The sequence below is a fragment of the Mesoplodon mirus genome, assembly GCF_964341445.2.
Source record: "Mesoplodon mirus genome assembly, chromosome: 2".
NCBI classification, from domain to species: domain Eukaryota; kingdom Metazoa; phylum Chordata; class Mammalia; order Artiodactyla; family Ziphiidae; genus Mesoplodon; species Mesoplodon mirus.
Window position 1 is genome coordinate 186252009 of NC_138977.1, and position 72089 is coordinate 186324097.

Genomic DNA, 72089 nt, shown 5'->3' on the forward strand with positions numbered 1-72089 from the left:
CTTTTTCTGCATCTAATGGGATGATCCTATAGTTTTAATTCTTCAATATGTTGATATAGTGTATCACACTGATTGATTTCCAGATATTGAGTTCAGAAGAATTCCTTTCTCTGCAATATTTTAGAATAGCTTGAGAAGGATAAGTATTAACTCTTCTCTAAATGTTTCCTAGACTTCACCTATGAAGCCATCTGTTTCTGGACTTTTGTTGGTTGGGAGTTTTTTTTATTAACTGATTCAGTTTTGTTACTGATAGACAATATCTTAACTTTGAATACTATATATATATATATATATATATATATATATATATATATATATATATATATATATATATGGTACTCAATCTGTTTCTCTGTCTCTGTCTCTCTCTCTCTCTCTACCTACCTACCTATCTATCTACTATGTGTATAGTGTATACCATATATACACAGATATATACTATATACACTGTATATTTTGTATGTATGTATATACACACACATACACAGTTGACCCTTGAACAACACAGGTTTGAACTGTTCAGGTCCACTTATACATTGATTTTTTTCAATGGTAAATACTACTTTTTTTTTTTTTCGGTACGCAGGCCTCTCACTGTTGTGGCCTCTCCCGTTGCAGAGCACAGGCTCCGGACGCGTAGGCTCAGCAACCATGGCTCACGGGCCTAGCCGCTCCACGGCATGTGTGATCTTCCCAGACCGGGGCACGAACCCGTGTCCCCTGCATCGGTAGGCTGATTCTCAGCCACTGTGCCACCAGGGAAGCCCAATGCTACTTCTTTTTGAAATGTTTTCTTTATATGGCTTCAGTCTCAGCACATTCTCCAAGTTTTCTTCCTCTTACTTGATCCATTCCTTCTTTGTCTTATTTGCTGTGCCCATATCCCCTTTCTAAACTTTAAACATTTAAGATTCTCAGAGCTTACCTGTCCTTACTTAGAGTGATCTCATTTAGCTTCATGTCTTTTTGGCCAACCCAATACTATGTATTGATAACCTCCAAATTTATTTCTACTTTAAGCCAAATATATGCTCCCTAAATATGTATTTTCAGATGTCTATTTGACACCTTTCTTAGAAAGCTAATTGGAGTCTCAATATGTTCAAAGGTAACTCTTGGTATTATGCCTCAAAAGGAAAATCTTTCCCTCTTCTAGATGTCCCCACCTAAATTCACTGTACCTAACTGCTTCATTTGCTCCTGCTAATATCCTGAGATTTGTCCTTAACTCCTCTTTTTCCTTCACTCCATAAATCCAATCCATCAGTAAGGTTTAGTCACATTATGTGACAGATCCCTCTCATCTTTACTACTATCACTGTACTGGCCCAGGCCATCATCACTGCACTAGCCCCTAACTGTTCATCCTGCTTTCATTCTTGCTGTTAACAGCCTTTTCTACACACAATGACTAAAGTTTTTTTATATGCACATCAGATCCCATCATTTTCCTGCTCAAAATATTTCAGTAACTTCTTCTCACGTTTAGTACACAGTCTAAACTCCTTTTCCAGCCTTACAAAACCTTATGTGAACTGTCCCTTATTTGTCCTGGTAACCTGATCTCTACTGCTCTTTTCTTTCAGTATCCCTTAGTGCTTTAGCTATTTGCTATTCCTCTAGATATCATCACAGCCAGTCCTTCTATATCTTTCAAAGTTCTACTCAAATGTTGATTCATCCAAAGACCTTTCCTCACCAACCTGCTTGAAATGGAACAGCTCTGTTCCAGTTTATTTCACTCTGTCTCTAATTCTGCTTTACCATCTACATAACACTTACTCTCTGAAATCAGTTTATTTGTTCCTCTTCTCATCCAATGAAAATCCTAAGAAGCAGTATTCTTATTTATCTTACTCAACATTGTATCCTAAATGCATACAAGGGTGTTTATAGCTGATTAATAATTCAGTAACTACGTGTTTAATAATAATTGAATGAATTGGTCAGGGTGATGATGCCAGTTTTTGGTTATTTAGATTCCTATTTCAGGGTTATTTCTGAGATCACCCCAGGATCATTTAGCTTCAGGTAGCAGTTCCTTTTTCCTTCTCCATGGTTCTTTCACAGTTTCCAACCAAGGCTAAAGACGAGGTCTGAGGAAATTGCCCAGTTTACTGTGCTATAGGGATGACCCTGCTTACCTATCAGAAGAGAATTGACTGCATCTTTAAATACATCTATTTAGTTCATGTTGATGTTAGTAGTAACTTATTAGTTCTCTTCAGTTAAAGGGTACTTTCAGGTTTGGCAACAATTCTAGCTGCTAATGACCGACCCAAGGTTACTTGGGTCCACAGAAGTGAGGATACGGAGCTCCTATATTCTGAGGTTCAACAACATTAAGGGAAATCAGCAACAATGCTTTCTTCTTTATTTCTAATAATTACTTCCCTTCTGCCCAGCCCATATTCAGTGTCATCACATAACTGGAGAAGATATTAAAACTTGTCATAGACATATATAACTTATCCATGATATAAAAACTGATAGAAACAGATTCACCTCCAAATGCTAGAAATTTAGTAAGCTTCACCATGTGACATAGTAATTTCTTTTTTTAACTAAAAACATTTCTCTGTGTGAGGTAGGAATTAGCTTTTTTTTTTTTTTTTTTGTACCCATGAGGCGACTGAGACTTAATGAAGTTGTAAAGTGTTCTATTGCTAGGGACAGCAGAGCCGTGATTATAGCTAAGAACCTTTTGATTCCAAACCCAGGATATTTCCCAAAGGGGCTTTTCCCTTGTCTGCAAGAGAAGTCCTCATATACCTTATCAAATATAATTGACCTGCTCAATTTTTTATATCTGATCCATTCCTTATAGACAAAGGGCCAGAACTGAATTGAGCCTCATTTCCAAGCATCATGTCAATAAGTATAGCTACAGGAAAGGGAAGGTTTGATCTGATATAGGGATAGAAGAACTGGTTTCTTAAAAATAGTTATATAGTGGGAAGAAGAGAGAACAGTTTGGGCTTCCATGTTTGGAATAATTCAAAATCAGGACAGTGGCAGTGTCAGAGGGCAAAACTAAGTCAAATGCTTTCTAAATTAGTTTCTTTCCTCCCTGGGAATTAGGGAATTAAAAAAAAGTCAGAGCTTCTGGTTTATAATTAACTATATCAATTTTTTTTACATGATTATACATTGGTTGAATTTTTATATAGTTTATTATCAAATCTTGAACCATTTTGAAAGTGAAAGGAACAAGGGCAAATGTGAAGTCACATAAGATGCTCGGGTTGTGAATTGATAATAGTTGAAACTACATGAAACAATTCTTCCTTTGTTTTTTGAAGCTTTCCATAGTAAAAATTAAAAGTTTTTGATAATATTTTCAAGTGTTGGGATGAAATTATATAACATAGAAATATGCATATTACTCTTTTAAGTATTAATGTATGCTTTTATTATTTAAGCACTATATTCAAACCACACATATGTTGTCTTAGAGATAGTTTGAGAAAATAAATCCAAATACTGCACACTTATATGAGAGCACTCATACCTTGAAAATATTGAAACTGCCAGATTTATTACTTAATACCAATGTCATTGGACATAATCCTGATGTGACCTATAAAAGGGAGTGATATGTCTGTTTCTCACAGTGATTCAAGTAGGTAGTTAGCTGAAAAACTGGATATTTTGGTGTAATCCAGATTCAAACCAAGTGAAAAGTTCAAAAGAGTAAGCAATAAAGGGACAAATTATGAATCAGCACCAAACCTTATTACAGTTATATTTGTATGAAAAGGAGTAGAGCAGATGTATTTCTTCTTGGAGTAGTGAATGAATGTCAGCTGCTATAGAAAACGTTAACGTTTTATTATTTGAATTTTGGATATTTCTATAAGTAGACTCTTCTAAGCCTTATGAAAAACATTTACCAAGTGGAAATCGGAGTTTATTCCCTGATATGCTCAGAGACCTCTGATTAGTTACCTTTTCCAGCCATTTCACTTAGAGCCCCTTGGCTTGGATTCAGTATTGCTCATCATTATATTTTGTTCAGATACCTCATACAGTGGCTGGAATGGAATGTTTGCTCAGCAATTGTTTATTGAATATCTGATGAACATTTTTTCACTCCCTTAGGATTCACTTCTGTACTATATTTCTTGATGGGAAGTGATTGGATAAATTAAGGTGCTACTAGCTGATAATTTCAGGTATCAACTTTTTTAGTGCAACTCATGTCATGCAAAGAATGACCACTTAAATTGGAATTTGGCTAGTTGAGAGAAAATTTGGAGAGAGACTTTAGGAAATTTCCAGAAAACTTTTAATAAGATTATATAGATAACAGTCGAAATAGCATTCTTAAGTTTAAGAATAACCTCTGGTAAATAATGGCTTTGGTCTCTTGTATTACCTATAAAATAAAGAGGTGGACCTACTCTGTGTAAAGCTAATTCAGTTGCATACATATAAAATTATATATATATATATATATATATATATATATATATATAATAGTCATAAGACTTCCCACTGCTCTACATGGGGTGGATATCCCTAAGAATTATAAAAGTTAGCTAGCTGAGATAGTTTTTTGAATATGTTTTCCTCTCAATGGGTTAAATAATTGGTTTCTTGAAAACAGCATACACTGTATTTATACAGCAATTGAGGTATACATTGCCTGTGGTTTTATTAAGCATTAAATAGGAAAGATAGTTTTAGTTTGATTCACCAAAAAATTTCTTCAGAAACATTAACCAAAGACACTGCATTTCTCTATTTTTATTCCCCTAGGCAATGAACTTGTGGGCAGCACAAAGTAAGATGAATGACAGAGCCATAGAATATAGCTGAGGTAAGAATTACATAATTGCAATTCACACAGATAACATTTTCCTGAACTGCCATTATCTCCCTCAGTTGATACCCACCATTTCTGAAATTATCCTACAGTTTTATCTACTGATGGGCTATGATCAAATTCAGAAAAATGTGTGGTTGAGAGTTGAAAAGATATTAAAAAAATGAATCAGTCTTGCTTTGATTTGCAATTCTACTATATAAAGTCCATAATTCAAAAGATCTCTCCCTGTATTTTCTACCACTCCATAGATAAATAAAGGTTAGTTTGGATGAAATTGTTTTAATTGCACAAAATTCTTTCAGGGTATGTGAGTAATATCAAGGTTTGGGGTCATGATACCTGGGATAAGACTCTGGATGTCACTTATATTGCGCAGGTTGCAACTCCCTGAACCATAGTTCATCTAAAAGGGCAGCTGAGATTTTGACCACCTGCTGTGTTACAGAGTGATAGGAAAATCACAGGAGAGAAACCTGGGATGGGGGTAAAATTTGCTAATTTTGCCAAGCAAACTCCCAGGTAAACCACAAATCAAAGAGAAAGAGATTCTGAGTCATTGAAACCTCTTTGTCCACAGTTAGGATCTTTATAATGTTCTCAAGGTCATTTTCTTTGATTGAGTAAATGTAGCCTAATTAGAAAAATGGGCATTTTATCAGTCTCTTAGGATTAACTTCTCTGCTCTGTTTTTTGATGGGAAGTGTATTTCTTGTATTTCTGTGGGGTTTAGATGTTTCCAGAGTTAACTCTCATGTAACTTTGCGAAAAGCAGGGAAGTTATTGTTTTCCCGTAATATAGTTATGAGGAACATGAAGCTAAGAGATGTTAAGTGGTTTGTCCAGTAATTGACATCTAAAAATGGCAAAACGCTTTCATTTCACTCATTTACTTATCCATTCATTTAATACTTAAATATTTATGTGACACATTCTTTGTTCCAGGATGTATATGAAACATTGTGTGTATAATAATGAACAAGGTGGGGGAATGCAGACAATAGATCTAATCAGGGAAATAAACATAAAATTATAACGTGACAGATGTAATGAATGACAGAATAATAGATGAAGAACTTTCTAAATAAGTGACTTTTAGGCAGATATTAGAAATGTACAACAAGAGAGTATGGGGCATATATTCCAGGCATATAGAACAATCTTTGTGAAGGCTTCTGATCTGATCTTTATTGCAGCTCATTGCTATAATTAGAATGCTATGTGTGGGAGGGTTGTGGGTGGATTTATGCCTCTAGTGCAGGTCATGCCTTCTCAAAACTCCACTGTCTAGCAATATCTTGGGTACAGTTTATCTGTGAATATAAAATGGGACGTATAGGAAAGGGAGACAAGAGAAACATAGTTGGTACCATTTCTGTTCATGGTTAGAGAACTTAGTCATCAAGGATTTCCAGTCCACTCTGCTAGCCCTGTTGACTTTGGAAAAACCCAGTCACCTAGTGTGAAGAGAAAGGGTCAACATCAGCAAATGTCTACATATACAGGGGCTCGTATGATTCCTTGCAAAATGGAACACTCAGTAAGTACTCTTGAAGGACGATAGCAAGGTGATATCCTGGGGCTTTTCCCAAAGAGCTACAGTTTCAGATGGTTTTCTTAAGACCAATGGTATTCTGCCATTGAGGAGACCTGTAAGAATTTCCTAAAAGCATTGAAAACATGCATAAATTCTTTGAATGTCAATGTCTAACTGCTTGTCTCATTTACATTTAAGTCTGAGGGAAGATAGTGTATTTTAAGCAAAAATGGAAGAAATGGACACATTTAAAAAATCTCAAAAAGAGAGTGCCTCAGTCTCATGACATTCAAATACTAAAATATTTTCACAAGTGGTATTCTTATAATTTTAATAAAATATATGTGTAAGAAGGCAAAGTCAAATTTTTAATATTCTTATGGGAATACTATATACTATAAAATTTATAATTCTATGATTTTTATTAAATTTATGGAGATATGCAACCATCACCACAATCCCATTTTAGAACATTTCCATCACCCCCCAAAATACTCTCATGCCCTTTTACAGTTAACCCCTGTTCTCACCCTCAGCACAAGGTTTTGAATCCTGAACGAGTACTTTATCTTATCAAGATTCTTTTGAGGAATGTGGCAGACCTGGAACTGTGTTGCTCAGATCTCCCTTCAGTAAAGTACTGGCTACCTTCCTGTAAGGACCTCTGGTTAGATGATAGCCTGTCTCTGTGAGGTCACTGATTGTTTGCCTCAGCTTTTAAACTAGGTTATGGTCTTCTAGGGTGACATAAAGTCAATGACTGAGCTAGGTGGGATTTTGCTAATAAGCTCCCCTCCAGGCTGACCGTTCATCAGGTCTGAATTGTAGTCTGATGGCAGGCCTGGCCCAATCCTGCTTCCTTTCCCTTTCTCTTAACAGGTGTTACTTCCCAATAAACCATTTGCATTTTATTCCATTTCTGTGCCTACTTCCTAGGCATTCCAACTGTTTAAAGGAGCTCAGAAGAGAAATGATTCTCTCTGAAACCATAGAATGAGGCAAATTCCCTAAGTGCCTTAAGACAAAAACAAGTCATTCTTATAATATAAAAATTATATATGAAAAGGTCTAGAGTGGCCTTGAAAACATCCCCTCTGTTATGTATGTACCCACCAGAGTCTAGAGTCTAATGCTTAGCGCTACTAGATTCCTGTGGAATATTTCAGATTATGATGGGCAAGAAGGAAACCAAGTGTTTGAATACAATCTCCATGAATAATCCCCAATAAATTCAATAAATGCTATTCAAGTCTTAATGTGTTAGTCTATAATTCGTCCTTGTTGGCTCAACATCCAGTAATTCTTAAGAAAAATTTTTGAGGCTTTTATTATGTTTTGGATTAAAGTATTCTACCAGATAGTGCAGGCATTATATCTATCTTTATTTCTCTAACTACTAAATTTATATCAATTTCCATATCTATAAATATGCATTTATATTTTTGCTAGGTTGATAATTATTATTATATCATTATGATTATTGTTCTGAGTCTGATTTCTAAATGAGCAACCTAAACAGAGAGAAATTCATATTCATACACAGTACAAATACATAAACCCTCCAATTTACAATGTAATTTAAATGTTATTGTGGATTTTAAATTCTTGTAGGATTTAAAGTACTTGAGTACTTGACTGGTAGGTGAGTAATGCAATTTGTTTCAAGTGTTCACAAAGATATTCACAGCCAAAAAATTTAATAGACCCGACGTAAAGGAATTACTACCACAAATGAGACATTTAATCATACATTTAAATTAATTATAAGGAAGTAATGGTCAGGTACATTGTGTTTTATAATTCCTTATAGCATAAATAAAATCAAGAAAAATTAAGGGATTACAAGGTACAGTGTTCATAATAAATGCTTTTATTAAATAGCAAATTTAATATTCTCTTTAGTTAAATAATTAGGGCATTAAGGCTAAATATTAAATGTCATTTTAATACTGTACCAAATGGGTCAGATTTCATTTCTCTGGTACATCACAAGAAAGACAAAGGAAATGAGTCTTGCCTGATAGGAAATGTATTGCAAAGGCTAAAATTATTTAGCAAGTTTTACTCATGGACTGGAGATTTGAAATTGCTCATTTAAGTAGATATTGGCCATAACCAAGAGACTGGAGAAATCGCACCCAAATGAAATAATGTACTGTTCACTCTATCACTTTTCTCTTCTTCACGCACATATGTTCCTTGGTACATATTACCTTATATCATAATTTGTATTTGAATATATAATTATATCTTTAAAATTTTAGCAATGCTCCATTTAAGATGAAGAATATGTCAGCCATCAGGGCTTAGTAAAGTGCCCTCTACTCTTAATGGAGAATAGAAAAGTTTGGGGGTTTGTGATGTTCATAGTTATTTTGATTGTTTTTGTATGGCAGAAAGTATTAATAAATTTTAGGTAAAGCCACTCGAACATGTAGCTTATGAGAACCATGGAGGAAAAGATCCCATTCTAAATAGCACTGTACGAATGGTGGACAGTTTCAGTGACTGGAGGTTTTTTCACGTCAGTTCCTACTGTAGTTTTTAAGGTACAACATATGACCATCCAATTTTTCAAATATTCTTTATAGGATAATTTAATAGTGTCTGTTATACACTAATCATTGTGCCAGGCTCAGGTGGTTAAAAACACAAGTCATCCATTTTTATCGTTCATAAATGAAAGCAGTGTGAAACAATAAATGCCGTAATTAATGTTTGGGACAGGAACTGAAGAGTCAATATAGGAGACATGCAAATGCTATTGCCAGGATGGTAGTAAATGTAACCCAGGATGGCAGGTTTTTAGTGGTGCTAGAGAGCAGCTAGCCCAGGCCTGTAAAAGAGGATGTTCTAGGAGGGACTTCAGTTATAAAGTGGGGGAACTAAAAAAGTATCTGGTGTGTTTACTGAGATAACTTTTATAGCTCTGTCACAGAGCTTTTGGGCTGACTTAGAACTGTGTACCTTGAAAACTTAACATAGGAAAAATAAGCACACTTTAACTTTAATAAATATGAAAAGTTGTGTAAAATGGAAAATAAATAGTATAATCTATATGTTGAGATTTCTGAGGGGGCCCAATACATAACACTTCTTTTCCTCACCTGAGTTTGTAACCAAATAAATGAAAAATCAAATAATTCAGCAGACAGAGTTCAAATTATCACCAGATATTGAAATATGTGCTTTCATATTGCAGGTTGCTTTTGTGTAGTGAATTCAAGAATTGAACACCCTGGTTCACCCCGTCCCAGGCAGCTCTGTATGGAGCATACTTCTGCATCTTTTTTAAAAGAATAGATAACATTTTAGAACAGTTTTAAGTTCACAGCAAAATTGAATGGCAGGTACAGAGATTTCCCATATAACCCCTGCCTCCTTACATGCATAGGCTCCACCATTATCAACATCCCCCACTAGAGTGGTACATTTGTTACAGTTGATGAACCTACATTGACACATCATAATCACCCAAAGACCATAGTTTACATTAGTTTTCACTCTTGGTGTTTTATATTCTGTGGGTTTAGACAAATGCATGATGACATATATCTCTCATAACTGCATCATACAGAGCAGTTCTACTGTCCTAAAAATTCCTCTGTGCTTTACTTATTCACACCCTGCAATTTTTTCATAAAACGTTAAACATAAACTTACCATAAAACTCAGCAATTTCACTTTTGGAATCTATCCAAGAAAAATGAAAATGTGTCTAAACAATGACATATATGTTAATGCTCATAAACTGTAGTATTCAGAATGGTCATAAACTAGAAACAAACCAAACGTCCATAAATGGTGAATGGATAAGAAAAATATGGACTATCTACCTCACAATGGAATACTGTTGACCAATCAGTAGTCTGCTCTTATATGCTACAACATAGATGATCCTCAAAAACATTTTGTTAGGTGAGAGATGCTTTTGTTAGACAGTTTTCCATGGGACACTCATGTTTATGAATGTCTGGCAAGTGAGATGCTGGTTATTCTTTGTTCCAAACTATTGGAAACAAGATGGGGAAAGAAAGAATGCCTAAATTCCATAGGGTATGTTCCCATAAAAGTTTTGTAAGTGATGTGACAATTGAACTAAATAAGGAAGATGAATATGTATTTTGAGCAGGGAGTTTGAGATGTCAGGAGTCATAAAATCACATTAAAAGCATCAAAATTATGGCGGGGGGTGGGTGTGCAGTGCGAACAGTGCCCTTAATCTCTACATAGAGGGAGCAAGGGAGAAATTTGGAAAGTAAAGCTAAAGGAAATATTTCGTTGTTGGGCATCCAGGAGAAGTGGTCAGCTCAGAATCAAGATTGGGGGGCTCTTTGGAGAAGGAAAATTAACCATCTCTCCGGGTCTGAGGTCTGTTTGTCTTGGACCTAGAAGCTGGGATCTTCTGGAATGAATATAGAGACTGGCAGTAATCTAACCAGGCAAAGGCAGCCAGGAGCTATGCCAGCATCTCACCTATTTGGGTCTAGAATTATATGAGGAATTTGAGCTATGCTTCATTGATTTCATCATCTTCATTGTTGTAAATCTTCAGTTCAAAATAAAAAAGTACTTCTATATAACAAAATAGTAACAAATTAAGTAAAAATATAAACTAAGTTAAAAGGCAAATGACAAACTGAAGAACTGTTTTCAGGATACATGCAACAAGTCTAATTTTCTTAGTATATAAGAAGAAAAATATAGACAAACAAGAAAAAATAAATAAAATACATGAAAGTGCATTATATACACACAGAACTGAAATAAATGGCTAATAATCATATAAAATAATTATCAACCTAAGTTAGAAAACTGTAAATTAAAAATTAAAAGTTACAATTCTCTCCTGTAAAATGAGCAAAGCTGGAAATTTTGGAAATTTTAAGAAAACAAACTCACTTTTGAAAGAGTGTAAATTCGTGTAAACTTTTGGAAGTAATTTATAAGTATTTACTAAAGTTAAAAAATCTGCATATTCCTTAACCCGGTTCATCCACTTCTGTTAATGTAGCTTACAAAAAACACACAAATTCCGAAACATACCTTTTCAAAAATATTCTTTGTAACATGTTTATAATGCAGAATAACTGAAACCAACAGATGATGAAACCATTTAAATTCAGATACAATATATTTATTTTTTCTGAGATGGGGAAAATTCTAAGATACTTGGCAATTAAAAAAAAACAAATTGTGAAAGAATATGTGAAACATAGTCCTACCAATTTAAAGAAAGTAAATGATGGAAATGGCTTAGAGGATACTTAGGAAACTTTGTACATTATGTAATTTGGAGAACTGGCCTTTTGACACTGGAAATGGTCATATGGAGAGTCAATTATAGTTTGGCTTTGTTAACTTCATTGCTGATATTTTTTATAATGAGCATATATTATTTTAATTATAATAATAGTATTAACATTAATAATAAGGTGGCATGGGATCTCTGCTGTGCTGTGATGAATTCAGGGGAGAAAGGAGAGAAGGCTTGGATTAAAAACTAGACAAGAGGTGAGTGTCTCCTTTCTGAAGTCCCTGTTTTGTTTTGAGTAGTGCTTGTGCGAACAGAACAGTTGTGGCTAGCAGAAAAGAGGTCTCACCTAGGTCAGTATCAGTAGACACGGACGTGAAAGTTAGCTATGATGTGAATGCTTGTACACTTTTTTCTTGATCCTCTCTGCAGTAAAGAGACCAGACACTCTTGAGAGATGATGCAATTGATAGAGCTGTTGGAGTTCACACCTAAATAGGTTGCCCTGTCCATTTGCTAACTCTTGAAACATAGTCAGATATTTCCCCAAGGATAGTGAAAGATGGCAAAAAATAATGATGGAGGTCTCCAAAAGGAGTTTATTCAAATGGTGAAGTTTACTCCCAATAAATTTAATTGATTTAATGTTATCCTCCCACAATTCAAAATGGAATGAGGGAAAAAATTAAGAAGTATGGAAAGAATACTTTGAGATTTAGGTGAATATAATTTACCTAATTTTTATGTATTGGATATTAAGTGTACATGTATTATTACAAGACTCTAACAGTGAATATTTACATAGTAGCAATGGAAAACACATTTAGACAGTGTTTATTATTTGCAGGAATTTTTTAATGCATTGGGAATGTACAAGGTTTCTGATAAAGCAAGTTAAAAGCATCAATGTGGACAAAATAAAGATGGACAGTGACAGGTGAGGGTGTGGAGAAACTACAATTTTTGAACACTTTTGGTAGAAGTGTAGGTTGGTACAACCACTTTGAAAAAATATTTGGCAGCATCTACTAAAGTTGAGCACACATACTTCCTATGACCACAAGATCCTGACGATGGTTCATACTCAACTGAATGAGCATGAAAAGAAGTCTGTAGTAATAGTCATGGCAGCATTATTTGTAATAGCCACAGAATGGAAAAAAATCTGAAAGTTAATCTTAGTAAAATGAATAAATAAACAGTATTTCAGTCAAACAATGGAATAAATTACTATATAGCATTGAAACAAACAAAATGATTGCTACACACTATAATATGGATGAATCTCACAGACTTAACATGAGCAGAAAAAACTAGATACAAAATAGTATATACTGTTATGTGATGTTATTTACATACAGTTTAAAATATACAAAACAGTGTTTACTACTACTAAATAAGTATAGTGGTTACCTTTAGGGAAAAGAGGCATAATTAGTAGGAGGGGCATAGGAGGATTTTGGGATAATAGTAATGATTTTTTATTGATTACTTCGTGGGTTCACTTTGTGAAAATTTTATTAAACTGAACCCATGGCTTATGCATGATTCCATATGTATATTCTACTGATATTCAATAAAAAGTGTGTTCAAAAATTATAACATTTAATGGAAAAATATAGTAGCTTAATAATCTAAGAATATTAAGTAATAACATCATTTACATAATGTATATTATTTGAAAGGTGTATACCCACTTCTAAACAAGTGATATGCTACATTATTCTTATTTTGAATGAAACTGGAAAAATTATAATAGAAAAAAGTTATCAGAAACAAACAGGAAAAACTATGGTCCAGGCATTCAAGAATTTTGGCAATGATGCACAGAGGGGAAAGGCAGCATGTCCAAAGGAGGGGCTCTGGAGTGTAGAGTTCTGGAGTTTGGAGAAAGAGAGGTCCACCAGAATCCTGGAAAAATGCCAGAAGAACTCTCTACAAATGTATAAAAATAAGTTGAAGAGACCTCCCAGCTCCATGTAATATCAAGGGGCAAAAATTTCCCAGAGATCTCCATCTCAATGACAAGACCCAGCTCCACTCAATGACCAGCAAGCTACAGTGCTGGACAACCTATGCCAAACAACTAGCAAGACGGGAACACAACCCCATCCATTAGAAGAGAGGCTGCCTAAAATCATAAAAAGTCACAGACACCCCCAAACACACCACCAGACGTGGACTTGCCCACCAGAAAGACAAGATCCAATCTCATCCACCAGAACAGAGGCACTAGTCCCCATCCAACAGGAAACCTACACAACCCACTGAAACAACCTTAGCCACTGGGGGCAGACACCAAAAACAACGGGAAATACGAACCTGCAGCCTGCGAAAAGGAGACCCCAAACACAGTAAGTTAAGAAAGATGAGAAGACAAACAAACACACAGCAGATGAAGGAGTGAGGTAAAAACCCACCAGACCTAACAAATGAAGAGGAAATAGGCAGTCTACCTGAAAAAGAATTCAGAATAATGATAATAAAGGTGATACAAAATCTTGGAAATAGAATGGAAAAAATATAAGAAACATGTTACAAGTATCTAGAAGACCTAAAGAGCAAACAAACAATGATGAACAACACAATAAATGAAATGTAAAATTATCTAGAAGGGATCAATAGCAGAATAACTGAGGCAGAAGAACAGATAAGTGACCTGGAGGATAAAATAGTGGAAATAACTACTGCAGAGCAGAATAAAGAATGAAAAGAATTGAGGACAGTCTCAGAGACCTCTGGGACAACATTAAATGCACCAACATCGAATTATAGAGGTCCCAGAAGAAGAAGAGAAAAAGAAAGGGACTGAGAAAATATTTGAAGAGATTATAGTTGAAATCTTCCTTAATATGGAAAAGGAAATAGTTAATCAAGTCCAGGAAACACAAAGACTCCCATATGGGATAAATCCAAGGAGAAACACGCTAAGACACATATTAATCAAACAATCAAAAATTAAATACAAAGAAAAAATATTAAAGGCAGCAAGGGGAACACAACGAATAACATACAAGGGAATCCCCATATGGTTAACAGCTGATCTTTAAGCAGAAACTCTGCAAGCCAGAAGGGAGTGGCAGGACATATTTAAAGTGATGAAAGGGAAAAACCTACAACCAAGATTACTCTATCGAGCAAGGATCTCATTCAGAGTTGACAGAGAAATTAAAACCTTTACAGACAAGCAAAATTTAATAGAATTCAGCACCACGAAACCAGCCCTACAACAAATTCTAAAGGAACGTCTCTAGGCAGGAAACACAAGACAAGGAGAAGACCTACAATAACAAACCCAAAACAATTAAGAAAATGGTAATAGGAACATACATATCAATACTTACCTTAAATGTAAATGGATTAAATGCTCCCACCAAAAGACATAGACTGGCTGAATGCATACAAAAAGAAGACCCATATATATGCTGTCTATAAGAGACCCACTTCAGACCTAGGGACACATACAGACTGAAAGTAAGGGGATGGAAAAAGATATTCCATGCAAATGGAAATCAGAAGAAAACTAATGTAGCAATTCTCATATCTGATAACATAGACTTTAAAATAAAGACTATTACAAGAGACAAAGAAGGACACTACATAATGATCAAGGGATCGATTCAAGAAGAAGATATAACAATTGTAACTATTTATGCACCCAACATAGGAACACCTCAATACATAAGGCAAATACTAACAGCCATAAAAGGGGAAATTGACAGTAACACAATCATAATAGGGGACTTTAACACCCCACTGTCACCAATGGACAGACCATCCAAAATGAAAATAAATAAGGAAACACAAGCTTTAAATGATACATTAAACAAGATGGACTTAATTGATATTTATAGGACATGAGATCCAAAAACAACAGAATACACTTTTTTCTCAATTGCTCATGGAACGTTCTCCAGGATACATCATATCTTGGGTCACAAGTCAAGCCTGGTAAATTTAAGAAAATTGAAATTGTATCAAGTACATTTTCTGACTACAATGCTATGAGACTAGACATCAATTACAGGAAAAAATCTGTAAAAAATACAAACACATGGAGGCTAAACAGTACACTACTTAATAACCAAGAGATTGCTGAAGAAATCAAAGAGGAAGTCAAAAAATACCTAGAAAAATGACAATGAAAACACACTGACCCAAAACCTATGGGATGCAGCAAAAGCAGTTCTAAAAGAGAAGTTTATAGCAATACAATCCTACCTTAAGAAACAAGAAACATCTCAAACAACCTAACCTTACTCCTAAAGCAATTAGAGAAAGAAGAACAAAAAAACCCCAAAGTGAGCAGAAGGAAAGAAATCAGTTCAGATTAAAAAATAAATGAAAAAGAAGTGAAGGAAACAATAGCAAAGATTAATAAAGCTAAAAGCTGGTTCTTTGAGAAGATAAACAAAATTGATAAACCATTAGCCAGACTCATCAAGAAAAAAAGGGAGAAGACTCAAATCAATAGAATTAGAAATGAAAAAGGAGAAGAAACAACTGACACTGAAGAAATACAAAGGATCATGAGAGATTACTACAAGTAACTACATGCCAATAAAATGGACAACCTGGAAGAAATGGACAAATTCTTAGAAATGCAAAGCCTTCCGAGACTGAACCAGGAAGAAATAGAAAATATGAACAGACCAATCACAAACACTGAAACTGAAACTGTGATTAAAAATCTTCCAACAAACAAAAGCCCAGGACCAGATGGCTTCATAGAAGAATTCTATCAAACATTTAGAGAAGAGCTAACACCTATCCTTCTCAAACTCTTCCAAAATAAAGCAGAGGGAGGAACACCCCCAAACTCATTCTACGAGGTCACCATCAGCCTGATACCAAAATCAGACAAAGATGTCACAAAAAAAGAAAATTACAGACCAATATCACTGATGAATATAGATGCAAAAATCCTCAACAAAATACTAGCAAACAGAATCCAACAGCACATTAAAAGGATCATACACCATGATCAAGTGGGGTTTATTCCAGGAATGCAAGGATTCTCCAATATACGCAAATCAATCAATGTGATACACCATATTAATGAAGGAGAAAAACCATATGATCATCTCAATAGATGCAGAGAAAGCTTTTGACAAAATTCAACACCCATTTATGACAAAAACCCTCCAGAAATTAGGCATGGAGGGAACTTACCTCAACATGATAAAGACCATATATGGCAAACCCACAGCCAACATCATCCTCAATGGTGAAAAATTGAAACCATTTCCACTAAGATCAGGAACAAGACAAGGTTGCCCACTCACACCACTATTATTCAACATAGTTTTGGAAGTTTTAACCACAGCAATCAGAAAAGAAAAAGCAGTAAAAGGAATCCAAATTGGAAAAAAAGAATAAAGCTGTCATTGTTTGTAGATGGCATGATACTATACATAGAGAACCCTAAAGATGCTACCAGAAAACTACTAGAGCTAATCAATGAATTTGGTAAAGTAGCAGGATACAAAATTAATGCACAGATATCTCTTGCATTCGTATACACTAATGATGAAAAATCTGAAAGTGAAATTAAGAAAACACTCCCATTTACCATTGCAACAAATAGAATATAATACCTAGGAATAAACCTACCTAAGGAGACAAAAGACCTGTATGCAGAAAATTATAAGACACTGATGAAAGAAATTAAAGATGATACAAATAGATGGAGAGATGTACCATTTTCCTGGATTGGAAGAAGCAACATTGTGAAACTGACTGTATTACCCGAAGCAATCTACAGATTCTGTGTAATCCCTGTCAAAGTACAACTGGCATTTTTCACAGAACTAGAACAAAAAATTTCACAATTTGTATGGAAACACAGAAGACCCCAAATAGCCAAAGCAGTCTTGAGAAAGAAAAATGGAGCTGGAGGAATCAGGCTCCCTGACTTCAGACTATACTATAAAGCTACAGTAATGAAGACAATATGGTACTAGCACAAAAACAGAAATATAGATCAATGGAAAAAAATCAAAAGCCAGAGATAAACCCACGCACATATGATCACCTTTTATTTGATAAAGGAGGCAAGAATAAACAATAGAATATAGACAGCTTCTTCAATAAATTGTGCTGGGAAAACTGGACAGCTACATTTAAAAGAATGAAATTAGAATACTCCTTAACACCATACACAAAAATAAACTCAAAATGGATTAAAAACCTAAATGTAAATCCAGACCCTGTCAAACTCTTAGAAGAAAACATAGGCAGAACACTCTATGACATAAATCACAGCAAGATACTTTTTGACCCACCTCCTAGAGAAATGGAAATGAAAACAAAAATAAACAAATGGGACCTAATGAAACTTAAAAGCTTTTGTACAGCAAAGGAAACCATAAACAAGATGAAAAGACAACCCTCAGAATGGGAGAAACTATTTACAAATGAAGCAACTGACAAAGGATTAATCTCCAAAATTTACAAGCAGCTCATGCAGTTCAATATCAAAAAAACAACCCAATCCAAAAATGGTCAGAAGACCTAAATAGACATTTCTCCATAGAAGATATACAGATTGCCAACAAACACATGAAGGAATGCTCAATATCATTAATCATTAGAGAAATGCAAATCAAAACTACAATGAGATATCATCTCACACCTGTCAGAATGGCCATCATCAAAAAATCTACAGACAATAAATGCTGGAGAGGGTGTGGAGAAAAGGGAACCTTTATATACTGTTGATGGGAATGTAAATTGATACAACCACTATGGAGGTTCCTTAAAAAACTAAAAATAGAACTACCATACAACCCAGCAATCCCACTACTGGGCATATACCCTGAGAAAACCATAATTCAAAAAGAGCCATGTACCACAATGTTCCTTGCAGCTCTATTTACAATAGCCAGGACATGGAAGCAACCTAAGTGTCCATCAACAGATGAATGGATAAAGAAGACGTGGCATATATATACAATGGAATATTACTCAGCCATAAAAGGACACGAAATTGAGTAATTTGTAGTGAGGTGGATGGACCTAAAGTCTCTCATTCAGATTGAAGTAAGTCAGAAAGAGAAATAAATACCGTTTGCTAACGAAAAAGGTCATGAAGAACCTAGGGGCAAGACGGCAATGAAGAGGCAGACCTACTGGAGAATGGACTTGAGGACACGGGGAGGGGGGAGGGTAAGTTGGGACAAAGTGAGAGAGTGGTAGTGTATATATGGACATATGTATACTACCAGGTGTGAAGTGGGTGGCTGGTGGGAAGCAGTCGCATGGCACAGGGAGATCAGCTCGGTGCTTTGTGACCGGCTGGAGGGGTGGGATAGGGAGGGTGGGAGGGAGGGAGATGCAAGAGGGAGGAGATATGGGGATATATGTGTATGTATGACTGATTCCCTTTGTTATAAGGCAGAAGCTAACACACCATTGTAAAACAATTATAGTCCAATGAAAACGTTAAAAAATAAATTAATTAATAAATAAGTTGAATCCAAGCAGTTCCATTTATGACAGTGATGGGCATGGAGCTCATACACCTGGGTCCTCCATCTAGGAAGGAATTGTCTATCCAGCTGCTGGGCCTACTGTCAGGAGAAAAGCTTTAGCTATCAGTCTCTGGGATTGCCTCAGCTGCAGAGAATGGTCTCACCTCAGGACACCTATCTTAGTGTAGCTTAAATCTAATGACTAAAGAGATGGGAGTATAGCTGTCTGGCCATTTTAGTGAAACAGGAAAACTCTAGGCCATATTTAGCTCCAGAGTTCTCTGTCAGGTCAGCAAACTTTTCCTGCTACCCCATCTTGCTTTGCTTTTATATCCTCCCTTTCATATTTGTAGATTCCAAGAGCACTCCTCAATAAACATCCTGCACACTAAAAAAAAAGAATTTGGGCAATGTATTCAAGGACTAAAAGTATCCTAAGTAATAAAACATGTATTAAGTGGAAAAAATTGTAAACATGAATTTATTAAATTTTTTTCTGTAGAATATATTTAGATATGTTTAAAGGTGTTTTTCAAACAGTATATCCATGTAGATCAAGTCAAAGTACACTGACTAACAGGCTTCTCATTGTTGAATTTACATATGGATCCAGTGCTGTTACAGCTGGTAATATGCATTATCAATTATATTGTTGGATTCCATCTTATCAGGGTTGGGGATAGGGATCAGTAATATCTTTTGCTACCTTTTCTATCTATAGATCTTTATCTTTTTGACTGGAGATAGGTGTGACCTTAGCACAGGAAAATTAAGCAGCACATTTCATCTTCACCTTTGAGTAACATCCTTCACCCATATATTTTAGTTCTTTACCCCACAGCAAGAATCCAAAAGTACGTTTGCTGTTTGTTCTAGCATTTTGCCTTGATTTTCCTAATGACTTGTTCCACTATAGCAATATTTTGGCTTAAAATAAATTAGTGATTAAGTGAGCACATCAATTCCCCAATAGTCTCCTGGCAAAATGAAACACACAGTAAGCACATTTTGATATGTGGGTTGGAGAAGTACTGCAGATATGGTATGGGGAATGGTAGGAGGATGGGAGAGAGAATAAGAGGAGATTGAGAGAAGAACAAAAGAGGGGGAGAGAAAAGTAGCTTATCAAAAGTATAGCTGTAAAACCCTGAAACTAGGGAGATCTGTATTCAAATCTTGCCTCCAATGTGGTAAAATTGTTAATATTTGGGCAATTGCATTTTAGAAGACTGAGAGGAAATAAAAAGTTCTTTATAATAGAAAGGATAGTACTAAGGTGTTAAATTCAGAAAATATACACAGGATTAAAAAAATTCTTTTAAAACTATATTTTAATGATCATTTCATTAATAATACATTAACTAATATGTATGATTTTGTTCATCTGATTTCCTGTTGTTTTTTTAGATGGACTATGCCACCTGGCAGAGATCTAGAAACACAGTTCTTATAGTTTCCATTTCTAGAATATCCCATCCAACTGGCAATGTCTCAAAGTTATGAGATATAGTTTTTTAATATCTGGCTAAGTAGCAAAGACATTTCCCCCCATATTTTATAGCAAAAATTTTTCTTGTCTCATTAGTTATGTTTGTGTAATACACCATGTATCTCAGGTGAATTTGCCCCCAAGGCGCTCCCTGCTTTCTTAATATAAGTTGATTTTCTGTTTGAGTGCTAATGTAAGTAACATTTTCAGAGCCTTTTCCCAAGTGCTACACAATAACTGATTCAAACTGAATTAGAAATTTTGCTTTTTCCAAGAACAGCTGTTTTTTATTTTTATTTTCCATTTGTTCAAAGATTCTGAGAAGATGTTTCCATCTTAATAATGGAAAAATAATGTCCATATCATTTACATGCTTAAAGGAATTCTCTTTTCTTTCCCCACTGGTTGTCCCCCACTGGTTTTCTGCATCAGGGGAAGATTGGTTGAGCAACACAGAACTTTTGTGTTTGATATATGGGACCATTAGAGCTTGATGAACTACAAACAAATACCACCACCACCACCCTTTTATTTTTTCTGAGTTATATACTTAACAACTTCTTTAGTACAAATGTGATTCTTTAACCTTTGAGATCTTTGAGGCAAGACTATTAATATGTAAATTTTATCTTTTTGTGCTTAATATAAAATAAACTAACTAAGGTACCTAAAAGAGCATTTGGAGGAAAAGAAAGTTTATAACCACATTTTTGATGTGGGTTTGAACAGTAATAATTTCCATTAAAAACAAACAGACAAACATAGCTTTTCTTTCCAAGTCAGTTCCATGCAGAAGTTTATGTAGAGGTAGCGAATTTACACACTGTGGTCTCTCAAGTCCTATCTTACACTATCACCATGAAGCCCATTATTATGATTTGTCATTTATTATCTAGTTCTTATTTCTTCTTTGTACTATTCCAAATTTAAATTGAGATATCAACTCTGAGATATTTTAATATATTTTGAAGTATATATGAGGCACTATTTTCAAAATAATTTGTGATAAATAGATCAGAAGATACTAATCTATTTGTAGTGTTTTACATATTTATACTTAAATATGCTGGTATAAAATTGTCAACAAGTGAAATAAAGAGATAGGTAAAACCAGGGTTTGGACCTGTGGTAGACCAAATTCTAAGATGCACCCCCAACCAAATTTCTTGCTGTTATGCACAGATCTGTCATTATGATAAGATCAGTCCCAGTATTATGTTATCTTATGTGGAAAAAGGAATTTTGAAAATGTAATTAAGGTTACTGATGATCATTTATTTCAAGATTATTCAGGTAGGCTTAATGCAAACAGTCAGCCTCTTTAAAATTAGAGTGGTTTCTTCATCTGGTAGCAGAAGTCAGAGATATTCTTAGCACAAGAAGAATTCAATGTGTCATTGCTGCTTCTGAGATGGAGGGGGCCCTGGAGCTATGACCTGTGAGGAACCTCTAAGAGCTGAGAGGGGACAGAGGCCAATAGCTGGGGAAGAAAATGGGAATTTGAGTCCTACAACCTCAGGGAACTGAAATCTGCCCCAAACCTGAATAAGCTTGGAAGCAGATTCTCTCTTCTCCAGATAGAGCACAGCCCTGGCTGATTACCTTGATTTTGGTTTTGTAATACTCTGAGTAAATAACCTAGTCAAGCCCAGGACATCTGAACTGTGAGTATAAAATGTTTCTTTGTTTTTTATCTTTTTATTTTGAGATAATTAAAAATTTATGTTCAGTTGTGAAAAATAATACCGAGAGATTCCATGTACCCTTTTACCCAGTTTCCCCAAATGGTAACATCTTGCAAAACTATACAATATCAAAACCAGGATATTGACACTAATACAATCCATTGATCTTATTCAAATTTCCCTAGTTTTACTTGTTCTTCTATGTTTGCTACCACAGTCAAGCTACCTAGTATTTCCATCCCCAGGAGGAGCCCTCAGGTTGCTCTTCTATAACCATACCCACCACTGTCATGCAACCCCCTCCCCCTAACCCTTGGCAACCACTAAAATTTTGTCAGTTTTGGGAATGGTACATAAATACAATCATAGACTATGTGACCTTTTGGGTTTGGCTTTTTTTCTGTCAATATGCTTTTCATGAGATTCATCCAAGCTGCTGTATGGATTAATATTTTCTTGTTATTGCTAAGTAGTATTCTGTGGTATGGATGTATGTAGTTTGTTTAACCATTACACACTGAAGGACATCTCGGATATTTCCAGTTTTTGACTTACAAATAAAACTGCTATATTTGTGTAGGTTTTGTGTGTATGTAAGTAGATTAGTTCCCGTGGCTGATATAACAACTTACTACACACTGGATGGCTTAAGAAAGCAGAAATTTATTCTCTTATCGTTCTGGAGTCCAGAAGTATGAAATCAGTATCACTGGGTTAAAATATAGGTGTTACCAGGTCCAGACTCCCCCCAGAGACTCTAGGGAAGAATATATTCCTTCCCTCTTCCAGTTTCTGGTGGCTGTCCATATTCTTTGATTTGTAACCATCGCTCAAATCTCTGCTCTGTGGTCACATTGCCTCCTCTTCATCACAAAATTCTTAACTTAACCAAACCCACAAAGATTCTTTTTCCAAATAAGGTAACATTTACAGGTTCCAGGGGTTTGGAAGTAGATATCTTGTGGTGGGGAAGGGGGAATTTTTCAGCTTACTAAAGTAGTTTTTAATTTCTCTGATAAATGCTCAAGGGTGCAATTTATAGTCACGTGATAATTGCATATTAATTTTACATGAAACTGTCCAACGATATCCGGAATGGCTGTACAATTTTACTTTCCTACCAGCAATGTGTGAATGATCCAGATTCTCTGCATTTTATTTTTTTAAGCTATTAAGTTTGTGGTAATTTGTTATATAGTAACAGAAAACTAATAAATTATCTTAACCAAATTAGTATATTAGAGTGAGCAATATATTTTTCACCTTTTCAAATGTCCAAGATATCAAAAAGGTTAAAATGAAAACACAGATAACCAATCAGAGTACCTTTTAAAGCATATTAACCAGGAATAATTCTAATAGTTAATCAAGATAATGGTGTATGGAAAACATTTCTCACTATTTTAGATGTATGTGTATGAAAAGATTGCAATAGCATAAAAAGTACTACACAAGTTTCACATTGTGGGAAGTAACTAGTGCTGGAAGCTCACCCTTAACTTTTTTAAATTTATTTTTATTTGAGTATAGTTGATTTACAATGTCATGTTAATTTATGCTGTACAGCAAAGTGAATCAGTTATACATATACACATATACACTCTTTTTTAGATTCTTTTCTCATATAGGTCATTACAGAGTATTGAATAGAGTTCCCTGTGCTATACAGTAGGTTCTTATTAGTTATTTATTTTACATATAATAGTGTGTATATGTCAATCCCAATCTCCCAATTTATCCCTCCCTGCCTTCCCCCTTGGTAACCATAAGTTTGTTTTCTACATCTGTGACTCTATTTCTGTTTTGTAAGTAACTTCATTTGTACCCTTTTTTTTTAGATTCCACATATAAGCAATAGATATCATATGATATTTGTCTTTCAGTGTCTGACTTACTTCACTCAGTATGCAATCTCTAGGTCCATCCATGTCACTGCAAATGGCATTATTCCATTCTTTTTTATGACTAATATTCCATTGTATATATGTACCACATCCTCTTTATCCATTCCTCTGTTGATGGACATTTAGGTTGCTTCCATGTCCTGGCTATTGTAAATAGTGCTGCAATGAATATTGGGGTGCGTGTATATTTTCGAATTATGGTTTTCTCCAGATATATACCCAGGAGTGGGATTGCTGGATCATATGGTAGTTCTATTTTTAGTTTTTTAAGGAACCTCCATGTTCTCCATAGTGGCTGTGCCAATTTACATTCCCACCGACAGTGTAGGAGGGTTCCTTTTTCTCCACACCCTCTCCAGCATTTATTGTTTGTAGATTTTTTGATGATAGCCATTCTGACCCATGTGAGATGATAGCTCATTGTAGTTTTAACTTTCATTTCTCTAATAATTAGTGACATTGAACATCTTTTCATGTGCCTCTTGGCCATCTGTATATCTTCTTTGGAGAAATGTCTATTTAGATCTTCTGCTTGGGTTGTTTGTTTTTCTTGATATTGAGCTGCATGTGCTGTTTGTGTATTTTGGAGATTAATCCCTTGTCAGTCACTTTGTTTGCAAATATTTTCTCCCATTCTGTGGGTTGTCTTTTCATTTTGTTTATGGTTTCCTTTGTTGTGCAAAAGTTTTTAAGTTTAATTAGAGTCCACCCTTACTTTTTAGGAGATTTGGCGTAAGTGAAGGAAGAGAGACAATGTATATCACAGTGAAAAAAAGTTATTATGTAAAACTGTCTAAATATATCGTTTTTAACATATGATTGAGGTGTGCAGAGAAAAAAAAAGTGTGGCTGCAAGAGAATTGAAATAAATGAAATGGTCTGAAATAAATGAAATGAATGAAACTTTTTTTTTTCTGAAATGGGTCAAATTTTTAAAGTGCTATTGCATTATGAAAGAGGTTAGACATTCAGGAGTAAAATCTGAATTAACCAAATGGCAAATGGTTAGAAGAGAAGGAGAGGAGTAACTGGAATAGTCAGACATATATGCCTGCCAGGGAGAAGGAGCAACTACAGGTAAGAGAGGAAATCCTCTGGATTTCCTAGAGCAAGCTTCAATGGCTTCATGGTGGTTTGGACACTGGCACTGAATTTTGTATGAAACAAAATTGTCATAGCTGGAGTTACCTCAGGGAACGCTGACTGCAAATATCTAGGTTATGCAGTTAAAAACCTAGGAAAAAAAATCCCATTATGTGTTTTCTTTTAATGTTTATGTTCATTTTTCTATTAACTTATAAATATTATAGAGCATATACTTTCTGAAAGAATTATGACCATAATGCAATAAACTTAGAAACCATAAAATTATTGCAAGAACAAATCCACTTGGAAAGTAATACAAAGATATAAAACATAGCCAAACTGTCTTATTTTACAAATAAAAATCAACACTAAAGCTACTACAAGTATTGTAGAAATTATAGCTAATGTCATATGTATGAGATATTGTTGCAGGAATAATCAAAGGAAATTATAGAGCCATAAATTAAATTTTAAAATGCAAGATATATTGAAAATAAATGATTAAACATTTGGTTCATTATGCTACAATATATTAAAAAACAAACCCAAGGAAAGTAAGCTAAAAGGACTGGTAAAAATAATAACAGGAGAGAAGGTAAAGAAAAGCATTGAAAATTAGTTGGATCAGTAACATCAAAGCTTATGCTTTGGAAAGACAATTAAAATAGAAGAAAGTTTTGCATATCTTAAGAGAGAAAAGGGAGGAGGAGGAAGGAGAGGGAAAGAGGTAGGAGAGGAAGAATAGAAGGAAGATGGAGTGAGGAAAATATTATCAATACAGATATAAAAGACATTGAAAATATTTTCTATTAACTTGGATAGGATGTCTTGACATGCCACAAATCTTTGAACCCTAAAATCTTCACCAATATGATAGGCCTCTGAATCTTTGTATGGTTTGTCTATTATGTTCTGGCACACATTTGTCTTGCAGGGCATCCAGGTTACTTGCCTTTTTCTTCTCAAGAGATTCGATCAGTTGAGTGGTGAGGTAGCAGTTCAAGGGCTTCTACTTGACCTCATTATGATACCTTTTATTCCACAGTTCAGTGAACCCATCTTAGGGTTCTGCCAGCAATTAAGAACAGCTGCCCTGTTTATACACTGAGAAATTAGGAAAATAACCACAGGGTGACCCATTGGACTCTATGTAAAAGTGAAATGGGCCAGTACTTCATTTATCATCTGGTGACTCTATGCCCCCACTTTAACATGGAGGTTATTGTGATGCTCCACATCACCTAGAGCAGGGTCAGCTCTGATACTGTATCAATATATGAACAGTCCCTAAATCATCTTGGTATGGCCCTTTCCCCACAATATAGATACTCTTGAAATGGCCATAGATCCTTTTGAAGAAGGATTGGTGAAATAGATACTACATATTCTTGCTGTGAAATTATAGGTTATTTTCTCAAGAAAACCTTTTAATTTGTTAAAGAGACAACTTCTTTTTTTATTTATTTTTATTAGTTTCTGCTTTATAACAAAGTGAATCAGTCATACATATACATCCGTTCCCACATCCCTTCCCTCATGCATCTCCCTCCCTCCCACCCTCCCTATCCCACCCCTCCAGGCGGTCACAAAGCACCGAGCTGATCTCCCCGTGCTCTGTGGCTGCTTCCCACTATCTATCTACCTCACGTTTGGTAGTGTATACATGTCCATGCCTCTCTTTCGCTTTGTCACAGCTTACACTTCCCCCTCCCCATATCCTCAAGTCCATTCTCAAGTAGGTCTGTGTCTTTATTCCCGTTTTACCCCTAGATTCTTCATGACATTTTTTTAAATTCCATATATATGTGTTAGCATACGGTATATGTCTTTATCTTTCTGAGTTACTTCACTCTGTATGACAGACTCTAGGTCTATCCACCTCATTACAAATAGCTCAGTTTCGTTTCTTTTTATGGCTGAGTAATATTCCATTGTATATATGTGCCAAATCTTCTTAATCCATTCATCCGATGATGGACATTTAGGTTGTTTCCATCTCCGGGCTATTGTGAATAGAGCTGCAATGAACATTTTGGTACATGTCTCTTTTTGAATTATGGTTTTCTCAGGGTATATGCCTAGTAGTGGGATTGCTGGGTTATATGGTAGTTCTATTTTTAGTTTTTTAATGAACCTCCATACTGTTCTCCATAGTGGCTGTACCAATTCACATTCCCACCAGCAGTGCAAGAGGGTTCCCTTTTCTCCACACCCTCTCCAGCATTTATTGTTTCTAGATTTCTTGATGATGGCCATTCTGACTGGTGTGAGATGATATCTCATTGTAGTTTTGATTTGCATTTCTCTAATGATTAATGATGTTGAGCATTCTTTCATGTGTTTGTTGGCAGTCTGTATATCTTCTTTGGAGAAATGCCTATTTAAGTCTTCTGCCCATTTTTGGATTGGGTTGTTTGTTTTTTTGCTATTGAGCTGCATGAGCTGTTTATAAATTTTGGAGATTAATCCTTTGTCAGTTGCTTCATTTGCAAATATTTTCTCCCATTCTGAGGGTTGTGTTTTGGTCTTGTTTATGGTTTCCTTTGCTGTGCAATAGCTTTGAAGTTTCATTAAGTCCCATTTGTTTATCTTTGTTTTTATTTCCATTTCTCTAGGAGGTGGGTCCAAAAGGATCTTGCTGTGATTTATGTCATAGAGTGTTCTGCCTATGTTTTCCTCTAAGCGTTTGATAGTTTCTGGCCTTACATTTAGGTTTTTAATCCATTTTGAGCTTATTTTTGTGTATGGTGTTAGGGAATGATCTAATCTCATACTTTTACGTGTCCCAGTCCAGTTTTCCCAGCACCACTTATTGAAGAGGCTGTCCTTTCTCCACTGTACATTCCTGCCTCCTTTATCAAAGATAAGGCGACCATATGTGTGTGGGTTTATCTCTGAGCTCTCTATCCTGTTCCATTGATCTATCTTTCTGTTTTTGTGCCAGTACCATACTGTCATGATTACTTTAGGTTTGTAGTATAGTCTGAAGTCAGGGAGCCTGATTCTTCCAGCTCCATTTTTCGTTCTCAAGATTGCTTTGGCTATTCGGGGTCTTTTGTTTTTCCAAACAAATTTTGAAATTTGTTGTTCTAGTTCTGTGAAAAATGCCAGTGGTAGTTTGATAGGGATTGCATTGAATCTGTAGATTGCTTTGCGTAGTAGAGTCATTTTCACAATATTGATTCTTCCAATCCAGGAACATGGTATATCTCTCCATCTATTTGTATCATCTTTAATTTCTTTCATCAGTGTCTTATAGTTTTCTGCATACAGGTCTTTTGTCTCCTTAGGTAGGTTTATTCCTAGATATTTTATTCTTTTTGTTGCAATGGTAAATGGGAGTGTTTTCTTGATTTCACTTTCAGATTTTTCATCATTAGTGTACAGGAATGCCAGAGATTTCTGTGCATTAATTTTGTATCCTGCTACTTTACCAAATTCATTGATTAGCTCTAGTAGTTTTCTGGTAGCATCTTTAGGATTCTCTATGTATAGTATCATGTCATCTGCAAACAGTGACAGCTTTACTTCTTCTTTTCCAATTTGGATTCCTTTTATTTCCTTTTCTTCTCTGATTGCTGTGGCTAAAACTTCCAAAACTAGGTTGAATAAGAGTGGTGAGAGTGGGCAGCCTTCTCTTGTTCCTGATCTTAGTGGAAATGGTTTCAGTTTTTCACCATTGAAGACAATGTTGGCTGTGGGTTTGTCATATATGGCCTTTATTATGTTGAGGAAAGTTCCCTCTATGCCTACTTTCTGCAGGGTTTTTATCATAAATGGGTGTTGAATTTTGTCGAAAGCTTTCTCTGGATCTATTGAGATGATCATATGGTTTTTCTCCTTCAACTTGTTAATATGGTGTACACATTGATTGATTTGCATATATTGAAGAATCCTTGCATTCCTGGAATAAACCCCACTTGATCATGGTGTATGATCCTTTTAATGTGCTGTTGGATTCTGTTTGCTAGTATTTTGTTGAGGATTTTTGCATCTATGTTCATCAGTGATATTGGCCTGTAGTTTTCTGTCTTTGTGACATACTTGCCTGGTTTTGGTATCAAGGTGATGGTGGCCTCGTAGAATGAGTTTGGGAGTGTTCCTTCTTCTGATATTGTTTGGAAGAGTTTGAGAAGGATGGGTGTTTGCTCTTCTCTAAATGTTTGATAGAATTCGCCTGTGAAGCCATCTGGTCCTGGGCTTTTGTTTGTTGGAAGATTTTTAATCACAGTTTCAATTTCAGTGCTTGTGATTGGTCTATTCATATTTTCTATTTCTTCCTGATTCAGGCTTGGTAGGTGGTGCATTTCTAAGAATTTTTCCATTTCTTCCAGGTTGTCCATTTTATTGGCATAGAGTTGCTTGTAGTAATCTCTCATGATCTCATGTATTTCTGCAGTGTCAGTTGTTACTTCTCCTTTTTCATTTCTAATTCTATTGATTTGAGTCTTCTCCCTGCTTTTCTTGATGAGTTTGGCTAATGGTTTGTCAATTTTATTTATCTTCTCAAAGAACCAGCTTTTAGTTTGGTTGATCTTTGCTATTGTTTCCTTCATTTCTTTTTCATTCATTTCTGATCTGATCTTTATGATTTCTTTCCTTCTGCTAACTTTGGGGGTTTTTTGTTCTTCTTTCTCTAATTGCTTTAGGTGCAGGGTCAGGTTGTTTGCTCGAGATGTTTCCTGTTTCTTAAGGTGGGATTGTATTGCTATAAACTTCCCCCTTAGAACTGCTTTTGCTGCGTCCCATAGGTTTTGGGTCGTCGTGTCTCCATTGTCATTTGTTTCTAGGTATTTTTTAATTTCCTCTTTGATTTCTCCAGTGATCACTTCGTTATTGAGTAGTGTATTGTTTAGCCTCCATGTGTTTGTATTTTTTACAGATCTTTTCCTGTAATTGATGTCTAGTCTCATAGCATTGTGGTTGGAAAATATACTTGATACAATTTCAATTTTCTTAAATTTATGAAGGCTTGACTTGTGACCCAAGATATGATCTATCCTGGAGAATGTTCCATGAGCACTTGAGAAAAATGTGTATTCTGTTGTTTTTGGATGGAATGTCCTATAAATATCAACTAAGTCCATCTTGTTTAATGTATCATTTAAAGCTTGTGTTTCCTTATTTATTTTCATTTTGGATGATCTGTCCATTGGTGAAAGTGGGGTGTTAAAGTCTCCTACTATGATTTTGTTACTGTCGATTTCCCCTTTTATGGCTGTTAGTATTTGCCTTATGTATTGAGGTGCTCCTATGTTGGGTGCATAAATATTTACAATTGTTATATCTTCTTCTTGGATCGATCCCTTGATCATTATGTAGTGCCCTTCTTTGTCTCTTCTAATAGTCTTTATTTTAAAGTCTATTTTGTCTGATATGAGAATTGCTACTCCAGCTTTCTTTTGATTTCCATTTGCATGCAATATCTTTTTCCATCCCCTTACTTTCAATCTGTATGTGTCTCTAGGTCTGAAGTGGGTCTCTTGTAGACAGCATATATATGGGTCTTGTTTTTGTATCCATTCAGCCAATCTGTGTCTTTTTGTGGGAGCATTTAGTCCATTTACATTTAAGGTAATTATTGATATGTATGTACCTATTCCCATTTCCTTAGTTGCTTTGGGTTCGTTATTGTAGGTATATTCCTTCTGTTGTGTTTCTTTCCTAGAGAAGTTCCTTTAGCATTTGTTGTAAAGCTGGTTTGGTGGTGCTGAACTCTCTCAGCTTTTGCTTATCTGTAAAGGTTTTAATTTCTCCATCAAATCTGAATGAGATCCTTGCTGGGTAGAGTAATCTTGGTTGCAGTTTTCTCTCCTTCATCACTTTAATTATGTCCTGCCACTCCCTTCTGGCTTGTAGAGTTTCTGCTGAGAGATCAGCTGTTAACCTGATGGGGGTTCCCTTGTGTGTTATTTGTTGTTTTTGCCTTGCTGCTTTTAATATGATTTCTTTGTGTTTAATTTTTGACAGTTTGATTAATATGTGTCTTGGCGTATTTCTCCTTGGATTTATTCTGTATGGGACTCTCTGTGCCTCCTGGACTTGATTAACTATTTCCTTTCCCATATTAGGGAAGTTTTCAACTATAATCTCTTCAAATATTTTCTCAGTCCCTTTCTTTTTCTCTTCTTCTTCTGGAACCCCTATAATTCGAATGTTGGTGCGTTTAATGTTGTCCCAGAGGTCTCTGAGACTGTCCTCTGTTCTTTTCATTCTTTTTTCTTTATTTTGCTCTGCAGCAGTTATTTCCACTATTTTATCTTCCACCTCACTTATCCGGTCTTCTGCCTCAGTTATTCTGCTATTGATCCCATCTAGAGTATTTTTCATTTCATTTACTGTGTTTTTAATCGATGCTTGATTCATCTTTAGTTCTTCTAGGTCCTTGTTAACTGTTTCTTGCATTTTGTCTATTCTATTTCCAAGATTTTGGATCTTGGAAATAGAATCTTGGATCAGCTTTACTATCATTATTCTGAATTCTTTTTCAGGTAGGCTGCCTATTACCTCTTCATTTGTTAGGTCTGGTAGGTTTTTATCTTGCTCCTTCACCTGCTGTGTGTTTTTCTGCCTTCTCATTTTGCTTATGTTACTGTGTTTGGAGTCTCCTTTTTGCAGGCTGCAGATTCGTAGTTCCCGTTGTTTTTGGTGTCTGTCCCCCGTGGCTAAGGTTGTTTCAGCAGGTTGTGTAGGCTTCGTGGTGGGGGGGACTAATGCCTGTGTTCTGGTGGTTGAAGCTCGATCTTGTCTTTCTGGTGGACAGGTCCACGTCCGGTGGTGTGTTTTGGGGTGCCTGTGGCCCTGTTATGTTTTTAGGTAGCCTCTCTGCTAATGGGTGGGGTTGTGTTCCTGCCTTGCTAGTTGCTTGGCATAGGGTGACCAGCACTGTAGCTTGCTGGTCGTTGACTGAAGCTGGGTGCTGGTGTTGAGATGGAGATCTCTGGGAGATTTTTGCTGCTTGATATTATGTGGAGCTGGGACTTCCCTTGTGGACCCATGTCCTGAAGTTGGCTCTCCCACTTCAGAGGCAGAGCACTGACTCCTGGCTGCAGCACCAAGAGCCTTTCATCCACCCGGCTCAGAATAACAGGGATAAAAAGTAGAAAGAAATAATTAGTAGAAGAAAGAAAGAGAGAGGGAAAGAAAGGAAGAAGGGACGAAAGGAAGGAAGGAAGGAAGGAAGAAAGAAAGAAAGGAGGGATGGAGGGAGGAAGGATGGAAAGAAAGAAAGAAAGAAAGGAGGGAGGGAGGGAGGAATGAAAGCAAAAGGAAGAGTGAATGGAAGAAGGGAGGGAGGAAGGAAAGAAAGAAAGAAAGACAGGAGGGAGGAAGGAAAGAAAAAGAAAGTGGAAAGAAGAAGGGTGGGAGGGAGGGAGGAAAGAAAAAGAAAAAAGAAAGGAGGAGCGGAGGGAGGGAGGGAAGAAGGGAAGGTAGGAAAAAAAGAAAGAGCAGGTAAAGTAAAATAGAATAAAGTATGAAATATAGTAGCGTTATTAAAATTAAAAAGTAATTATTGAAAAAAAACCGGACAGATAGAACCCTGGGACATATGGTGGAAGCAAAGCTATACAGAGAGAATCTTACACAGAAGATTACACATACACATTCACAAAAAGAGAGCAGGGGAAAAAATCAAAAATCTTGCTCTCCAAGTCCACCTCCTCAATTTGGGATAATTCGTTGTAAAAAGAGGAAAAGGGAGAGATGTCTGAAATCTTGCTAAGTCCACCTCCTTAATTTGGGATAATTCGTTGTAAAAAGAGGAAAAGGGGGGAAAGTCTTAAATCTTGTCCTCAAAGTCCACTTCCTCAATTTGGGATGATTCGCTATCCATTTATGCACTCCACAGACGCAGGGCACATCAAATGGGCCGTGGAGCTTTAATCCGCTGCCTCCGAGGCTGCACAGAGAGATTTCCCTGTCTCTGCTCTCACAGCTCCCGGGTCTCAGCCTTGGACCTGGCCCCGCCTCTGCGCGTAGGTCGCCGGAGGGCGTCCGTTCTTCGCTCAGACAGGACGGGTTTAAAGGAGCCGCTGATTCGGGGGCTCTGGCTCACTCAGGCAGAGGGGAGGGAGGGGCGCGCAGTGTGGGGCGGGCCTGCGGCGGCAGAGGCCGGCGTGACGTTGCAGCAGCCCGAGGCGCTCCGTGCGCTTTCCCGGGAAAGCCGTCCCCGGGTCCCGGAACCCCGGCAGTGGCAGGGTGCACAGGCCCCCCGGAAGGCGGGGCGGACAGTGACCCGCGCTCGCACACAGGCCCCGCGGCGGCGGCGGCAGCAGCAGCCCCAGCATCCCACGCCCGTCTCTGAGGTCCGCGCCTTACCCGCGGCTCGCGCCTGTCTCCGGCGCTTCCCCAAGCAGCCCTCTTAATGCCCTCTCCTCGCGCACCAGGAAACAAAAGGGAAAAAAGTCTCTTGCTTCTTCGGCAGCTCCAGACCCTTTCCCGGACTCCCTCCGGGCTAGCCGTGGTGCACTAACCCCTTCAGGCTCTCGTCCTGCCGCCAGCCCCAGTCCTCTCCCTGCACTCCGACTGAAAGCCGATACCGGAGCCTCAGCTCCCAGCCCCGCCCGCCCCGGCGGCCAAGCAGACAAGCCTCTCGGGCTGGTGTGTGCCTGAGGGCACCGATCCTCTGTGCCGGAATCTCTCCGCTTTGCCCTCCACACCCCTGTTGCTGTGCTCTCCTCCGCTACTCCGAAGCTTTCCCCCTCCGCTACCTGCAGTCTCCGCCCGCGAAGGGGCTTGTAGTGTGTGGAAACCTTTCCTCCTTCACGGCTCCCTCCCACTGGTGCAGGTCCCGTCCCTATCCTATTGTCTCTGTTTATTCTTTTTTTCTTTTGCCCTACCCAGGTATGTGGGGAGTTTCTTGCCTTTTGGGGGGTCTGAGGTCTTCTGTCAGCGTTCAGTAGGTGTTCTGTAGGAGTTGTTCCACGTGTAGATGAATTTCTGATGTATCTGTGGGGAGGAAGGTGATCTCCGCGTCTTACTCTTCTGCCATCTTCCTCCGGGGTCAAGAGACAACTTCTAATCCGTTGTCATTGAGTCTGCGATCTGATTCACATCTGGAAACTGGGCAAGGGCTTTTGTCAGCCTTCCGCCCAGCTGCATTTCATTATATAAACCAAGCAGCAGTCTCATTGGATGACCAATTATATCACCTCGTGTTCTAATTTCCATTATAATAGATTGCTACATGTCAGGGCTCCCTAGTTGCCACTTTGGTCTTGTTCCTTATTATGGTAATTATTTCCTCCTTGCCTCTGATGGTTAATTACTGCCAACTGTCCACTGCTATACTGGAATCTTATTGCCAATTTACACTAGAGAATCCACTTATATAATAATATCTCTTATTATCAAGACTAATTTATAAATGACAACCACCATTGAGATTTCATCAATATCACTTCCCTTTATTAATGTTTGTATTATCCCTGTGAGCTTCTGGAACTCAATCCTCTGGAATGTCTGGGAAACAATATAGAATTCATCCCTGATTTGCCCCAACTGAGGAGGTGGAAAGCTTGTGTATTTATCCACTAATCCCTATTTGTTTTTGGTTAAGTGTTGAGCAGTGGTAAATGTTTGTCATTTCTCTGAACAAGTCGTCCTGATTTCTAGGATCTGTCACCTGTGTTGGAACCACTCTTACTATGACCAATTTCAGACTACAGCATGACATCACTGAGTGTGGGATTGAAAGGAGATGCTCAGTAGCACATCATTATATGGAATCTCCACCCTACAAATACAAATAAGACATTAAGAACCTCAAAAGCATAGATAATAGTAAAGTATAAAATAATTAGAAAGTGATGAGTTTTGAGCATATTTTACTCTTGTTTTTAATATAATTTATTTAATTGTAAGTTTATATAATTTAATTCTTAATAATGTTTTATTTAAGAACCAAGTTGTAAAATCCCTGAAAATTTACCAGCCAGCATTTGCACACTGGTACACATGACACCAGCACACCACTGCTCCTGTAGATGACAAGTTGTCAGCACCTGTATTCTGACCTGCACAAAAAAACTAAGCAGCTCCTTTAGTCAGGGAAAGGAGTCGTTTAGAAATTTGTAGGTACTTGTGATGAGAAACCAGCACTGTGTCTGAGAGCAGTAAGTGCCAAGGATCCGGAGGTCACTGAAAGCATCTGCTGCATTACTTGTCCTTAAGAATTCATGAAAATGTGCATGGATAGGATTTAAAACATTTGTTTTATATATAACTGAGAAGGGAGTTCTCATTTATTGTATACCAACAATGTGTTAAAGGGCCTTAATCTTCACTATAGCTATATGTAGGCTGTTATCCACCATCCAAAAGGCAAGCAGTATGCTCAGGGTCTCTGACCGTTAACTAGCTGAACAAAGCTTTTAACTCAGGTTTGTCTGACCCTGAGGACTGAAGTATTTATTTCAGGTTAGAGTCATGTGTGATTATTTTAATTATATCACACAAGTAGGATAAAGCTTAAATCTTTTTTTTTTAAATTCTGAGTACCACAAATTAAATAGACAATAAGAAATATGTATCTTGCCTAGATATCTTAATGGGAAATCTTTATATCAGAAAATTAGCCCAAGTTGGTGACTGACAATACAATAAAGTTGAATTTGCTAGAAAAGATTCCCCCTTTCCATTTCAGCATCTTGTCCATCTATCCAATAAAAGGCAAAGATTTTCCAAGGAGAAAGAGTCTTCATGAGATGTCTGTTATTTGTGTGTATGAAATGCAGTGATTTTGTCAAGAAACTCTCTGAAGAAAAAATTTAAATAAAATGCTCTCATTCAAACAATATTGTTCTAAGTAAAAGTCCCCAGAGCTTTTCTTTATAAATCACTATTACCTCATAAAAAACACCTGATTAAGTGATAGGAAGTAATGGTAAAGAGAAACATAATTTGTAACTGCTCCTGAAGTTGAACAGCTTACAGTGAGTTCTTCATAATTATCTCCACTTCTCTTTTTCAAAGTTAACAAAAGTTTCTGTTGACTCCAGCATTGCTTTGAGGTGACTAGAAATATAGAAAGGCAGTGATGCCAAAAAAAAAATAAAGGAAATATAGGAAATTAAGCCAGAATTTTACAGTTTAGGCCAGGGCTTGGCACATGTTTTCTAAAAAGGGCCAGTTGGTAAATATTTCATGCTTTGCAGGTCATAAAATCTCTTGGCATATCCCCAAAGTAGCCATAGACAAAGGTAAATGAATAAGCATGGATGTATTACAATGAACTTTATTTACAAAAAAAAAAAAAAAAAAGGAATCAGGCTGAATGTGGCCTCTTGGACATAGTTTGCAGACTTCTGATTTATGCAGATGAACCATATTGCTAAGTTCCTGATCATTCCAGGTTTTTTTTTTTTCTTTAATGAAACAAAAATGCTAACAATGGATTCGTAGTTTATTTTTTTTTCATTTTAGTAAATATTGACTTGGTGCTCAATATGTGACAGACACTGTTCTGGGCACCAGTGATGCAGTGGTGAATTATTAAAGTTCCTTTCTTAGTGAGCTGTTCTTTGAGTGAAAATTCATTAAGCAAATAAATAAACAAAAAATATAGAATATTATGCCAGGTATTGCTTAAAAAAACAGGCAAGTAGATAAAATGAAAGATGTTTTAAATTAGATAATTGATCTGGAAAAACACAACTGATAAGGTGATATTTGAACATAAAGCTGAATAAAGTGAGGTGGAATGCCACATAAATGACTGGAAGCATAGTCTCCTGGAAAGAAGAAACCTTTGGCACCAAAGCCCTGAGAGTAGAGATTGCTGACTGTGTCCATGGTGTAGTGAGAAGTCCATGATGGTTAGAGCAGATGAAATAAGAAGAGAGGAGGTGTGTGTGTGGGGGGGATGTCTGAAAGGAAGGCAAGGCCCAGATCCCTGAATTGCAAGAAGATTGTTTTTTCCATTTTCTTCTTGCTTTTCACCTGCAGTAATACAACCATAGCAACCACTATCACAGCTTACCACTCCTGATTTTGATGTGGTCTCAAAACAAGGGCATAGATGATGATTTTTCTCCTTCTCCTTATTCTCCTTCTTCCATATTCTGCCCCACATTCCCCTCCCATGACCTTGGTAAGAAAAGCTTGGGCCAGGATAATAGTGTTTAAAGTAGTAAGAAATAGATACTTAATATAGCAGTTGGTGGGTAGGGCAAACTGAATATTTTGATAGGTTAGATGTAGAATGCAAGACAAAGAGAGTAGTCAGGAGTGACTGTAATTTTTTTTGACCTGATGAATTGATAGATGGAGTTCTCATATACTGAGATAAATAATAATGTGGATGAACATATCTAGGGTAGAGATTAAATGTCCAGGATTTTTTTTTTTTTTTTTGGCTTCTCTAGGATGTCAAGGTGGCAGGTTGTTTTACAGCCTGGAGTTTAGGAGAGAGGTCCAGGTTGGAAAAATAACTTGGGAACATCAGTCTACAGATATTATTCAAACACATGAGCATGCATAAAATTGCCAAGGGAGAGTGTAGATAGAAGAAAAAAAAAAAAAACAAACCAAGCATAGAGGCACCTGAGGCATTCCATCACTTGAAAGTTGGGGAGACATGGAGGAATCAGCAAAGTAGAAGAATGAAGAGTAGATAGATAGCAAGGTAGGTGGCAGTGAGGAATATATTCTGCAAGCCCTATGTAGAAAATATTTCAGGGAAGATGGAATGATCAACTGTTAAATCCTACAGAGAGGATGTATAAACAAGAACTGGGAAATAAATGCTTTATTTTGCAGCATGAAGATCAAGGGCAGTTTTGGTGGATGTTTGGATTAAAGCTTAATTGTAATATGCTCAAGGGAGAAAGAACAGAGTGGAATAGGATAAAATAAGTATACATAACTATCAGAGAAGTCTAATTTAAATAGAAAGAGTAATACAGCAACACAAACAAATAGGACAGGAGTTGGCAGGAGATGTAGAGTTAAGAGAAGGTATATAGACAAAAGTTCTTAAATAAGAAATGAGATGTAAAGAACAAGTGGAGGATATGTCCTTAGGAAGGACAAAGGCATCTGCTTTGTGGTAAAAGAGGGGAGGAAGACTATATAGACACATGTGCAAAGAGATGGAGAGAAAAGTGGTGGGTGGTAAGGTATTGTCTCTTCAGAGGACCCCTAATTCCTTCAGTGGACAGTTTGCTTTATCTCCTCATATGTGTGTATGATCTATTTCACAAAGTATAATTAAAGCTAAATTATTGCTCTGGGGACTGAGATGTTATCTAGTGAAAATGAAGATTAGGTAGGAGGTGGTGAAAGTTTGAGGGAGAAATTTTGAAGTGGTTGTCTTAGAAGAATGAATAAACTATGGAAAAGTAGTAAGAAGGATAAGAAGTCCTAAGCACTATGAGCTTACTGTTAGTACATTTAGTAATAAACGTGTCAGCTCTGTTCTCTCTGCAGGTGCAGATGCAGATGCAGATGCAGAATAGGTTGAGAGTTGGATTTAACCAGGTTTTTTTTTTCCCACTCAAGTATAATAAGGAAAGAAGGATGGTGGATGGGGATTGAGTATGCACCCAGGTAATTTGTTATGCATAATGCTGAATGCATTAATCTTGTAGGGTTAAGAAGTGATATAAGAAGGTGAGGGGATATAAGAGTGAAAAAGTAGTTTTTGCAATGGATGGTAGGTCTTGATGGAGTTGAAGAATTGTTACAGTTGGAGTACTAGAGGGAGTAAGCTGGGAAGATAAAAAGTTGTATCAGAGGATGGAATATATGAAAATGAAATTGGGGATAGAATATATTTAGTTATTAGGAAAAAGCATGTTCAAGTATGTTTTAGTGAAGTAATATAATAATACATATAATACAATAAACTAGTACTCATTCATGTTTCCTGTTTGCTCTCAAATCCGACCATATAGGAGGATTCCACTTTCACACTCCTTGAGTTTAGGTATGTCCATGTAACTTGCATTGGTCAAAGAAATGAGACCAGAAGGGTCACTCCCATGTTGGGTGCATTTAAAAACCAGATTTCTCCATTCTTTATTTTCCTTACTCAAGCTCTAGTTGTGGACATATTGAAATGATCAGAAATAGTGTAATGAATGAAATGTAATAAATGTCCACTGTCTTCTAAGCCAAAGATGGGCAGAACTTGGCCACAAGACAACGTTAAAGCATACTGGAACATTTAATAAACATGTAGAAGTCAGTTGCCCTGGAGAACTTTGTGGGTTCACAGTATTTTACAAGGGTGAGAAATAAACTTTTCTTAACGTTAAGCCACTGACAGTTTGGTGACCTTTGTTAACACAGCATAATCTAGGATATCTGGCTCACCACAAAAGTATGCTTAGTAAGTGAATGGCTGAGATAGGCTGGATGGCAAGGTCACTGAAGGAGAGGAGGTCAAGGGAGGAGAAGTCAAGGTATAGAATGATTGTCTGTATGAAAATTTGTCACCACACATCATTACATGATACGTTTGAAGAGATGACAGTGAGCCAAGAGCTAAAATTCTCAAGGCATAAAGAGAAATGACTTGGAGGTCTTAAATGACTGCAATAAGCAGTGATAATACATAGTATAGTATGAGGACATAAAATCCTAAAGCTGAGGGCTTCCCTGGTAGTGCAGTGGTTGAGAGTCCGCCTGCCAATGCAGGGGACACGGGTTCGTGCCCCGGTCCAGGAAGATCCCACATGCCGTGGAGTGGCTGGGCCCTGGGCCATGGTCCCTGAGCCTGCGCCTCTGGAGCCTGTGCTCCACAACGGGAGAGGCCACAACAGTGAGAGGCCCGCGTACTGCAAAAAAAAAAAAAAAAAAAAAAAAAAAAAATCCTAAAGCTGAGAGATTCATGGAGAAGAAGTAAGCATTGCAGAAGTAGCTATACAAAGAACCACTGAAGTCTAGCTATTTTAATTACATACAGGAAGATTTTATTTAAAAAATATCTTTATATTCTTCAAATAAAAACATTTACTGAAACAGTTTCCCTTTTCCAGAACTTTAAAATCTACAATTAAAAAAAAAAAATGGACCTTTTCCTAGCACTTTGACCATGGAAATTATATTAAAATAAATTAAGAAAAGACTTATTCTGGAATCCCCATCTATTAGGAGGTTACATGGACCTAATGTATAATTTACAAGTCATGTTCTTTACTAATTTTGATCCTATTTTTTTAAATTTACAATTCAGTTCCAATATTTGCCTTTGCTATTAATAAAGAAATTCACATTTCTTCAACTTTGGAATAATACAGTGTGCCTGAATTCATTTTACATGAATTTCCATATATTTCATTTTCCTTTTCTTTAACTATGAGTCATATGTTTGACTAATTTAACCTTTTGGCTGTTTTACAATTTAGAATATAAATGGTTCAGACAATAATGTTTAATATTTTTGTGAATTTTGTTCTGTTGCTTGATTTGTTGGCAAAGTTAGGAACATGAGTAATTATGAGTTAATACTGAGAATCTGCTTCATAGCATGGGCAATCCTTATTGCCATATATTTAAACTTCATATTTCAAGGTATGTTTTAACTCACACATTTTAAAGAGTAAATATTACACTGGAAAATACCTTACAATGGACAGAGTGGGGAAGGATCTTTTTGTCTTTAATGGTAGTTAGAGGTTAGATTTTCTTTAGGCCCCCAAATAACTAACATCCCTTTACTTTGAACGTAGATAAGAAGTTAAAGATTCTTTTCTGAAAAACTATGCAAGGTTAACTGCATCATTAACAAGTTCACATAATTAAAGAACCTGAAAATGCTCAGTAAAAAGTAGCATGGATTCTGTACAGATAGTAAAAGCTAATCGAAGTACTCATATTTTTACTGAGAATATTAAATTTTTATTGTCAGCCTTCTAAATTCCTCTATGTTGTAATATAATCACTTCTGTTTATTTCTGTACTCTGTTTCTGGCTATTCCTATTGGCAGAAACGTCTGTTGTAGCTTAAGTTTGAGCTTCTTTCTATTCTTTAAATATGAGCAAATAAAGATATTAGATATGAAATACTATTTTGGAAAATACCATAATCTCTAGAACTTGGAAGAACTGTGAATTCTAGAACTGTGAAGCTCTGCTGTTTCTTTTCTTTATAGTTCAGATATCTATACCTACCAGATTTTTTTATATCGTCCCACAGAATTCGCATTTTATTATTCCTCTAGCTATAAACTCACTCCCCCATTGTCATTTTCAGAAATAAAGGAAACAAGTGTTACATGAGGTCTCTGACTTATTAAACTACACCCAAAGACTAAATTTCTTTGATCTAATGTTTATAGCGTATTATAAAAAGCTTGTTAATTTTTCAAAACTAAGTGATATCCTTAATTTTACCAATCAGAATGAGGGAATGAAGCATAGTAATTTCCTTAATACCTGTCATCAGGCTTTGCCTTGTTCTCAGCTTTAATAAGAGTGCTTTTTTTTTTTTTTTTTTTATTGCGGTACGCGGGCCTCTCACTGTTGTGGCCTCTCCCGTTACGGAGCACAGGCTCTGGACATGCAGGCTCAGTGGCCATGGCTCACGGGCCCAGCCGCTCCGCGGCATGTGGGATCTTCCCGGACCGGAGCACGAACCCATGTCCCATGCATCGGCAGGCGGACTCTTAACCACTGCACCACCAGGGAAGCCTCAAGAGTGCTTATTTTCTGTGAGCAAATATTCAATATGTACTATGTGACATGTACTATCCTTTATTTAATCTTGTGAGATAGAATTTATTACCATTTATTCTGTTAAGCTGTGACTTAGTGAATTTAAGTAACTTGGTAAAAATCACACAGCTAGGACATGGAGATGTTGAAATACAATTATGGGTCTGTCTGTTTCCAAAGACTACTTCCTAACCAGTAACCATTTTTCCAAAATATAATATTCAGACGATTTATGATGCTTTATAAAAAATAATCTAGAGGGTCAGTTTGGGTGAAGAACCAGAACCTGCATTTTTACAAAGCCATCATAGGAATTCTGGCATGCCTAGTTTGAGAAACTTTACAATGACCCTTACACATGGCCTTGCTTGCTCAGTTGCTGGATGCTTTGGTTCCCACCTTTGATAATCTGCTTTTCTCTACTCTCTAGACCCAATCCCTAGGAAAGACACAAGAAATTAAGAACTAGGGCGCTATAGTGATCAGCACTAAATCAGCACTGAGTCTACCCTGAGTCATTTGTCTCTTTGAGTTAGAGTTACCATCTACTGTGGGTCACAAAAATCTCTGTATTTATTACATGATTTTCCTGGACTGGTATTTTTTTTTTTTTTTTTTGCGGTACATGGGCCTCTCACTGTTGTGGCCCCTCCCACCACAGAGCACAGGCTCCGGACGCGCAGGCTCAGTGGCCATGGCTCACGGGCCCAGCCGCTCCACGGCATGCGGGATCCTCCCGGACCGGGGCATGAACCCGTGTCCCCTGCATCGGCAGGCGGACTCTCAACCACTGCACCACCAGGGAAGCCCATGAACTGGTATTTCTTTACATAAATTTCAGCTGAGTGTGAAACATTCCACAAGCTCCATTCCAGGGAGCAGACTTATTTTCAAGGCTGTGCCAGTGATTGGATGAGCTACATCCTAAGATATGTCCTGTATCATTAAAAAATAAACAACAACACAGCAATCCTATCATATAGGAATATACCATATAACCAATAGTATTAATAATGGGGATTTGGTAGACCTTGCAAAGTTAGATCTATGCCCAGTAGATGAGATTTAGGAGCAGTGTTTTTGTTTTGTTGTTGCTTTTAAATCATAACTTATTTCCTTTCTGATAGTTTTTATTGAAGTATAGTTGATTTATAATATTATATTTTAGGAAAACATCATAGTGATTCAGTATTTTTGTAGGTGATACTCCATTTAAAGTTATTACAAAATAACATAAATATTTCCCTGTGATGTACAGTATATCCTTGTTGCTTATTTATTTTATGCATAATAGTTTGTATTTCTTAATCCACTACCTCTATCTTGCCCCTCCCTACTTCCCTCTACCCACTAGTTTGTTCTCTATATCTGTGAGTCGTTTCTGTTTTGTTATATACATTTGTTTTATTTTTTAGGTTCCACATATAAGCAATAACATAGAATGTTTGTCTTTCTCTATCTGACATATTTCACTAAGCATAATATCCTCTAGGTCCAACCACATTGTTGCAAATCACAGAATTTAATTCTTTTTTTATAGATGAGTAATATTCCATTGTCTGTGTGTCTGTTATCCATTCATATGTTGATGGACACTTAGGTTGCTTCATATCTTGGCTGTTATAAATAATGCTGCTATGAACATTAGGGTGCATACATCTTTTTGAATTAGTGTTTTTGGTTTGTTTTGGAGAGATAGCCAGGAGTGGAATTGCCAGGTCATATGGTAGTTCTATTTTTAGTTTTTTGAGGAACCTCCATGCTGTTTTCTGTAGTGGCTGCACCAATTTACAATACCACCAAAGGTATTCTAGGGTTCCCTTTCCTCCACATCTCTGTCAACATTTGTTGTTTGTAGACGTTTTGATGATAGCCATTTTGACAGGTGTGAGGTGATGTCTCATCATGATTTTGATTTGCATTTCTCTGATGATTAATGATGTTGAACATTTTTTTTCAAGTGCCTGTTGGCCATCTGTAGATCTTCTTTGGAAAAGTTTCTATTCAGGACTTCTGCCCATTTTTTGATTGGGTAGTTTATTTTTTTGATATGAGTTGTATGAACTATTTATATATTTTGGATATTAACCCCATATCAGTCATATTATTAGCAAATATTTTCTCCCATGCAGTAGGTTGTCTTTTTGTTTTGTCGATGGTTTCCTTTGCTGTGCAAGAGCTTTTAAGTTTCATTAGGTCCCCTTTGTTTATTTTTGCTTTTCTTTATTTTACATTAGAAGACAGATAAAAAATATTGGTATGATTTATGTTGAAGAGTGTTCTGCCTGTGTTCTCATCTAGGAGTTTTACAGTTACCCATCTTACATTTAGACGTTTAATCCATTTGAAGTATATTTTTGTATATGGTGTGAGAAAATGTTCTAATTTCATTCTTTTACATTTAGCTGTCTAGTTTTCCCAGCACCACTTGTTGAAGAGACTGTTTTTTCTCCATTGAAATTTTTTGCTTCCTTTGTCATGGATAACCATAAGTCATGACCATAAGTATTGGGTTTATTTCTGGTTTCTTTCTCTTTTCTTCTTGATGAGCCTGCCTAAAGGTTTATCAATTTTATCTTTTCAAGAAACCAGTTCTTGCTCTCATTGATCTTTTCTGTTTTTTTTTTTTTTGGGGGGGTCTCTATTTATTTCCTCTCTGATTTTATTCCTTCTGCTGATGTTGGGCTTTGTTTTTTCTTCCTTTTCTAATTCCCTTACGTGGAAGGTTAAGTTATTTGAGATTTTCCTTGTTTCTTGAGGTAGGCCTGTATCACTATAAACTTTACTTCTAGAACTGCTTTTGCTGCATCCCATAGGTTTTGGAATGTTGTGTCTCCACTTTCATTTGTCTCAAGGTAATTTTTGATTTCCTCTTTTATTTCTTCTCAGTCCCATTGGTTTTTCAGTAGCATGTTGTATAGGCTCCATATATTTGTGCTTTCCCCATTTTTCTTCCCGTAATGATTTCTTGTTTCATACTGTTGTGGTTGGAAAAAATGCTTGATATAATTTCTGTTCTCTTAAATTTGTTGAGACTTGTATTATGGCCTATCATGTGATCTATCCTGGAGAATGTTCTGTGTGTGCTTGAAAAGAATGTGTATTTTGTTGTTTGGGGATGGAATGTACTGTAGATATCTATTAAGACCAACTGGTCTATTGTGTCATTTCAGACCACTGTTGCCTTATTGATTTTCTGTCTGATCTCTCCACTGATGTAAGTGGGATGTTAGAGGTCCCTTATTAAATATTATTGTATTATTGTCAGTTTCTCCTTTTATGTATGGTAATATTTGCTGTATATATTTAGGTGCCTCCTGTATTATGTGCATTTAGGAGCAGTGTTTTAGTGACATAACTTTTTTTTTCTGGAGCCCAGACCAAGTGCAGTATTACAGGATTTTTGTTTATTTACTTACATTTTTAAGGAAATATTATTTAATGTAAACATAACATGTGTGCATTCTTAGATACTATCTCAAATATTCAAAATCTCTTACAGCCTCTGCTTTGGAGATTCCATAACTATACAATGTACATTATAACATGTCATTCTTAAGAAATCCATGAAATACCTATTAAAAAAGACAAGAGGTGGGAAAAAATAATATTTCCTTCCTAGAACTTAATTCAAGAGGGAAAATGGCTTGAAAACTAAAATATTTTAACCATGAAATACAGTGGAAAATTTTCAGCCTTACAGACTCTAAAATAAGCTTCTTATTGCTATTTACTTATTGCTGTCTTTCAAATAACCAGAAATTCCATGGGTATTAATTGATCACCATTTCCTTTGCAATCCTTTCACCATCTGTTTTTATCATATATTCTGTTGTCTCTCACAGCCTTCTTCTATTATGTATGTCTCTTTTTCTGGCTTATTAACATCAAATCTCAGACCTTGTCAATAGAATGAATAAAACATATTAAGGAACATCAGTTCGAGATTTTATTTCTGATGATCACTCAGGTTGAATTAATTAAAATGTCTTTTGTGAATAATTTATAAACCAAGAGTGAATAGGATCATTAATTGGGATGAGTTCCTGTAGTTTTGTAAATCATTATCTATGACTGATAGTTATATAAAGAAAGGGCTTTATACTTCATTGGTACATTATTACATAATTCTCCAGCAGCAGTTGAGAAAGAGTAATTGAATGAATGACACTCTTTGGTACAGCAGTCTGTAATGATCAAACTTAGGATAAATGCATAGAAAGAAATGTACTTAATTGTCAGTTTCTGAGGAAGTAAATACCATTCCCCCTACCTTCTTGTTCAGGATATACCAAACACAGAGAAAGATATGGGAAATTTGAGGGTCCTAGCCTCTTGACTAAGGAGTTACTGCCTCTTTTCTTCTTTCATCTTCTCCCACTGCCCCATATATGAAAATTTTCCTGGGATTCTTGTTAAGATGAACAGAAAAAATGAATGTGGGAAAACTGCCTATGTCTGTGTTATTCTTATGAAGTTGTAACCACTTTGATTTAACATTCTTGCTACATTTGTCTTATAAATTAAGACCAAGTAGAAAAGGCACTGTTATAGAGATGTTCATTAATTCAGTTAGGGTAGGGATTATTCTCCATTATTCATCATTGAATTCTTAGGAATAAACATAATTTCCATTAAGTCATTTTGTGTTAATGCATGGAAAAAGCATAAAGATTCAGAAATCTCAAAAGTTAACTTCTGTGAAAATGTTTTAATATTACCGTCATCTTATTTCTTCATTTTCTGTGCTTGAAAGTCCTGGCCATTAATTTATTTTTTGTATTTAGACAAGAACGTGTTCTCATTCTGTTTACCTCCTAGAGTTTTCAGTTACTATTGATTTGTTCTTTTATTAGTTAAGACTCTTCTAAAATTGTGGTTATTGGGAGTCAAAAAGGCATGGGTTGGTTTTGTCAAGATATTGTATTTATTTTAATTAGAACTTCAACATAAATTAGAGTTTTAGTAAATTATTCTCCTATGGGATTTTTGAATGAATAGATATGCTTTTATTGTAGGTATAACTTAATAATTCTTATGCATTCAAGGCTCAGATATTGTACATATTGCCTCTAAATGCTACACATTGTAGTAGCTTTCAAAGGTTTGGAAGAATATTTACCTACATAAGACATAACATTCTTGATAATTCTTATGCATATTGTATGGTGACAAAAGCAATTTCTTTTATCTGTTACTGACAAAATTATCAACTTACTTTTTAAACTACTGTGATTACTTATAGCCTACTTGATCTTTGAAAATTTAAAGTGATATATCCTTTTTCATTTATATGAGACAGTTTTCTAGATTTGAGACTTCTGTGCATTAGTATTACATGTTCACATACACAAGATGAGGTACTCTAATTTTTCCTACCACACAGTGAATCTGGAATTCATGGCATCAATTAATGTGGCATATACAGTACACTTGTATCTAATAAGTACCCTGGCAGCTTGACATGCACCTTGACTAAAACAAATACTTAAAATAAGAATTATTACAAAAGTGGACATACTCATATGAGTATTAATTATTACAAGAGTACTATTTGTACACACAGTTTTGATTCTCCAGAAAATCTAAATTTTAAGAATAATTTATACATACGTACACATTCTGATTGTGTAGTTAGAAACATTAGATCAATTCATTTCTAGTTTGATTGGTTCCCCCCCAAAATTATGATTGTTCCCCCCAAATCATAATTGATCCCCCCGCCCAAGTTATGATTTGGTCTCTACACACTTGAAGTGGGTTTTTTTGTAAGGCAACATGTGATTTTTTAAAAAAAATCTAATCTGACCATCCATGTCTTCTGTTTGGAGTATTTAACATACTTACATTCAAAGCATTATTAATATGGCCAGTTTAATATTATCATCATCTTGCTACTTATTTGTTATATCACCTCATATGTTCTTTATTGTCTTTTCCCCCTTTTCTGTCTTCTTTTTTGGTTGATATAGATTTATTGATTTATCATCCAATTATAGGTCAACTTTTCCTTTTTCTTTTCATGCCTGGTGATCTTTTAATGGATGTCTAACATTGTGAATTATATTTTTTGGGGTACTGGATATGTTCACATTCCCATATATATTCTTTTCTTTTTAATTTAATTTAATTTATTTTTTTATACAACAGTTTCTTATTAGTCTTCCATTTAATACACATCAGTTTATACATGTCAATCCCAATCTCCCATTTCATCACACCACCACCCACCACCCCCCATATATATTCTTTTTTCTTTTTTTTCTTTTTTTTTAAAATTTTTTGCGGTACGCAGGCCTCTCACTGTTGTGGCTTCTCCTGTTGCAGAGCACAGGCTCCGGACGTGCATGCTCAGCAGCCCTGGCTCATGGGCCTAGCCTCTCCGTGTCATGTGGGATCCTCCTGGACCGGGGCATGAACCCATGTCCCCTGCATCGGCAGGCAGACTCTCAACCACTGTGCCACCAGGGAAGCCCTATATTCTTTATCTTCTGGGACCTAGCTGAATTACTTGGAAACAATTTGAATCTTTGGGGTCTGGATTTTAGGTTTGTTTTGCATAGTTAGAATAGTGCTCAATCTTGTTCTAATTTTCTCCCACTACTGTGGCAAAATTCTTCTATGTATTCTGTACAATGCACTATGAATTACAAGTTTTTCCAGTATGACTGGAGAGAACAGACACTATTCACAACAAGGGGAAATGTCAGGTATTGTTACATCTTTTCATTTTTACTGAAGTTTTCTCTGGCATTGGGTAGGTTTCTCACATGCATTCACTAATCAATACTCAGCTGAATATGCAGTGGAGACCCTATTCAGATCTCTGGAATTATCTTTCTGGATATTATTAACAATATCCTCTCTGGTGCTCTCTGCTAAAAACTCTAGCTGTGTTGGTCTCCCCAGTCTCCTCATACTTAAGGAATATGCCAGGCTCTACTTGGGTTCTGCTTCTCTGTAATGTGCCCTGGAAACCCTCTCAAAGCAGTAGGCTGAGGCAATCATAGGTATTACTATTACCTGGTTTGTTTCCTGTCTCTTAGGGATCATTGTCCTTCATTGTCTGACGTCTAGAGCATTTTCTGATGTCAAATCACTGTTTCATATTCTTTATTTTTTCAGTTCTTTTGGAAGACAAGGTAAATCTGGGTTTATTATTACATCTTGACTGGGAGTGGAATTTATTCCTGTTAATTTTAAAAATTAAGAAACTGTGATGTAAGAAATAAAATAACATGTCCAAACCACTCTGATTATATTGTGATCGTCAAAGTAGAGATTCCAAGAAAAAAATTTCTGACACTTAAACCAAAATGAGCTGATAATGTCAAACTAGTTTAAAGCTGTGTTACTGACTTTAGTCCTGGTGCACTTTAGCCATTTATTCCATATTGATTCTCCCATGAAATAGAATGAAGAGTTCAGCTTCATCCACCGACCCATGGAGATAATGATGGTACACTTTTAAGCCCAAACTAATCTTATTAGTAATAGCTTATAGATATACTATTCAAATAATTTTAGATCAGATTTTCCCTTTGGCTGGGAAGGATGAGTACTGAATGTTTTATCAGGAAGAACAATACTTCTGACAGTACACTCCATAGTTTTTCTGCTTGGTAGAGCTATGAAGAATGACATTGTCTATAATTTTCAGTTTGGCTTCAGACTCTGTTACAGCAGAAACAATAAGACAAACTCCAGTGCTATAGTTAAGAAATACATGGAGATAGAAGGGTAAAGGCAGTAGAGATTCCAAGAATACATCAAGCAATAGTGTATGAGATGACCATAGGAAAGAACATGTATCCAAGATAGCCTTTGATGGAGACATAGTGTGAGGAGTTATCTCTGGTCACACATAGAGTCTGAAATCTTGGGAGCTAAGTAAATGATGTAAAGAAAGCAACAGTGGGCCTCCCTGGTGGCGCAGTGGTTGAGAGTCCGCCTGCCGATGCAGGGGATACGGGTTCGTGCCCCGGTCTGGGAGGATCCCATATGCCGCGGAGTGGCTGGGCCCGTGAGCCATGGCCGCTGGGCCTGCGCATCCGGAGCCTGTGCTCCGCAACGGGGGAAGCCACAACAGTGAGAGGCCCGCCTACCGCAAAAAAAAAAAAAAAAAAAAAAAAAAAAGAAAGCAACAGTAGTGACAAGAGCCTGATGATCAAGCAAAGTTTCCTTTAAATACAGACCCACTTTAAATTTCCTTCTTGAGCAAAAAAATTAATGAGAAGGTTTGACAGTTTCCTTATAAAAAATATCTTCCATGATGGTAGGGGCCATATTGTATCATTCAGAATTACATCCTTAGCTTTTAGCTCAGTGGTACTGTATAAGCTCTCATGGTTTTACTGAATTATGTTTGATTAGTTGAATGAGCAAGTAAGGTTGTATAAATACAATATGAGAATTAGAACAGTCCAAACCTCAGAAATTAATTCTAAACCCCAAGTTTAGGAATGAAGTTTGGAAAATCACTTTGGGTCAATGATTTTCATTTTATAGGTATAAAAACTGAATATTAGGATGATTCAGATTCTAGTTTTACCTTGTTAAGATTCTTGGGGTTTTTTGTGTTTGTATGTGTGTGATATGTAATAAAGGTTTTGAGATATAAAAATCTCTAATTTTGGGCTTCCCTAGTGGTGCAGTGGTTGAGAGTCCACCTGCCAATGCAGGGGATGCGGGTTCGTGCCCCAGTCTGGGAGGATCCCACATGCTGCGGAGCGGCTGGGCCCGTGGACCATGGCCACTGGGCCTGTGCATTCGGAGCCTGTGCTCCACAACGGGAGATGCCACAACAGTGAGAAGCCTGCGTACCGCAAAAAAAAAAAAGTCTCTAATTTTAAGAGAATGACCTACTTCAGTCACAGTTAATTAGCTTGCCATTTAATTCTCATATTAAAAAATGATTTTTACTGACATACTGCAGGTTCTGACTAAAACAATTAATTCCATCATAATCACTTTTAAGTTTGTGCATTTATAATTGCTAGTGTGATTATAGTTATTTTGGTTTTTATAATTCAATTAAATCATAACATTGAATCTTCATAATCTAGTATAAGAACGCCACATGTTTAAAAGTTTTACCTATTTTTTAAACTTATTTTTCTCTAAGTAGAAGTTACCTAATTGAAGTTAAAATCATTCACCTGTTTGTAAAATCACCTAGGTGTTATGCTTTTCTGCAAGTCAGTGATTTCTTTCAACAAACTGAAAAATTCGTCTTTGCCTCATATGTTGAAGCATATATGAAAACTATTCCCCTATATAATGTTAAGTATTCTATAAAAGAGGTCAGCGAATTACAACTTTTCAGACAAATGTCTTTCTAAACAAATATTTTTGGGGCCCAATTTTTTGGGCCCCCAAATACAGTAGTCCTCCCTTATCCATGGTTTTAGTTACCTATGTTCAACTGTGGTTCAAAAATATTAAATGGAAAATTCCAGAAATAAACAATCCATGAGTTTTAAATTGCAAACTATTCTGAATATCATCATGAAATCTCTCACCTTCCTGCTCCGTCCTGCCCAGGACATATATCATCCCTTTTCCCATTAGTCACTTCTCGGTTATCAGATCAAATGTAGTGGTATTGCAGTGTTTGTGTTCAAGTAACTCTTATTTTAATAATAAAGTCTCTAAAGAGTAAGAGTAGTGCTGCTGGCAATTCAGACATTCTCTTACTGTGTCTAATTTATAAATTAAACTTTATCATAGGTATGTATGTATAGGAAAAAACCCATAGTATATAGGGGTTGGTACTATCCACAGTTTCAGGCACACATTGGGGGTCTTGGAATGTATCCACCTTGGACATGGGGGGTTTACTGTAAAGGTATTTTGGAACACAGTCTTGCCCATTTATTTACTTATTGTCTAAAGTTGTTTTCATGTCAAAACAGCAGAGCTGAGCAGTTGTGGCAGACTATATGATCAGCAAAGACTAAAAAAATTTGATTATTTTAGCACTTTACAGAAAAAAATGCTGCTCAATACAGTGGTAAAATTGGAAAAATATGACTTATCCTTGCAAAGCTTCTCTTGATAAAGAATAATGTTTTTCATATTAATTCAGTTTTTAGAGATTAAAAGTTCTTAACATTACTTTCCTGGAGAGTCAGTGCATCTTTGTACCATGCTCACAACTGAGCTTCTAAACTAGCAGTTTATGATTGTGAAAGTAAATAAATGAAACCTCATTTAAAACGGAGCCTGGTGGACGAGAATTGGGAGCTCTCAAGTGCTATCACTCGCCATTATTTACAAACTCCAAACGAAGGACCTTCTTCACATACCTTGGCAAAGAGGAAGGTAGATTTCCTCCTTGCTTAGCAACAGCACAGCCAATGAGAAAACACCAAAGCCCAGCCAGTAAGAAGTTATCATCACCCTGAACACTCACTCTCCTCCAATGATCTTTTGTGCAAAATCACCCCTCCCAACTTCCTTTTCTCCCAAATATAGACAAGGTTCTCCTCTTTGTTTTCCAGACTGGCCTTCAGTTTTTGCTATAACATGCTCATCCTGAATTGCAGTTCTCCGCTATTTCTGAATAAACTGTTCTTGCTAATAAAATAACTTGCTATTTTATTTTTAAAGTTGACATTACATGGTGTCCAGGAGTGAGATCCAGAGATGACCCCTCAACAACTCTGAAGATAGTGGGCAAAGAGGTGTTGGTACCCACAGAACCCCATAAGTTCAGTGTTCTCTTGCCAACCCTGAGTTTGAAAGTAAATTTTCTCCTGGATCCAAGTTTCATTCTCTTTGCCTTTCGAGATTTCTAATTTTATTCAGAATCTGTTTAAAGTCTTCATCCTTTATGGTTAAAGGCTTTGTCCTTTCTGGTGAGGATTCATTTGTTTTTCTGAACCTCTCATTTTGAATAATAGCATATAAATCCTCTAAACTGTCCCAGGAGGGTCCATCCTTCTAGGACCAAAGCTGGCGTTATGTTTAAAAACTATGGTTTCTCCTCATGTGCAATTTTTTTTTTTTTTTTTTTGCGGTATGCGGGCCTCTCACTGTTGTGGCCTCTCCCATTGTGGAGCACAGGCTCCGGACGCGCAGGCTCAACGGCCCTGGCTCACGGGTCCAACCACTCCGCAGCATGTGGGATCTTCCTGGACAGGGGCACGAACCCGTGTCCCCTGCATTGCAGGTGGACTTTCAACCACTGCGCCACCAGGGAAGCCCCCTCATGTGCATTTTTAACTAAATGGACCAACTTGACCAAACATAATTTAGAACTTCAGTGGCCATTATGGGGAACTTAAACCTTCCCAAACTTATTTTCCTCAGAACCAAATTAGAAAGTCATAGCTCTAAATTTTTTTTAAAAACCAAAATGACATGGGACACCTGTTTTAATTGGTATATTGAGGTTTCCAAATGTATTCAGGATTCTAAAATCGCCTCCTTACAAAATACTATTTCCAAATTACCTGAGGCAAACACACAATTGAAGGAAAATTTGAAAACTTCTGAGGCTTCTTCCTCCCCTTCCCCATCCTCTTTGTCTCAGGTACCATCTTGTTCATCTCCTCCATCTACTTGTTATTGAACCAAACTTGGGTCCACTTGCCCTCATGCAGTAGAACCAATCTACTGACACTGGGTTCTGGTGAAGAAAGTGCAGTATTTATCGCAGGTGGCAAGCAAGTATTATGGGTAGCTAATTCTCAAAAGACCCAAACTCTCCAATGGGTTTCAGGGAAGGGATTTTAAGGCAAGGTGATGTTGAGGGTTGTGGGGTGCATGATCAGCTCATGTACAATTTTCTGATTGGTTGATGCTGAGGTAACAGGGCAGTGTCACAGGGGTTAACATCATGAATCCTCAGGCTCCAGCTGGTCGGAGGTTACATGCTCATGGTTATCATACAGTTAACTTCTTCTATCTGGTGGGGGTTTTAGTATCTATAAATCAAGACAGGAATGTGCATTGCTATCTATCTCCTTCAGTGAGGAACTAAAGATTCTGCTATATGGTTGACTGATGGTTCAAAATGTTACTCCTTCTCCCGGCTCAACTGCTGTTTTTGTTGTTGTTTTGTTATTACACATTCACATTATTTCAATCATCAATTATTGAGCCAGGCTTTTGTGGTTCACAAAAGACTGGCCTATAATTTTTGCTATGGCATTCTTGTCCTGAATTAAAATTCTCTGCTATTTCTGAGTAAACTCTTTTTGCTAATAAAGTAACTGGCTACTTTATTTCTAAAGTCAACACTATTTACCGGTGTATCAAGAAGACTTAGCTGCTGTGGCCAATTAAGTTGGCCACACATTCTCTGACACCTCATCCTTTGAGAGTGAGATCTGTCTCCCCTTCCCTTTTATCTGGGAAGAATCTGTGATGCATTTGATAAATAGACTATAGAAGAAGTGATTCTGTGAGTTTCTGAACCCAGGCCTTAAGAAATGGCAGCTTCTACTTCTGGTCTTGGAATACTTACTTTTGAGGTCCCAAACCATGATCTAAGAGTGACTATTCTAAGACTATTATGCTGGGAGAAAGTTGTGCCACCTGTAAAGGTCCTGGAGGATGAGATGAAATGGGGGAGGGGGGGCAAGGGTACTGAGACACCTATCCCTCCTACCTGCTGTGGCAGTGATCAGAAAATAACCATGAAGTCGAGCCCTTCCCAAATTTCTGACCCACCAAATTTTGAGCAAATTAAAATGATTGTTTTAGGGCCTGAAATGTTGGGGTAATTTGTTATGTGACAGTATATCACAAAATCAGATTTTATTTATAATCTGATTATTATTGCTATAGTTAAAGCCTGGAAACACAAAATTCCTGAAGGAAGGAAGCTAATGCTAGAGGATTATGCTCCAAGCTCCCACCTTTACAACTTCCATCACAGTCTCTGTCCCTTAAAGCATGAGAACTTATCTTTTAGGTTTTGCATTTGCCAATTGTTAACAAATGTTTGTTAGTTAGACTGTTGGAAGATTAACAATTGTCCTTCCTGAAAAAGTAAACAGGTAATCTGTCATAGCTACTTCCTTGACGACTGTGTGACTTGTTAAACATAAAAAAAGGTTAAAGATACTATTTATTTAAAAAGTGAAACAAATCAAAATAGTAATTAAATTTGGGTGATAGCAATGTTGGTATGATAATATTCTTTATTTTTTAGTAGAAATGAATTTATTTATACATATCAAATAGGTTTAACTCTTTTACCTTTATATATTTCTTTTCAGTAGTTTCCTTGCAGGGGAATAAAGAGAACAGAAATACAGTGCTCTGGTAGACTGTATTGTTCACTAATTCATATACCTTAGACCTATGGCTCTATCTTTTCTTGTAAGTGATAATACTATGACTATTTTCTCAAGGGACTCTCAGGGAATTTTCCATTATAATGGTCTAAATTCCAGTCAGTTCTCCTAAATATCTCAGATTTCACATAGAATGTCATTCATAAATCCTCATCTTTTTCATTCTTAACATTTAACTAAATGATAAACAATAGGGAGAATGTCCATTTATAGCTAAAGGGATGTTCTAGATTCCTCCTTTAAATACCCTATCTGCAAATATAGTCACATTCTAAGGTACTGGGGCTTAGGAGTTCAAAATATGAACTTGGGGGGAGACAAAATGGAGCCCATAATAATAAGTATATGTATTTATTCATTTTGTAACACTTCCAGAGTGATTGCAATACCTTAGAACACAAAGTAGATTATGGTGTTCCACTCTGTATTAAATTATTTCTGATAATTTTAGGATTCTTGTGGCAAGTTTGTATAAAATTTGTCTCCTGCATTACTCCCATATATTACTTCTCACAGGCTATATTTGTATCACCTTTAGGAGCAGGCTACTTGTACTAATAGAGATCTGGAAATCTCTTTAAAATTCTATGTAAATTAAATGTTATTGAATAGTATTTGGTGTGTGGTCTCAAACATTTTCTTTGTAAAGTTTTCATTTGCGTTTGTGTTATGGGTGTTATCTGTCTAGGGTAGGCAAAAGTCATTTATTTATTTTAATTACTACCAAGGTTTTTATCATAGTTCCAAGTATATTGGTTTATTAGCTAAAAGACATATAACAACTACACAATTACAGGTGCGCATTTTTAATATAGGCTGACTAAATTCCTCTACTTATATTTTGATGGTGTGTGCTTTAGTTTTAATTCCTTTAAAGGAATTATTGGTATTTAGATTTTAGGGAATTCGAAAATGGCTAATTAACGTTCTCAACTTAATTAATATGTAAATATCATAATTTCAATGGTGAAAAAATTGAATTGATCAGGCATTAGGTAAATAAATGTTATTGTATGCCAACAGTGGCATCTGATATTTAAAATGCAGTAAGATTGTATCGTAATATATTTTGAAACATGTAGCACATAGTGTATAAAATATGAATAAAAGAGCCTAACATAAAACAGCATATAGAAAATATATATATTATACATATTAATGAAAGATAAAAACACCATATTGAACATGCATGCACATTGATTGTTAAAGATTGAAAAGATGAGAATTTTTATTTTAATTAATTAATTTAATTAATATATATAGTAAGGTCTGTAATAATTTAAATATTTTAAATACCTTTACACTATAGCTTTTCACTTATAATTAATGGCCCCAAACAAGTACATAACAATGTGAAGATTCCACAACTAGATACTCTCCTATGCATGTAATATATACTGACTTTCACAATTTTTATCAAGAAACCAAATGCAGGAGGCATATACAAATATACATATACATACATAACATACCTAGGAAAGACATTTCCTTATGCCATGTTCATATGACAATTAAAAGTATATGGTTGGTTACATAGTGAACTGAATGTGGAAAATTCTAAGTTTATGTCTTTGTGCTTTGAAGAAGAGGGAAAAAAGGTGCCAGTCTTAAACAATGTGACAGTAAATTTAATACCAAAGTCATTCTAACATGACACTATTGAAAGAAATTTGATTTTTATTATATCATGGCCATTTTATCATTGTTGACCATTTTAGAACTGATAGATGGTACATACTAGATCTATCCAGTAATGTAAGCAAAGTTCTAAAAAGAAAACAAAATTCTGAAAAGCAAAAGGTTATTATGAGGTATAAGTAAGAAAGGAAAATAGCATAAAATGTCAATTGGATTTTGAGATTTGTATAAAAAGCCATCAAGTAGTGGGTGTCCATGTGACTTGCCATTTGTGCTTATATTGATTAATTGCAAGATAAATAAAATGTGAGCATTTTAATTACAGAAAGGAAAATGCTGTTAACCTTCTGCAGACTGAACTTTATAAAGCTGTTTTTAGATGTGTAAATCTTGCTGAAATTAAAGGACAGAAAGTGTACTTTACACATCTTTTTATTTTTAAGAGATAATGATTCAAATCTGACCCAAATCCATTTTATGACTTGGGAGAGAGTTAGCAATGCTTATATGAACCTGTGATCCAGGTGATAGTGATGAGTGGGTGTACAGTGGCACTTCCCAAGAGAAAGAAGGGGTTACTATACAAAAAAGTAAAATAATTGAATGGGGTACTATTTTCTAAAATGGGCCATTTAGGGAATCTTTTTATGAATAATATTAAATGTCCAATCTGCATCAGTTTACAATGCAACAAACCAACCACCTCCTTAAAATATATACTCTCTACTTTCCTACTTGTTTCATTATCTTCATAAAAAGTACATTTGTCATTATGGACAAGGACCATAAAAAGCAGAATTCCTATACAGAAAATAAATACATGTGGGGGAAAGAGCACAAACAAAGAATCAAAAGGCCAAAACACCAGTCAAAATACTGAAGAAAAACTATATAGGTTGGCCTAAGCAATTGAAGAAAATTGGAGGGTGTTAAATAGCGGAGAAAAATGTCTGTGGGGCGAGTACAGTGAAGAATGTTTATACTAGAACCGACCTTATTCAAATTGGGTAATGAAAGATAGAGAACTTCCTTGTGATACATAGTTATGAGTCCTTAGAAGTAAATGTGCCTTTTAGGGGTCAAGCTAATTTTTAGATGACATATAATCAAACAGTTGAAAAAATACATTATTTCTGTAACTGATGACATTATAGCCGAAATGAGTAAATATAATCTAAAAAATCAAAAGCTATATATAAATTTGTTTTAATTTATGTTAATTTATTCATATTAGATTATGATTTGCAGGGCACTAACTGGAATAGACAACGAGTGGTTGCAACAGAGGTTCATTATGCCATATGCTGAGAGATCTATTATCTATTTTAATGAAGTCCAAAGTCTCGGTAAAGCTACTCTCTAGTAAATTTAATAAAAGCATGTAACAGGTATAAGTGTAGGAAATACTTTCATGGTAAACAGTTACATAAACCCCATGTAGCTCTGCATTTCTTCTACCTTTTGACCAGAATGTCCATATCATAAGGGAAAATAATACTGTCTTTGGAATCCAAGTTCACATATTACCCTATCAGGGAATACTTCCAACATACTTAGACAAGGATAATCTGTCTTCTGTGTTTCTGCATGTCACATTATATTACCCCATTCCAATAATCTTCACATAGCATTATATATATATATATATATATATATATATATATATATATATATATATGTTTTTTATTAGATTGTATATTCCATGAAGGAAGATTTTATTCACATTGCATTCTTACTTTTTATGCCTGAGCTATAATGAAAGCTCAAAAAAATGTAGATAACATAACTGGATGTAGTTCCTGGACTTAGAATTTTGAGTTTGAAATAGATTATGACTTACTTAGTTTTTCAGCACCGTTTTGCCTTTCTGCATTTCATAATTGATGTAGTGCATGAAAAATGCTTACTGCAGTGCCTGGCACAGAGCAACATATTAAATAATCAAACTCATGTTATTAAGTCTCTGCTTTAAGTAATTCTCCATCCCTCTCCTTCAAACACCCAGACCTTCCTACTCTGATACTGAAATCTGAGCCTTCACTTTACAGATAGCATCCTGACCTCAAAGCATAGATAGGTGATATTAGCATTTGTAAGAAAAAGTTATGCGGTTGGAATGAAGTTAGTACAAAGTCATCATAATCTCAATCATTAGAAGACTTTCCTCCCTCTCTCTCTCTTCAAAAATATATCTCCTGGCTTGCATGTATTTACAGTGTAATAGAAGAGAAACATGGGATTTTCTATAATAAATATAAGCATAAAATAGTGAAATAATACAAAACAAAGACAAGTTAATTCTGCCTGGAATGCAAAGGAAGGCATTGCAGAGTTAGATTTAAGCAAATACTTGAAAGATGAGTAGGCAAGTGAATAAACAATGTTTAAGCAAAAAGTGCAGAGGCAAGAAATTTCGTGGATTAGATAGAAAATCATGATAAAATCTGAATCACAAAATCACGGGGGTGGTGGAGGGCAGGATGTGAGGGACATAACGCCTCCATAGTTGAATGGGACCATATTGCCAGGGTGTTATGTTAAGGAGCAATCTGGTGTTGACAAAGCCTACATGAAGATATTTGTATTTTAGAACATTAAGTAAAGGAAAAAACTGATTTCTGGGGGAAGAGAATGGTTGCATATCTGTTGTAATAGTGTATGCGTAATATGATGGGGGCAAGTAATCATGAGAAAGGGGCACAGTAGAGAGATTTGAGAACCATATTGTAGAGTACTACAAAATTTAGAGGGGACACAGTCCAGAAGAAAGCCCTCACTTATGACACCATTTGCAAGTTCGGGGTACCAAAGCATCCTCAGGCTCAAAATCTCAAACAACTCACTGAAGGCTATTACACTCATGGTTATGATTATTACAGAGAAAGAGTTTAGATTCAAATTGGCCAAGGAAAGAGATTCATGGGGCAGAAGACAGGAGGTTCCAAACATGGAGCTTCCAGGTGTCCTCTCCCCATTGCAGTCATGGAAAATGTTGGCTTCTAACAACAGTGTGTGACAGTACTTACAAAGTATTGCCAAGTGGGAAGCTCATCCAAGTTTTGGTGCCTTTATAACATAGGCAGACTGAAGCCTCTGTGGCTGATCTCATTCTGTAGCCTTTCTGGAGGTTGAGCTGACACCATGTGACCCCAAAACCCCACTATAAATGGCCAGAACTCACCCTAAACAAAGACACTTTTATCAGGGCTTAGAGATTATGGGAGCAGAAGCTGAAGGTAAAGGCCAGACCTCTCTTTGAGAACAGGTAAGTTCTTTACTACACAAGTATCAACAGGATGTGGTTTTAATGATGGGTAACTGAATATTTTGAATAGTGGAAGGATAACTGAATAATCCAACAGGCTTTTCTGTTCCTAGCTTCTGTCAAACACTAGTTACTTTCTTAAACAACATTTGAAAACAAATAGAAGGAAAATCTAAGAGACTATTAAGGCGGAGATAATAAGACGGTTTTAGAATTTAATGAAGTCCAATGTTTGCAAAAATTTACAGCCTTGAGTTTGTGATTTTTATTGGATAGAGAATATGAGTGGCAAAATAGGAAAATGAGACCAATGAGAGAGAGAGAGAGGAGAGAGTAAGGGTGTGGGGGTGGAGAAGAATTGAGTCACCACTATAAAATAGAAACTGATTATCTTATTTATTTTATGACATGGCATACATTATTCATATTAAGAACAATTGTATTGTTAATGATAATAATACAGTCTTCTAATTCATCTATATCTAATAGCAAATAGCATACATTTATTACTCCATGCTACATATGTAAACAAGTAGTATCATTTTTCAATCATAAAGAGATCCTCCATTATCTATATTCTTTATTAGTCAAAGAGATGTTTAAAAAATACACATTATCACCAATTTTTAAACTTTAGTCCAGTTACCTTAAATGTATCATACTTATCTAAAAAGCTTAATTCTTACTTTTAAGGTGCTGTGACAGTATTTGAATACATATTGGGAAAAAAAGAGATGTAGCAATATCAAGTTTATCAATTAAAGTCCAGATAAATTAATAGATAAATATTACTTTAAGATAAGTGGATAGGTAAAAAAAAAGAGAAAACCAGCCATGTTCTTTGAAATTTATTGTAAGATGAACAATTTTGTTTTTGGCACCTTTATTGGAGTATAATTGCTGTACAGTGGTGTGTTAGTTTCTGCTTTATAACAAAGTGAATCAGCTATACATATACATATATCCTCATAGCTCCTCCCTCTTGAGTCTCCCTCCCATCCTCCCTATCCCACCCCTCTAGGTGATCACAAAGTTCTGAGCTGATCTCCCTGTGCTATGAAGCTGCTTCCCACTAGCTATCTAGTTTACATTTGGTAGTATATATATGTCCATACCACTCTCTCACTTCATCCCAGCTTACCCTTCCTACTCCCCACATCCTCAAGTCCATTCTTTATGTCTGCGTCTTTATTCCTGTCCTGCCCCTAGGTTCTTCAGAACCATTTTTTTAAGTATATATTCCATATATATGTGTTAGCATACGGTACTTGTTTTTCTCTTTCTGACTTACTTCACTCTGTATGACATACTCTAGGTCCATCCACCTCACTACAAATAACTCAATTTCATTTCTTTTTATGGCTGAGTAATATTCCATTGTATATATGTGCCACATCTTCTTTATCCATTCATTTGTTGATGGACACTTAGGTTGCTTCCATGTCCTGGTTATTGTAAATAAAGCTGCAGTGAACATTGTGGTACATGACTCTTTTTGAAGGGAACCCTCTTGTACTATTGGTGTGAATGTAAATTGATACAGCCACTATGGAGAACAGTATGGAGGTTCCTTAAAAAACTAAAAATAGAACTACCATATGACCCAGCAATCCCACTACTGGGCATATACACTGAGAAAACCATAATTGAAAAAGTCACATGTACCGTAATGTTCATTGCAGCACTATTTACAATAGCCAGGACATGGAAGCAACCTAAATGTCCATCAACAGATGAATGGATAAAGACGATGTGGTACATATATACAATGGAATATTACTCAGCCATAAAAGGGAACAAAATTGGGTCATTTGTAGAGACGTGAATGGACCTAGAGTCTGTCATACAGAGTGAAGTCAGAAAGAGAAAAACAAATATCGTATACTAATGTATATATGTGGAATCTAGAAATATGGTACAGATAAACCTATTTGCAGGGCAGGAATAGAGACACAGACATAGAGAACAAACATGTGGACATGGGGGGAAGAGGGGTGGGATAAACTGTGAGATTGGGATTGACAAAAATACACTACCATGTATAAAACAGATAGCTAGTGGGAACCTGTTGTAAAGAACAGGGCACTCAGCTTGGTGTTCTGTGGTGACCTAGGTGGGTGGGATGGGGGTGGTGTGGAAAGGAGTCCAAGAGGGAGAGAATATCTCTATATGTATAGCTGATTCACTTCACTGTACAGCAGAAACTAACACAACATTGTAAAGCAACTCTACCCCAATCAAAAAACTGATTCCCTCATGAAACTGGTTAATATGTCAATGAAGACTACTGTTAAAGGAACAGAGCTCAGGGCAAACACTACCCTAGCTTCTTTTTCCTTTTTACTGTTATTTCTTGTTCTGAGTTCTGAGGTAATAAGAAAACATAGTAACTTCCCAATTATGTAAACTGCAAGGTGTTTGTGATTCACAACATAGTATAGTACTCTTAAAAAAATAAAAGCACTTCATGGACAATGGGGAAGAAATCAATACATGTGTCAATGTACAAAGACCTAAGGTCAAAGCTCCCAAATGGAAGGTGCAGGATTTTATAAGCACTTTAGGAATTCCTTTTAGTAGAATGTTGCCTAGATGTTACTATTGATTTTCTAAAGAGGACTTTAGGAGCCCTGATGGTCTGCAATACAATCCTCCAATTTTCCTAAATTCATGCTAGGTTTCTTTTCTTCCTCTTTCCACTATAATTCCAGTTTATTGACTTCCAATTCTATTCTTCATCCTCCTGAATGAGGGCTTGACCCTCTTTAACAGAATGAAGGATCTGAGAGAACACCCTAATCAACAGGCTACAATGTTTGCTCCAATCCCCAGACAATTCACAGAGGCTATCAGGAGAGTAATTTCTGTGGTTTCTCAGAACAGATTTCTTTTCCTGTAACAGTTTTGACAGGTAAAGTGAGGTCACAAGAATACATAAAACAGCTTGGTTAATTTGAAAAAACTGTTCAAATTAGTGGAAGAAATAATACACTTGTATTGCACCCAAGAAGTTCTCATCATGTACAGGTGCTCAGTATAATTTCTTTTGCTAAATTTTAGGTCTATCCACTGTGATCCAATCCTTGGTCCACCTCACAAATTCCCCTCAAATTCCTGTCCAGATCTTCAATCAGGGCAGAGTTGGCTAAATCACAAGATAATGAACTGCTAATTACTCATTTCTAAATGGATATACCTGTTACTTATCACATTATAATATTGTTAGCATCTGGGAGGGGCCCTGTAACCTGAACATTGAGAAGTGGTGCTGTGTAGTTTGGTCATTGTCCAGAACATCTTTCATCTTAGCTGGGCTCCTACTGTGACCTTAGGTCACCTCACAGTTATGACCAGAAACATATAAATGTAATGTGATCATATAATCTTGATTCTGAAAATCAGTTGGGTAAATTTTTCCTCTTTGTCTTACTGATCAGGGCAACTTAACAAAAACTGAAAGCATTTTCAGACACTCATAGAACATGATTGTGTCCACAGTTTTCAAGGCTTTTTATACATATAAAATTATAAGGTACAATTATATATGTATTATAGGGAAGGAAAATTAATTTTCCCTTACATTTCTGAGCTCTTTGCTGAGACCTCTGTAATAAAAGACAGATTAACAAAAGAAAAACAAACAAGATTATTAATATGTATACTTTGTGTGTACATCAGAGACACCCAGGAAAAATGAGTAACTCAAAGATGTGGCTTTAGAATTTAGGATTACATAACAAATTAATAGGGAAAGGGGAGGAGACATGTAGGTCTTTTAGGGGAGATTAAATGGCTTTTAGGAAAGATAAATGGGCTTTTAGAAGAATAGATGGGAGGTATGATAGTTTGTGACAAAGTTGTCTGGGTGTGGTGTCCACTTGTAGACTCTTCTCTCATTTTACAAAGTAATACTTCTGAGATTTCCTCTGATATGTAATATAGTATAATCAATAACTCTTCAGTCTGATCTTCATTCTGTATACTATTATTGTTAGTTATTGACAGATGAATAAAATCAATTTTCTATTCACTTTCTTGTATCTGGGCACAGCAGAGTGATATATGTGACCCTACTCAAGTGAAAGGCAAGGGGTTGCTTAAAACCATCATTGATAATGACATGCAGATGAGTCTGAACCATTTATTAATCTGGGTAAACTATATAAGAAATGGCTAACTGTACTGATGTGTTCTCTCTTACCATTATTTATTACTCCTATTAATTACTTATATGGAGTTACATATAGACTATAAAATTTCTATGTGGAATCTAGAATATTAGATCCAAAAAGGACTTTGTAATAAGATCTAGTTCAACCCTTTCCCCTTATAAATGAGAGAACAGATTTTCTCTCATAGTGGATTTTCTGGGTCTGTGTGATGAGACCAAAAACGGTGGTGACTAATTGAAGTAGTTTTGCTTTGCTTGATGAAAGTAGATAAAAGTGATAAAATGTGGTCAATATTGTTAAAATTCTCAGTTCTTATGAAAGTACTAGTTTAAAAGGCCCAAGAAGGAAGACATGTGCCTCTCTGATTTATCTTTATGACCATAGTACCTGGCCTAGCACAGAGTAGAGAGTAATCAATTTTGTTTAAAAAAAAAATTAGTTGGCCTTAGCATATGTTTATCACTAGGTTTGGATGCAAGTATTATTCAAGAGAATGTTGGAGGAGTGGCCAGGATAGTGGAATAGGAAGACCTTGAGCTCCCCTCCTCCTCTGTGCACCCTGAAGTTCCAACTATTTACAGAGCAATTGTCAATGAGAATGACCTGAAGGCTAACAGAAAAAAATCTTCTACAACTAAAGATATAAAGAAGGAACCACAATGAGAAGGTTAGGAGGGGTGGAGATATGATATAGTCAATACCTATACTTCAGTAGACCACCCATAGGCAGGAGGATAATCACAATTGCAGAGGTTCTCCCCACGGAGCAAGGGTTTCAAGCCCTACATTGGGCTCACCAGCCAGGGGGTCCTGTTCTGGGAAGGTAAGCCCCCAGAATGTTTGGTTTTGAAGGCCAGTAAGGCTTATTTGAAGGAGAGCCAGAGGGCTATCAGAACAGAGATCCACTCTTAAAGGGTATACACAAAATCTCATATGCTCTGAGCCCCAAGGCAGTAGCAGTACTTTGAAAGGAGCCTGGGTCAGACCCACTTGATGATCTTGGAAAACCTCCAAAGAGGCAAGATGAAACTTGGACTTCCCCTGGGGACATAGATGCTGGCAGTAGCCATTTTGGGGACCTCATTTTACCACGAGGACACTAGTGCTGGCAAGCACCATTTTGGAATTCTCTCTCTGGATTATTAGTGGTGGGACTTGGTTCCAACCACCAGCTGGTCGAGTGAGGACACAGCCTACTCACTAGCAGGCCTGCTGCTGTAGGAACTCCTGAGCTCTTAACCTCACCCACCAGTGGACCAGCTGAAAGCTTGGGACAACCTGCATCCTGGCCCCACTCACCAGTAGGTTGACACCAGATTCAGGGCCCCTGGACAATGAAGCCAGAGACCCCAGGACCTGGCTCCATCCACTAGTAGGCTGTCACTAATGCAGGCACCCTACCTTACCCACCAGTGTGTGGCCATCAACCCTGGGATACCCTGGGCCCTGGCCCACCCACCAGCAGGTTAACACCAGCTCCAGGACACCATATACCCTGCAGACAACTGTCAGAAAGGTGCCACACCCACCAGCAGGCTGACACTAGCTTGGGGATCCACAGCACCACTGCCATCCACCCTGAGAACCAGCCCTACCAACCAGAGAACCAGCCCTACCAACCAGAGAACAGAGCTAAGACCTGGACTCCTTGGGTCATGCAGCCAGTATTCCAAGACCCAGCTTTGCTGACCAGTGGCCAGCGACCTCTGCACTAGACAAGGCCTGGAAACCAACAAGACTGGGTGCCAGCCATGCCTACCAGTGTGCCCAACATTAGCCAACTCACCACAGCAGAAGGGCTCACACAGCCCATATATAGAGTATTCCCTAGAGCATATAGCTCTAGTGACCAGAGGGGTGTGCACTGCTGGGTCCCATAACACATCTCCTCCATGAGGCTGCTTCTCCAAGATCAGAAAAATTAACCAACCAACCATATATACAGAAATAAAAATAGAGAAAGGCAAACTGAGGCAACAAAAGACTGTGTTCCAATCAAAGAAATAAGGTAGAACCCCAGAAGAAATAATTAAAGTGAAGAAAAGCAGTTTACCAGACAAAGAGTTCAAAATAATGATCATAAAGCTGCTCAAAGAACTCAGGAGAAGATTGGATGAACAGAGTGAGAAGTTAGAAGTTTCTAACAAGAGTTAGAAAATATAAAGAACAATGAAACAGCTGAATAATACAATAACTGAAATAAAAAAAAATACACTAGAAGGAGTCAACAGTATTTTAGATGATTCAGAGGAACAGATCAGTGAACTGGCAGACAAAGTAGTGGACATCACTTAAGCTTAACAGAAAAAATAATTTAAAAAGTGAGAACAGTTTAAGAGACATCAAGCACACTAACATCCACATTATAGGGGTCCCATAATGAGAAGAGAGAGAGAAAATGGTAGACAACATATATGAAGATGTGATAGCTGAAAACTTCCCTAACCTAGGAAAGGAAACACACATCCACATCCAGAAGGCACAGAGAGTACCAAAAAGATCAACCCAAAGAGGACCACACCAAGACACATTTTAATTAAAATGGCAAAAATTAAAGCTAAAGGGAAGATATTTAAATAACAAGGGAAAACTTACAAGTTCCATACAAGGGAATTCCCATAAAGCTATCAGCTGACTTTTCTGCAGAAATTCTGTGGGCCAGAAGGAAGTGGCACAATATGTTTAAAGTGATGAAAGGGAAAAACCTACAACAAGGAATATTCAACCTGGCACGGTGATTATTCAGTTTTGAGAGATAAAGAGTTTTAGGGACAAGCAACAGCTAAAGGAGTTTACCACAAAAGTTGCTTTACAAGAAACATTAAAGGAACTCCTCTAAATGGGAAAAAAAGGCAGAACTAGAAATATGAAAACTACCAAAGGAAAAAATCTCATTGGTAAAGACAAACATACAGTAAGGGTAGTAGATGAAACACTTATAAAGCTGATAGGAAGGCTAAAATACAAAAATAGCAAAATAATCTATATCCACAATAGGTAGTTAAGGGATACACAAATTAAATGATGTAAAATATGAAGTAAAAAACATTAAATGTGGCAGGGGTGGTAAAAATGCAGGGTTGTTAAAACTCATTTGAATTTAAGAGATCAGCAATTTAAAATAATCAGATAGATTTATTAATTTAGATTGTTATATATAAACCTCATGTTAAGCACAAACTAACAATCCATAATGGATACACACAAGAAAAGGAGAAAGGGGTCCAAGCATAACACTAATGATACTCAACAAATCACAGGGAAGGAAGCAAAAGACAAAATGAACAAATAAACATAACAAACCAGAAACAGAGTCACAGATACGGAGAAGAAACAGGTGGTCACCAGAGGGGTTGGGGCCGGGAAGGAAGAAGAGGAATAGGTGAGGGAGATTAAGAGATAGAAACTTTCAGTTACAAAATAAATGAATCACAGGTCTAGAATATACACTGTGGGGAATATAGTCAAATAATTATGTAATATCTTTGTATGGTGATAGATGATAACTAGACTTAGGTGATCATATTGAAAAGCATAGAAATATAAAATCACTATGTTGTGTTACAGGAACTAGCATAGCATTGTGGGTCAATTATATTTCAAAAACAAACTCATAGAAAAAGAGGTCAGATTTGTGATTACCAGAGGGAGGGGGTGGTGGGAGAGGGAACTGGATGAAGGCAGTTAAAAGAAACAAACTTAACAGGGTAAATCTTAGGAGTTCTCAGCACAAGGAAAAAAATTTTTTCTCTTTCTTTAATTTTGTATCTATATGAGAGGATGGATATTCACTAAACTTAACTGTGGTAATAATATAAGGATGTATGTAAGTCAAATAATTATGCTGCACACCTTAACCTGATACAATGCTGTTATGTCAATTACATCTCAATAAAACTGGAAGAAAATAAAAGGAAATGTTCTATTTATTATAAATACATACGTTCCATTTTTAAAATTAAGATATCATAACAACTATTTGAGATACATTTGATTAATTTTTCAATGAGGATTTTGAATCTCCAAGTGGTTAGAGAATCTGGTAAGATTCATGACTGAATTACAGATTTACTGGCCAAAATTTGACTGTCAGGAAATTTGTTATTTGTTTTCCAGTATATATCAGGAACTCAAAATGATTTGTATACTACTGTGTAAAAAAATAAATTAATTCATGCATTTAATCCACAGTATGAATGTCCACTTTTTATATTTGAAATTCTAATTGTTCCTTGCTGGTATATAAAAAAACAATTGATTTTTGTGTATTAACCTTATACTTTGTAATCAAGCTATACTCACTTATTACTACTTCCAGTGTTTTCTATTCCTCCTGTTCCTTTTCCTCCTCTTCCTTTTTCTATTTGTTGTTGTTCCCCTTCTCCTTTTTCTTTTTCTTCTTCTTCTTGATCATTACTCTTTGAGATTTTCTACAAAGACAGGCATGTGCTCTGTGAATAACAAGCTTCATCTTTTCTTTTCAATCTGTATACCTTTTATTTCCTTTTCTTATCTTACTGTGCTTGCTAGAACTTCCAAAACAATGTTGAATAGGAGGTGTGAAAGAGGATATCCTTGCCTTGTTCCTGATCTTAGAAAATATCCAGCTTCTCATGGTAAGTATGTGTGTTGAAGGTTTTTGTAGATATTCTGTATCAAGTTGAGGAAGTTATACTTTGTTTCTAATTTGTGAAGTAAGAGTTTTTATCCTGAGTGGGTGTTTAATTTTGTCAAATATTTTTCAGTGTCAGTTGATATTACCACATGGTTCACTTTTGTAACATTTTATGTGGTGGATTACCTTGATTGATTTATGGATGTTGAATCAGCCTTGCATACCTGGAATAAATCACACTTGATAGGGATGCATATTGTTTTCATACATTGGATTTGATTTAGTAAATCTTTTTCTAAAGTTTTTGCATCTCTTTTCATGAAAGACATTAGCTTCACATTCCTCTCATGTCTTCTTTCTGGTCTCCTCTGTTGATTTTGAGCTTCCCTAAGTACTCCTCCTTAGAGAGAGCCTGTATCTTGCAACTATTTTAGTTGTAATCAACTATTTTTATAGTAATTTTTATTTTATTTATTTATTTTTGGCTGCATTGGGTCTTTGTTGCTGTGCACGGGCTTTCTCTAGTTGTAGCGAGCGGAGGCTACTCTTCATTGCAGTGCATGGGCTTCTCAGTGCGGTGGCTTGTCTTGTTGCAGAGCAGGGGCTCTAGGTGGGCAGGCTTCAGTAGTTGTGGCACGTGGGCTCAATAGTTGTTGCTCTCAGGTTCTAGAGCGCAGGCTCAGTAGTTGTGGTGCACGAGCTTATTTGCTCCACGGCATGTGGGATCTTCCCAGGCCAGAGCTCAAACCTGTGTCCCCTGCATTGGCAGATGGATTCTTAACCACTGTGCCACCAGGGAAGCCCATATAGTAATTTTTATAATCCTGTTTTGTGGTGGTAGGGTATTGAAGAAGGGAAGCATTCTGTAATTTTATGATTAAATGTAGAGATCTGGAATGTGATCTTTACACGTGTTACTCTTATGGTTTAGCTTGTTTGTTTTCTCTTTAAGCAAAATAAAAAGGATAGATGATGCTACATTGATGAGGATGCACTTCTCCATTTGGGATATTCCCTGGAAAGTCTTTTCCCTGGAATGTAGGCCTTTTATAGAGAGACATTTCTGGGCATATTTCACAACGAATACCCTTTTGCTACTCCTGCTATATCTATAATATGGTCTTTCTTGGATCTTTACAGCGATAACCTGAAGTGATAACTTGGTGGGCTTCCTAGAGGTAAGGCTCATGAAAGTATGGGGAACTTTCTGAGCCTGCAATCCCTTAGGGGTTTCTCACTTTCACACTAGTCCATATTCAGCCTCCAGCAATTCATTAAAATTACCATTTAAGTATATTTACCAATTTATGTCTCCAGTGAGTTCTGCTCTAGGTAAGGACATCTTGGTTGAGATTCTCTAGATTCATCTATCTTTCCAGGTTTTAGTGTGGCAGTTTACACTGCAACTTTAGTTCTTTAATGGGTCCAAGAATAGTTGTGAGATGTGTGAGATGAAAGAGAGGAGCGTAAGGTAACTTTAGTTTGGGATTTGAGAAACTGGATGAAACTGGAGAAAATTGGGACTGACAATCATCAGCATGGAGAGAAGAATATCAGGGGTGTGTTGTAGACATGTTAATTTGAGATGTCTGTTATACATCCATATGAAGATACTGTGTATGCAATTGAGTATGTAAGTCTGAAATTCAGGGAAGAGGGTAGAGCTGGAAATATTAATTTAGTACCCATAAATTTAGAGATAGCTTCAGAAAAAAAAAAAATCCATGGACGGGCTTCCCTTGTGGCGCAGTGGTTAAAAGCCTGCCTGCCAATGCAGGGGACACAGGTTTGAGCCCTGGTCCGGGAAGATCCCACATGCTGTGGAGCAACTAAGCCTGTGTGCCACAACTAGTAAGCCTGTGCACCACAACTACTGAGCCTGCGATTTAGAGCCTGCGAGCCACAACTACTGAGCCCATGTGCCCCAACTACTGAAGCCTGCAGGCCTAGAACCCGTGCTCAGCAACAAGAGAAGCCACCACAATGAGAAGCCCATGCACCACAAAGAAGAGTAGCCCTTGTTCGCCACAGCTAGAGAAAGCTGCGCACAGCAACAAAGAACCAAAGCAGCAAAAAAAAAAAAAAAAAAAAGAAAAGAAAAAATCCATGGAGGAAGTCTTCTTTGATATATACAGAAACAATGTTAAAATAAATCATGCCTTTCCCTTGAAAGAAAAAATAGAAAAATAAGCTCATCACGGTAGCAGAAATCATTTAGTGTGCAGGATTCTATACTGTAAAACAAACGGGAAGTTATAAACCTCAAAGTATAGCTCAATGCTGGATAAAGGGTTTCAGGAAGGATTTTCTTCCCTCTTGTGAGTATGTGCTATCTATCTTCTTCCACAAAGAACATATTCCAGGGAATGTCATTTCCACTCAATTATATTAGAATAGAAGAAGGGGCAAACAGGGAATTGAAATGCATGCACTTTAGAAAAGGCACATAAAGCAGAACAATTTTTAATTTTAAAAGAGCAATTCTCATCTGTGGCACTAATGTTTATTCAATAATTTCCATTTTTACCTCCTGCAAGACTGAGGTTACCTTACTTGAAAAGATTAGGAAGTAAAGGAAAATACAATATCAAGAGACTAAGTATATCTATTGAAACCAGAAGAGGAAAACACAGGGAAATGCAAAAAGGACCTTTAAATGTCATTTTCTTTGTATGCAGTTTTTTTTCTTTTTAATGGAATTCATCCTTTACAAGAGCTCTTCGGTTTGACCTATATATCTGAATGGGGGTAAAGTAATTCTAAGTTCTAGGAGGTTCAAGTTGCCATAATTTCTGACTTGTTTTTTTTTATTTTTCTGCCATGTCTGGAATTATCTTGATGCTCTAGACCAGCTACTTTTCTTGCCTGTAAAATTGTGCTATAGTCCACAGTGGGTCTTGACCAATTTAAGTGAGTTTAAGAAAAGGGAAAAAGATTCTTTCTGATTATGAGGAGTAGTCATAGGAGAAATTCTGATAACTAAGATTTCCAGGATTTGGGGTGTGTGATGAATAAAGGGTCAGTGATCTGAAGAGTTGTAATATTATTTTGCTTCACTCTAAATAATGTGAAAGGAGGAAAACCCAATTTTATGGGTATATTCCCTTGTGCTCCCAGCCCTGGAATCTTAAGCTACACAAAGAGAATCAGCCCTGGATATTCACCAGCCCCCTCA